The sequence below is a fragment of the Stegostoma tigrinum genome, chromosome 26, assembly GCF_030684315.1.
Source record: "Stegostoma tigrinum isolate sSteTig4 chromosome 26, sSteTig4.hap1, whole genome shotgun sequence".
Lineage (NCBI taxonomy): Eukaryota > Metazoa > Chordata > Chondrichthyes > Orectolobiformes > Stegostomatidae > Stegostoma > Stegostoma tigrinum.
This window is the reverse complement of record NC_081379.1, coordinates 25,780,210-25,844,607: the sequence shown is the minus strand read 5'-3', so window position 1 is coordinate 25,844,607 and position 64,398 is coordinate 25,780,210. Positions and strand designations below refer to the sequence as shown.

The 64,398-nt window shown below is 40.0% G+C and overlaps 1 protein-coding gene across 1 annotated transcript; it reads left to right on the top strand.

Annotated features, from left to right (window-relative positions):
- Positions 1-5,586: 5,586 nt before the first annotated feature.
- vps33a (VPS33A core subunit of CORVET and HOPS complexes) lies at positions 5,587-40,833 on the top strand. The gene is made up of 13 exons (XM_048556327.2): positions 5,587-5,703; positions 8,623-8,688; positions 10,346-10,473; positions 11,480-11,669; positions 14,887-15,003; positions 16,471-16,645; positions 21,969-22,162; positions 24,065-24,191; positions 24,536-24,603; positions 25,644-25,781; positions 31,415-31,552; positions 36,607-36,775; positions 37,936-40,833. Exons 1-13 carry the CDS (start codon positions 5,587-5,589, stop codon positions 38,127-38,129), a joined length of 1,821 nt encoding a protein of 606 aa, XP_048412284.1. The 3' UTR covers positions 38,130-40,833.
- Positions 40,834-64,398: the final 23,565 nt, after the last annotated feature.

The window sequence follows — 64,398 nt, the reverse complement described above, 5'->3', positions numbered from 1 at the left end:
TAAGTTAGTCATCATCGTATGAAGAAAACTCTGGAGAGAAGGATAACTCTCATATGTGGGAGCTTCATTGTCAACCGGTAAAAATGACTCTTTGGATCATTTACTGATCTAGTTCGGTGAGGAACTTCCAGATTTAACCTACCTCAGGTGTTGAGGACACAAGGAAAGAAGTAATAATGTGGAAACAGGCCATTTGGTTTCTTAGTATTTACTGTGCAGTCAAGTAAATAGTCTGGTCATAATGTCGTTTCCAGCATTTGTTTTTTATTTTTGTATCCAGCTATTAGTCTAACCTTGAAGGTACGGGCATTTCACCAGACATTAATTTTCTCATCTCAGTGCTTTGTAACTAAATTTATTTTGTTCTTCTAAGTCTGTTGCACTTATACTTATAAACCCTAATTTTAGACAAATCAATCACCCTAAGCAGCCTACATTTATCCCACAGCACTCCAGGCTGAAGTCAGTGAGGGGGAGAATGCCCATGGCCCATACAATTGACATGCAGCAGTTAAATCTTGCAAGAGCATTCATTCTTTCAACCAAAACTCTCCCTGTTTCGGGAGGCCTTCCCGGTTAGTGAGCTGCCAACCACTGTGGTGGATGGGAACAGTGGGCCAGTATTAAGACTATAGGCACTCCCCAATGTTGAGGAACCGATGTTAAGTTGAAGAGTTGAGGATCTTTTATAGGGGACTGTCAACAAACCTGGGGGGACGGAGTGGATGTGGATGTCAGAAAGTCAAGGCAAAATTCAGGCACGTGAATGGGGATTGTGTTTGATGGAGCCTATGAACATGCAGATGTGGTCTTCCCTCGGCTACGTGGCTAAAGTTGTTTGGTTTCTGGTATATATGAGCCTACCCTTCCGCAAGCAAAATACCAGATGAGACAGGGTAAAGCCCTGCAGTGGCCTTCAAACCTGCTAATAGATTGTGTAAACAGTTGCCTAGAGTGAATTCATATTATTATCCTCTTTAAAGTGTCGATAAATTTCCTATTGTGTAGAACTTTATTGGACACTACCACCCACACAAACACAAGCAACAGGCGGGAGTAACCCACTTGTTCTTATCCCCGCTTGCAAGTACCACATTTTTAATTACTTTATTTTTGGACTTTTTAAAAGTACTGTTTTAAGCCACAGAGACTGTGCAAAGCAATGGCTGTGATTTTAAAACTCGTTTACTGGAGTACAATGTGAGTTATATACAATATTGTTTTCCCCTGATTCAAGAGAAAGCAGGCACCACAGAGTCAGAACCAGGATGACAATTGCTTGACAATATTTTGATTGGCTGTTATTGAGGTGGCCTTGGCTCGTGCAGGGACAGGGCAGCAGAGAATCCTCCACCCTGCAAAGAGGTGAAAAGAAATCTGTCTCTCTTGTTCTGGAGGTACCAGAAAGTCTCCAGTAACACTTGCTGCCTTCCATTCAGCTTGCTCTGCAAACCCTCTGTTGAAGGATGAATAAAAATCTATCAAAAAGTGAAAGGGCAAATTCTCGATCTGCAAATGAAAAATCGTATCAGCATGCAAACAACAGTGATTCATCAGCAAAGAAGTAAAATGAATCAGAAGAAACTGAAATAAACAATTCATTCCTTGTGATTTAGACACTATTGAATTGTGTTTCCCTGACATTATTTATCGTTTCCCAGCCTTAAAGCCCATGTTGTCTGTCTGTTTGTGATGGGGATGGGAAATTTAAAACAGCTAGAGTTTACATTAAAGTGTAATAAGTTAGCAATTCACAATTTTAATTTCCCTTGTTTAAAGCCAATTTGTTTATTAATAAACAAGTTTCTTTTGTGAGGTACATAAACCAAGCAAGCGCTTTCTTTTGACTTGCGTTCATCAGTCAGGTAATTTGGGAGCTTTGAATAGTTTGACTGAATCTTTTCATATTTGTAATAAGTCCAGGATTAGTGGGACTTGGTTTGTAGTAGAAGAAGCCAGTCTCTCTCTGAAGTGCATTGACTTGAGAGCTAGGCTACCTCAATACAATTGTACTCTCTCATGCAGAAGAAATCACTGTGCAACTAAGTGAGATAGTTTTTGTTTTCTTAATTCAAGATTTGAATACAAATTTTGAGTGCTATTATACCATGAAGCCACCGGGTCTGAGACCATTTTGGTTCTAATGCTGAAGATGTATACCAAAAGTTTCAGACAAATTTCATTATGGCTATGTTACTGGAATTTATCTAGTCATGTTGCCTAGGCATGTCCTCTGTACAAACAAAGGACAACTCTGACTGGCTGCTACTTTATCCATTTACTTCTCATCAGAAGTGAAGTAATGGTCAGAGTCATCAGATAATGCCAACCCATCAATAGCCTTCTCATCAACACTCAGTTTGCAAAACCAATAGATTCCACACTTAATCACAAAGTCTTAACATGTTGCAGGGATGAGGACAAATATCTTAGTTTCTCCAGCTACTGTGCATACTGTGACATTTAATGTAAAAGCAAACAGGGCATTTTGTATTCTGCCTGTCATGGTCTGCTGTAGGTTGCAGAGAGACATCGATAAGCTGCAGAGCTGGGCTGAGAGGTGGCAAATGGAGTTTAATGCAGACAAATGTGAGGTGATGCACTTTGGTAGGAGTAACCGGAAGGCAAAGTACAGGGCTAATGGTAAGATTCTGAGTAGTGTAGATGAGCACAGAGATCTCAGTGTCCATGTGCAGAGATCCTTGAAAGTTGCCACCCAGGTTGACAGGGCTGTTAAGAAGGCATACAGTGTTTTAGCTTTTATTAATAGAGGGATTGAATTCCGGAACCAAGAGGTTATGCTGCAGCTGTACAAAACTCTGGTGCGGCCGCATTTGTGGAGTATTGTGTACAGTTCTGGTCACTATTATAAGAAGGATGTGGAAGCTTTGGAAAGGGCGCAGAGGAGATTTACTAGGATGTTGCCTGGTATGGAGGGCAGGTCTTACGAGGAAAGGCTGAGTGACTTGAGGCTGTTTTCGTTAGAGAGAAGAAGGTTGAGAGGTGACTTAATTAAAACATATAAAATAATCAGGGATTAGATAGGGTGGATAGGGAGAGCCTTTTTCCTAGGATGGTGACGGCGAGCACGAGGGGGCATAGCTTTAAATTGAGGGGTGAAAGATATAGGACAGATGTCAGAGGTAATTTCTTTACTCAGAGAGTAGTAAGGGAATGGAACACTTTGCCTGCAACAGTAGTAGATTCGCCAACTTTAGGTACATTTAAGTCGTCATTGGACAAGCATATGGACGTACATGGAATAGTGTAGGTTAGATGGGCTTGAGATCGGTATGACAGGTCAGCGCAACATCGAGGGCCAAAGGGCCTGTACTGTGCTGTAATGTTCTATGTTCTATGGTCTTAAGACATTTCAATTTGCTTTATAGACAAAACTGTAATGGCGAAGCGCAATCTCAGTTGTACTGTAGGAGATGTAGGTTAATGATTTCAAAATATTTCCACAGTTGTTTACATAGAATCATTTTTATAACATTTTTATTTCATGTTGATAGTGCTGTTAAGAAGGCTTACGGTGTGTTAGGTTTTATTGGTAGAGGGATTGAGTTCCGGAACCATGATGTCATGCTGCAACTGTACAAAATGTTAGTGCAGCCTCACCTGGAATATTGCATGCAGTTCTGTTTGCCCAATTACAGGAAAGATGTGGAAGCATTGGAAAAGGTGCAGAGGAGATTTACCAGGATGTTGCCTGGTCTGGAGCAAAGGCCTTATGAAGAAAGGCTGAGGGACTTGGGTCTGTTCTCATTGGAGAGAAGAAGGCTAAGAGGCGATTTAATAGAGACATACAAGATGATCAGAGGATTAGATAGGGTGGACAGTGAGAGTCTTTTTCCGAGTTTGATGACATCAGCTTGTACGAGGGGGCATAGCTACAAATTGAGGGGTGATACATATAAGACAAATGTCAGAGGCAGGTTCTTTACTCAGAGAGTGGTAAGGGCGTGGAACGCCCTGCTTGCCAATATAGTTAACTCAGCCACATTAGGGGCATTTAAACAGTCCTTGGATAGGCATATGGATGATGATGGGATAAGCGTAGGGGGATGGGCTTAGATTAGCTCACAGGTCAGCGCAACATCGAGGGCCAAAGGGCCTGTTCTGCACTGTATTGTTCTATGTTCTATGTAACATCGGGAACACCTTATACCTTCTTGTGCATTCCAGCTTTAGTCTCCCCAAAGTATGCTGGTTAAGTTCATGGGCTGCAATAACTACTTTCAGCGAGATTTTCACTTCTCTTCAAATGAGGTTAGAGTATCTACTCCCAGGTTGTGTACCCACTCATGTGACACTAACATGCACTATGTCACATCATATATGTTTCAGATGTTAACCTCATCCATCTCAACTACAGAAAGTTTTGAGATGATGGGAACTGCAGATGCTGGAGAATCCAAGATAACAAAATGTGGAGCTGGATGAACACAGCAGGCCAAGCAGCATCTTAGGAGCACAAAAGCTGACGTTTCGGGCCAAAACCCTTCATCAGAGAGCTGAAGGGTCTAGGACCGAAACGTCAGCTTTTGTGCTCCTAAGATGCTGCTTGGCCTGCTGTGTTCATCCAGCTCCACACTTTGTTGTCTTATACAGAAAGTTTCTCCAATTTTCCCTTAAACATAAGTTTACATTTCTATGCTGCATCAACAGAAAATGAGTATTGGGAAGATTCACAACTTTGTGGGAGAGGGGAGCCAGTGACTGACAACAGGGACTCATTTGGAGCTGGAGTTGGGTTTTGAGTCAAGAGAGTTCTTTTTTATTTATTTGTTTATTTGTGAGTTTTGGGTAGTATATTTCTGCCCGTCCTGGCTTACAATAATTCAATTTAATTATTTACCAACCTAGTCTTTTAGCATACAGTACAGTTGTCAGAAAAAAGTAAACTGAAAGCTGTCACTCAGCACTCCAAGTATAATTGTAGATTGAGTTCTAATAGCATCAAATTTTTTTCTTGTGTTACTGTCAAAGACCTAGGGCTGTCTTATTAGATTTGCTGTTATTTCACTGTTGTCGTGCCGTGAATGCCACTAACTTAGTCAAAAATGCAGAATAAAATCACGCAACAGCAGGAAGGCAGCAAGATCCAAAAGAGGTGACTGCCTTGATTCTAAATGCCATCTGCCTGGTCTTCACTGGACAGGGGGAGTTTGGTTTGTTCGAGTTCCTTAAATTCCCATGTATTATCAAAACATAAAACTTGAATTTGTTTAGTGATGGTTGCACTGACACTTCAATTTAATTTTAAGCTTCTCTTCCCAAATGAATTGTGTGAGATTTTGGGATGGGGACGTTTGTCGTGATGTTGTGACTCAGATAACTGGAATGGAACCAAAATTAGTCCTCAATTTTAAATAGCGTTTATGCAAAAAGCAACACTGTTGAGTTAGTATTTTACATGCGTTCCCTGTGTAGTAACAGGTATATACAGCGTTCGTTAGTTATTGGTGAATTGAGTTAGATTGACCGAGACCTCAGTACATAAGCGCAGCAACTCCAACAGAACACGGTTACACGCCCGTGATGGACAGCTCAGGTCACGTGGGGCGGTGCCCGCCGTGTCACATGACCCGGCTCAAGATGGCAGCGCACCTCAGTTACGGAAGAGTGGTTCTTAACAACTTGCGAGAGGCGGCCCGCAAGGAGCTGCGCGAATTTCTGGATAAATGTGAAGGCAGCAAGGTCTGGGGGGGGGGGAGGATTTAGAGTGCTCGATACTCGCGGGAGCAGTCCGATTCCTGAAAACTCAGTTCTCCGGACCCCTCCCCCTCGGGATAAAGGATAGGTCGGCCCTGTCCAAAATTGAACCCTTCCCGGAGAGGAGGATAGCTCCCTTGGCCCATCTCAACTCCCGGCGTAGGGGGCCCTTCCAAGCATTAACTGCTCTGGGGCAAGGTGGTCCTTTCCAAAATTAACCCCCGAAACCCTGGGGGGAAGAGGACCACCCCAATCCATCTCGGCCCCTGTAATCTTTAGGGGCAAGTGAACCTGTTGCAATATTGAAACCCTCGATCCTGTGTCAATTAATCCTGAGAAATCTGTTAACAGTCTGCTTTATTATGAGAATACTGAACTGAACAATTGCTCAACTTTAGGAAGATGGGTGTGCAACGTTCATGGTGGACACCTATTCATGGAGTAATTAATTTTTCCTAATGTTTTTAAGGATTCTGTTTTTATGAAGCGTTATTGATTTTTTTTTTGACAGAGCACCGTTTTTCTTGTTACGGTTTCCGTTCTTCAGGAAATGAATTTGTAATGTTGTCAAACAGTTGTATTCTTGATCTTTCTTCCCTCCTAAATAAATCCACAAAACAGTTTATATCATAAGCTGATTTATTGGTTGAGTCAGCTTCCTCAAATGTGAAGTAAATAAAAATGCATGATATACATTTGTCACAAGACTAAAATTGACTTTCTCAGAAGTAGAATTAAGAAATTAAGATGCCTTAAAACAAGATTCTGTGTTTGCATTCTTTCACAAAATTTTACTCAATCCTAATGTTTTTGTATATTTCTTTCGTACCACACCACTAGGTTGATCTGTTGATTCTTTTAGCCCTTAGTTTGAAACTTGTGCCTTTTCCCTTCCTTCCTGCTGCCATCCCCATATTTAAAAAGAAGCCAAGTTGGAACCTAAGGTGTAAATGGGAAATATCACTTGATGTAGGAAGAAAAGCAAAGTTATTGCTCCAACTTGCATGGCTGTATGTGTAATAAGTAGAGCATGCTAAAGAAATAGTAGGCTTTAGACCAGTAGCATGGGGAAGTCTATGTTAGGTTGGAAGGCAGGACTGGTAAAGGACATGCAATAATGGTACAAACAGAAGTGAGTGTTAGCGGGACAGTAAATAAGTACAATATGAGATGATGGAGCTGTATATGTCAACAGCAAAACCAATACAGCATCTTCCTAAAAAAATTATGGAGTTGTGCTTATGATATGAAATCATTGAACTCGGGTATTGAATTTAGAAAATTGTAAAGCTGTGAACTGAAAGATGAGAAGCATTGGAACTTTATAGGACAGTATTGGTGGTCCAGGATTGGAAGTTCAAAGTGGGAGGTTTAAAAATGGCAAATGACTGAAAGCTCATGGTGAGGTTTGTAGATTGAATGGAATTTATTGGCAGTCATCTGTTTTTGTATGATTTTTGTTTTGCCATGACATTTCTGCTGTGCTAAAGTTCCAGTATCTGTAAATTGATTTTTTTTTTGTTTTTCTCTAGTTACTGTGTTGCAACACGATATGTTCATTTATGTCACAATGACTTGTTATTAATTTAGTCATGCTCACATTACTTCAGAGCAGCAATAAATTTTGTCAATGGTTCAATTTTAACTGACATCTTTACACCTACAAAGATGATGGATATATTTGTGAAATCTTCGTAAAGTGCTCACCTGATGGGTGGTGTCTGGTTCATTGAATATAGCACTATAAGCTTTCTAAGCCTAAAGAGTCTTTATGTTTTAGTTCAAAAGTGTGAGCAAAGTCATATGGTTTAATATTTAGTATTGCATTATCTCTTTTCCTTTATGCCACTTTCTTAAAATTCTGTTTATTTTGAGTCACAGTTAATCTTTACTGTATTGAATATCAGAACAACCTGTTAACTTTATCTCTTCAGGTAGATAAAAATCTAGTGTAAACACACTTTTTTTGTCTCATCTGATGTTACTTTTAACAAATGTGGCATAATACCTCTTTGTTCAGACAGTAATTATTTTTCTGCAACTGCACGTTAGAATGCTTTCAAATAGTTCAGAAAACAAAGGAGCTGAAATAAGAAATGACACAACGACCCCTTAAGATGTCTCTTTGCTTTTTTGGTTGTTGAGTGGTCTATCACTGTTCTGAAAATCTGGAACATTTCCTGCTACAAGATTCCAAAAATTAGCTTAATGAAGAAGGATGCTGGAACATAGTACAATATGGTATTTTTTGGTATTCTTAAAATATAGTTGTTTCCTTGTGCTTCTCATTCTTTAAACTGGAAATAATGATGAAATAGTTTTTGTGAGAATCATGTGTAAATTGTACAGTTGCCTTATTTGACCTCCTATCCTTAGACTATAAAACTTTGCAATTGTACCAGATGCCCTAGTGTGCAAAGGACAAGAACTCAACATTTTTATCCTGATTTCAGAGGTGTAATGGTCAAAACATTTTTGATACTTCATAATTTTAAACCAAGGCTAATTCACAGTGTTCTTTCAGGGAAAGAATCCTGCTGTCTTAACCTGATCTGGCCTATATCTTAGTCCAGTACTACACCATTGTGGTTAACTTTTCAATGTCCTTTCAAAATGGTCTAGAAAAGCACTTTTTTTTTCATATCACATTCCAAATCGCCTAAGGATGAGCAATAAATGTAAATCTTGCCAGCAATGCCCACGTCCTAATGTCCTGAAATTTTTCAAAATAGGAATGAGTTTACACTTTAAATGTCTGTTTTCTCTACTTCCTAAGTTACTGATAGCTGAATATTGTTGGAGGTGGTTTATCTCAATGCTCCAAGTGAAGGTACAAGACCATTTGAGAATACTGGACCTTGTGACTTTCTGGCATTTGGTTAGCTGTCTGTTTTTCTCACATAGGCAATAGTTTGGGATGAGTATCTTACTGGACCATTTGGATTGATTGCTCAATATTCCCTATTAAAGGTAAATGACTGCTCGTTTGTTTGCTACATTTTGGGCAATTTGAATGACCAATATTGCTATGTCTTTTAAAGTTTTGGCAAAGATCTGTAGCTTGGGTTATGGATGAGGTTGTTGACTTGCTTACCTGGCTAGCTTGTTTTTTGTTCAGACATTTCTCAACATGCTCAGTGACATCATCAGTGGACCCTCCAGTGAGGTGATGTTATTGTACTCCACTCGGAATTTATACAGTCTGGTCCGTTATGATGAGTATTGTCATTTCTGGTTTTGATCTATGTGGGGCCCAATGAAGTAGGAGTGCAGAACCATGTCTCTAGGAATTCCTGTGCGTGGCTATGTTTGGCTTGTGACAAAGTAACCCAAAGTACAGAATTGGACCCCATATACAAACCCATACAGATCAAAACCAACAATGACACTACTCACCATGATGGTGAGTGCTGTATAAATTCAGCAGAGTAGAACACCACTTCACCAGAGACTCCACTGATGATGTCACCTAGCATGGTGACGAAATGTCTGATCAAAATCGAACCGGTGAGCGAGAAAACACCCTCATTGATATGTTTAATGCTAAGAAATAAAATTACATTTTCTTGACTTATTTTCCAAAGAAAATTCATTATCGAGGTAGTTGATTGAGATTGGAAGCTAACCTGTCTTCACTCTATAATATAAGTTTTGCATAGATGACATGTTTTCTACAAAATAAACAATTTGGAATAACTAAGAAATATTCAGCATTGCAGGAACTTATTTTGAAACATAGCTTCAGCAGATTGTATCAGAGATAATGGGAACTGCAGATGCTGGAGAATCTGAGATAATAAAGTGTGGAGCTGGATGAACATAGCCGGCCAAGCAGCATCTTAGGAACAAGAAAGCTGACGATTCGGGCCTGGACCCTTCATCAGAAAAGGGGAATGGGGAGACGGGTCTGAAATAAATAGGGAGAGAGGGGGAGGCGGATCGAAGTTGGATAGAGGCGAAGATAGGTAGAGAGACACAGACAACTTACAAGAGAGTTGCAGTGGAAGAGAGATCCCCTGAGATTCCTCTGGAGGGAGGAGGGTAACTTCTTCAGGTTAGGCCTCCCAGTGAGGTCACACTGCAAAGTCTCTTCCAGAGATGCCTAACCTGAAGAAGTTACCCTCCTCCCTCTGGACAAACCTCGGGATCTCTCTCCCACTGCAACTGTCTTGTAACTTATCTGTCTCCTGTCCACCTATCTTCTCCTCTATCCACCTTTGATCCGCCTCCCCCTCTCTCCCTATTTATTTCAGACCCCTCTCCCCATCCCCCTTTTCTGATGAAGGATCTAGGCCCAAATTGTCAGCTTTCCTGTTCCTCAGATACTGCTTGGCCTCTGCGTTCATCCAGCTCCACACTTTATTATCGCAGATTATATGTTATGCTATGAAGATAACGGTGCCACTAAATATTTGAGCAATTCTGAGAATCTGTTTGTTTGGGTGTGTAACATTTTTTTCTTTCTAACAAAGATCTTGAATTTTTAATGTAATATCCACCTCCGAACAGATTTATTTACAGGATTTTAAGAACTAGTCTGTTTTTCCGAGGTGTTTGATGTAGCTTTTCTCTTCAGTCTTGAAGGTTATAATACTTACAGCAATACTGATGTTTAATACTCTTTCAGGAACATGAAGTTGATAAAATGTTTACCCTGAAGGAAGGGCGTATACCTCCAGCTGAAGTCAAAAACATAATTTTCTTTGTGAGGCCTAGATTGGAATTAATGGATATTATTGCTGATAATATTCGTTGGTATGTGATCTTAAGTTTTAAACTAATTATCTTTTATTTAGAATTTTTCATATTGTTTTTCTATCAGTTAGTGTAAGGTGTTAAAACGAGTACTGTACTCCAGATTGGTGGTCTGATCTCTGTGCAGCCAAGGACAAATGTTTAAACTGTTTTGATTGTTTCCCATCAGATTTAACGGTTACCTCTATAAGCCGGTCATTTCAAAGTTTTTTGTTACATAAAGATGTAAAGAAATACCAGATAGCACGCATCCTGGCTGCTTTTTCAGTGCATTGTGCACCTCTCTAGAGGATGCTGCATCTGAAAGGAAAATATCTGTTTCTGCCCTTTTTATCAAGTTGAATAGTCAGTTGTTGGAACTGCTGGCCTATGAACTTTTTCCATTACTAGAAAAATGACCTGGAAAATAATCACTGTCTGGTTTAAATACTGGTGTAATAGTGATTAAATTATTGTTGTAACTGAATCACCATCTTTTAGTTTCTAACTGAATCCCCAAAGTTTTAGGGTAATCGCTTATTCAATGATTGTACAGTATGAAAACTAGAGAATAAGAGCTGAACTCATTAGCTGTGTTTAGAAAGAAATCTGCACATATGTTTTAATATTAGAGATGGTAGAAACTGCCGATACTGGAGAATCTGAGATACTAAGGTGTAGAGCTGGATGAACACAGCAGGCCAAGCAGCATCAGAGAAGCAGGAAAGCTGACATTTCAGGTCTGGACCCTTCTTCAGATTAGGCACACAACATACTAGGTTTACATACTCTAAGCAATGGTACGAGTACTGTGTTTTCCCACCCTTTTTGATTTGAGACTGGATTAAATATCCCTAGATGTAATTAATCTTTAAAGTAACTGGTAAGGCACAGTCACTTGCCACAGGAAAATAAGAATATGAAACCAGAGTGGTAGAAATGAGACTTGAAATTCAGCTTAGTTTGGCTCTGAATGTTGTGAGGTATTACCTGGAGGCATTAAATCTCAATTTCTTTTTTATTTTAGCGAACACAAACATCATGGTCCTCACAGAGATTTCCATATTCTGTTCCTTCCTCGTCGAAGTCTCCTTTGTGAACAGCGACTAAAAGAACAAGGATTATTGGTCCACTTCACCCATATAGAAGAGTACAGCCTGGATTTAATTCCATTTGATAGTGATCTAATGTCCATGGAAGCTGAAAGTGCATTTAGGGTAACTGGTTATCACCTTCTTTCCATTGCAATGTCTTAAGTTTTACCTTAAGTATTGCACAACAGATCTCTGTCCAAATGAACTTGTTGCAATTTAGGCTTTTTGTATTGTTTACTTGATTAGATAAACCAGTTATATTTTCCACAGTGTGTTCTGAATGGCTTCTGATTGCATTACATGTGGTAATATATGCACTCTGTACAATGGCCATTGCTATTGGGTTCAGTTGTGATGCCTGTTCGGATGGAATTTAGCACTTGAGCCTAATGTACAAGATTAGGTGTAAAAGCTAGGAGCCAAAGACCCACGTTTTGCAGTTAGTGCTGAAACTGGGTCACGAGCCACTGACTGTTCTGAGAAGTAGTTTGTTGAATGCAGTGTGATTTCACCTTCTTGCTGCAGCATGGTCCCCAGTTGAGACAACCAGCAAAGTATGTTCTGAGGTGAAGTTGTGCCCCCTAATCTCTTTCAGCTGAAAATATGTTCCCTTAGGTCAGTCTTCAGCTCAAAAACAAGAGCGTATTATGATTTAAATAATTTTAAACAGTTTGAAACTTTTAAATTCTTCAACAAACTTACACTGCCTCTGGGGTCATCTTGGACATATTGCTTTGATTTTGAACAAATGTTCTGGGTCCTCATTGAATCCTTTAACTTGAAATACATAAAACAATGAGAGAAAAGAGTAAACAGTACTTTTGTTTTTAAAAAAATCGCTAAGAACTGTCTATGTTGGAAATGAGAAAACACAAATTCAGTTCTGAAAAAGGGTCACTGGACCTGAACTGTAAACTTTGCTTTCTCTCCACATATGCTGCCAGACCTGCTGTTGGTCCAGCAATTTCTGTTCTTGTTTCCATAAAGTGAATTCTGTCCGCTTCTCCCCACTTCACGAGTAGCACACAAATCTATCTCCGTCTTTCTGGACTGCAGCTGCACCTGAAACCATCTTCCCCACATCCCCTTCACCAAATCCTCAACCGTGTAGAAGAAGCAAAAGCTAGGATTTATAATTCTTATTATATCACTAAGATACAGTGCTTTCAGAAAACAAGTACAGCATTCACAATCCTTCTATTTGAGACCTGCCAGGGACTTCACTGTCCAAGTTGTATGCTTTGATCTCAAATAGAAACTATTTTTCATAATTATTTGTTAAACTGAGTAGAAAGTTTCCATAGTTGTATCTCCAGAGCAACATGAACCAATAATTCCTTTTGGGAACTGAAAATGTAAAATGGTTTCTGAGAAGTCAGCTCTCCCATGTTAAATAAACATCGTTGCTACATTAGCTATGAATTGTTTAACATCCGAATTTTAACTTCTGAGGTTTAAACACATGCTTTAAAAGTATACTGTTCTTTAAGAATGACTTTATTTTTATTTGACCGCTACTGAAATATGGCAATATACTGAATACCAATACTTTATTTGCCTGTAGTTTTGAAGTTTGTCTTTCATGCAATAACTTTGCAATCATGATTAGAATTCGTACTTGAAACCAACATGATTGAAAAGGATGTAAAAATTGTGCTAAGTTCAACACTTTTGTTGTTATGCACAGAATATATTATTTATATCAGCCATTTTCTGATTATTCCTACAAAGTATTTATAATCACTCAAGCTGAATTTTACTGCCAAGTTACAATTTGCCCTAATTTTTCAACAAAGGTAGACACTTTTCTTTCTTTCTTTTAGTTCAGAAACACAGGGCATAAGAGGAGAAGAATTGGCTGAGCAGTGTCCAGAGCTCAAAGTAATGCGTACCTAGAAAACATAAGAAAACATAAGTTAGTGTGTGCATTCAGCATTTTATTGTTTCTTTAGAATTGTTAATGCAACCTAAACTAAACATTTAAACACTGGGGAATTGATAGTGTGGCAGTGTACTGGCCTCTTGATAGAAGCAGCTTTTGAAGGTCAATCAACAGTTCAAGATTAGAGCCCAATGTTTGACTCTTGAGAGTCTGCACCAGTATTTGCAGTATTTTTCTGTATGTCAGCAGTGCTGAACTTTTCAGTGTTCATGGCTACTAACATCACAAAATTTAGATTAATGTAATTGCAAGAAAGATGTATAAACACGCAATTATTTGCCCAGTGTTGCAGTTCCTTCTGTCTTTCAAAGTTTGCGATGGATTTTTCTTGGAGCGATTAAATTAGTAATTTGTTCTTTGAATTCTCCCATAATATATTCAAGAATTCCAGTTTTACAATTTATTCCATATTTGTAGCATTTTCCTCCTCAGTCTTCACTTTCATTTACAGCAGCTGGACAAGTGGATTTGTTTTCTAAATAAACTAGAGCTTTACTAACAGTACAGTTTAATACAAAGGGCCAGCTGTTATATTAACCACTCATGCTGAAGTGTGATAAAGTTGCGCTTGACTTTGGCTGCTTATTGAACTATTTTTCCAATCTACCTGCTCAGAAGCAGGTGGCATTTGAACCCAGGCCTCCCAGTTCATGAGTAGGACCATTACCACTACTATGCCAGAAGAAGGCCCTAGTTGCTGTTTTTTAAAAGTTGCCTTTTGAGAGTTGATGAAATTTCGAATGTCTAGAATGTTAACCCTTTGTTAAAACTAAAGGTAGTGTACCTGTTTGAGTAACCCGCCAACACTGTACACACGCATGAATAAATAGTTGACAGCGAGGTGTCAGAAGACCCACTGTGTTTACAGAATTATTTGTATCATACATCACCATGCTAGGGAGAAGCAGGAGGGGAAAAATGATATTTTTATTTTGATTTTTTTTTGGGGGAGATGTGGAGAAACCTAGACACTAGCTAGAGCTTTTGCATATTGCTCCAGGACCACTTCTGATGGTATCCTCAGATCTGCTATGATCCATGGATGAACAGAAGCATGCACCATATCTGTCTTCAAGCTATATGGACAGTTAGTGTTCTGATTCAACATCTACCATCCATGTCTGCCTAGCTTTGCTTGGGAACCTAATGTTCTCACATTATCTCAGACATTTGATAATGTACATTTCAATAATTTGCAATGCATACTATGCTAACATTTTCCAATGTTTGGTATATTGGTACATTTACAGATGGGGCCATTTCTTTCCTTTTAATGTTAAAACCTAAGTTTATACTGTTTCTAGGAGCCCAGTGAAATGTATAAATAGCTAATCTAGTTTATTGTTGTTTGTTTTTTTTGTAAAGCAAGGCTCTTAACGTTTTGTTATTTGCAAATAGGAGTGTTATCTAGAAAATGACCAGACCGTCTTATTCAGTGTTGCCAAAGGACTGATGACTCTGCAAGCTTTGTATGGAACCATCCCACAGATATTTGGGAAGGGTGAATGTGCACGGGTAGGTTCAAACTCTACTGGATGGATGTTTTCATGCTCTTTCTTGTCATAGAGTCACAGAGCATAGAAACAGACCCTTCGGTCCAACTTGTCCATGCCATCCAAGTTTCCCAAACTAACTTAGTCCCATTTGCCTGCACTTAGTCCATGCTTTCTAAACCTTTCCAATTTATGTACGTATCCAAATATCTCTTAAATGTTGTAACTGTAACTGTATTTACCACATCCTCTGGCAGTTCATTTCACATACAAACCACCCTCTGTGTTGAAAAGGCTGCCTCTCAGGTCCCCTTTGAATATGACTGCTATGGAAAATACTGTTCGTTCACAGGAATGAGAGAATGTATCTTGCAGTGAGACTTACAAAAGGTCCATTTGTGAGTTTTCAGGAAACAGGCTTGGAGTTGGCTCTGAACAGATGTTCAGAAAGTTGTTGAAACACAGTGGAATTGTGTGTCAGGACCATGTGGAATCCCTGACACAATAAACCCTGTGGGAATTCAGAGAGTTCCAACCCAATTAAGCTTAATATTTACTCAGGAAACATGAGAGAAGTAAAAACCTACTCTTACTTTGGTAACTGTATTAAACTGAACCCACAACTTGCTCTGCCAGTTATCTCTCCTCACAACCAGGCAGTGACCCTCTCAACCAGAACCCCAACCATTCACTCCCCACTACCAGTATGACATCCCATCCTGACAGTCCCCAGAGCTGACATTCCTTCCGATCTGTCAAAATGCCCTGACCCTTGAGCTGAAGTGACATCTGCTGGCCTGACTACTTTCTCGTCACTGCCCATTCTTCTCCCCCCACCCCCTCCCCTTTAAGAAAAATAAAGCTCTGCCGAACCTGACTGACTGCCAACTGAACCTAACCACAGATTCATTTATGGGGCACCCCAGCATGTTATCCTACCTGGCACACTACCTCTCAGTTGTGTGCTGGCCTTTTCACTGGAGCTGTCCGAGTGTCTGGTTGTACAGTTGGACATCTAAGTCACAGGACACAGCAACTTACTGCTGCAAAAGTGGGCATGGTTTCTACAAAGATTTTCTTCACTGCTTGATTTGTGAATTCGTAAGTAGTTTGTAATAGGTAACCCTCATCTAAGAATCTCCCATCCTGGAGACATCCAAAGATATATTTCTGACCATGATCAGAATGTCTCGGCCTATGTTCCTCCCAACAGCTGTCACCTTCCCTCTCTTTCCCAAGCTGCATGTGGTCTGTTATTTGAAGCTTGCCCAATCTGCTGCAGTTGGTATTTAATCAAGTCCTGTTTCCACATCATTTGTTCCTGGTTTGCAATCTGCTGCCATTGGCTTTGACTGTCCCTTTAGAGACAAATGTGTTCCCAATGGCTGGTAGTAAGCTGGGGGGTCTGTTAAGGAATGAAGATGTGTAATATGAAGTTTTGGCTCGAACAGTCAGTTTCATAATTTTAACCCTTATTGTTTCTTCACAGCTTGTGGCAAATATGATGCTAAGAATGAAGAGAGAATTTGCTGGGACGCAGAACCAGATTTTACCTGTCTTCGATAAACTCCTGTTACTTGACCGAAATGTTGACTTGTTAACGCCCCTGGCAACGCAACTGACCTATGAAGGACTTATTGATGAAATATATGAAATTCAAAATAGTAAGTTCTTAAGAAAGACTGCAAATGCTCCTGCACTTATAATTGACAGCCGTTTAGCATTTCATTCCTCAGCTGTTGCAAAAGATTTAACATAATAGCTTGTAAAGTATTTGGACTCCAAGTGTTTAAAAATTCTTGCATGCATCTTGCATCCTAATAGACTCTAAATTTCTGAAAATTGTGTTGAAATTCAATGTTTGTTTGTATCCTTTTTGTACTGAACAAGATGGAAATCTATAACTGGCAATTGGAATTTATGGAGTACGTAGTTCAAAAGTTGCTAGATGGCATGTTTCAGTTTGCCCAACAATGGGGAAGGAACTTATTGCAAAGCTTTCAGTAGATCACTTCAAACAGTTTGGGGGAATTACTGAAGAGAAGTTCAAAGGATACATTTGTTGGAGAAAGGTGTAGACTCCACTAGAAGTGTTGCAGTTAGCAATGCTGCTGGGAAAACTGCTGAATTACACACAGATTTTTGTGCAGGGGACTCAGTGAGGAGTCAGAGTGTTGGCTGGTTCTGTGCAGTTACTTGGGAAGATGTTCAAGGACCTGCTGTGTGTCTGAGTCGGGACTCTGACCTGAGGAACTGAGAAAGTGGGAAGGCCGCTGGCTGTGGTACAGAAGAAGCAGTGGGGGATTTGGAAGGAGTCCGTGAGTATTAATCTGTCAGTACAGCTGAAGAGGGGGCTGCTGAAATGTCCACAGCTAGTATTTGCTGTATGCCACTAATCAAGGCTGGAGCTTGAGGGGGACAAGCTCAAGTATATTTAGCATGAGAGTTGAAATTAAGTTTGTGAATGCATACTGGTGTGCTGTTTGTGTTCGGGGGAGCTTAGACCTGGTGAAGGAGGGTGATTGACCAGAACAGAAGCTCTTGCTGAGGCAGTCAGTGACAAAGCAGCTCTTGAACAAAGATTTTAAAGCCATATTGCCAAAAGTAAAGAATTCTGATCACTTTTGAAGTTTACTGAGAGTTGATGACCAACCAATTTGTTGAGGTTTTTAGGGAATTGCAAAGAAATCTATGGGGATCTGTCCTGATTGTGTATTTGTTATTTGATATGTGCTGTACGGTGTTCAATCTGTTCCCCATAGTAACCACATATTAATTCTAGATGTTAGAAATAAGTTATCCGCGTATGTAGGTTGTACAACTGTTCTAATTGTGAATTTTTTTCAAAACCATGGAATCTTTGTGGCTTTAGTGAGTACCCTGTATCTCTCCGTTTTAAACTAAGCTACTGGCTCCCAGTAGGTCATAACATAAATTTAGCAGTCTAGTCTAGGGTCATAACCGGTTTTAGGCAGAGGTGATATTTAATTTTGTTGTCACTCGATTTAATCAAACTTCCTTGAACCTTAGTGAGTTTGCAGATGACACCAAAATTGGAGGTATAGAGGACAGCGAAGAAATTTTCCTCAGAATGGCCATGGGCTAATAGCTCAGGGTGGCTGATGGAGTTTAATTTAGGTAAATGAGGTGCTGCATTTTGGAAGACAAATCAAGGTAGATCTTGCATACTTAATGGTAAGGTCCTGGGGATTGATGCTGAACAAAGAGACCTTGGGGTGCAAGTTCATTGTTCCTTAAAAGCGGAATTGCAGGTAGACAGGGTAGTGAAGAAGGCACTTGGTATGCTTGCCTTTATTGGTCCGTGCATTGAATATAGGAGTTGGGAGGCTGTGGTGTGACTGACCAGGACACTGGTTAGGCCACCATTGGAATACTGCATTTAATTCTGGTCTCCATGCTCTAGGAAGGATGTTGTGAAACTTGAAAGGGATCCAAAAAGATTTACAAGAATGTTGCTAGGGTTGGAGGCTTTGAGCTATAACGACAGGCAGAATAGGCTGGTGCTACTTTCCATAGAGTGTCAGAGGCAGAGAAGTGACCTTATTGAGATTTTTTAGTATCGTGAGGGGCATTGATAGGGTAAATAGTCAAGGCCTGTTTCCTGGCATGGAGGAGTCCAAAACTAGAGGGCATAGATTTCATGTGGGGGGGAGAAAGAGAGGGACAACATTTTCACACCGAGGTGGGGGTGAGGGGTGGTGGGGTCTGTGTGGAATGAGCTACCAGAGGAAGTGGTGGAGGCTGGTACCATTACAACATTTTAAAAAGCATCTGGATTGCTTTTGAATCGGAAGGGTTTCAAGGGGTATGGGTCTAGATTAATTTAGGATATCCAGTCAGCATGGATGAGTTGGACCAAAGGGTATGTTTCTGTGCTGTATATCTGTGACTCTATGACTGTAGAATCTTGCAAGCCCGCATTCTGGTTGAAGATATTCTGTTGATTCTGGGATAAATTCACTGCAAAGTGTTGCTGAGCCGTTGAGACTAAGAATGTTCCAGATTCGGTCATTGAGTTAACTAGTCATATCCGGTGTTAGCAAGGATACAATGAACCACCTTATCTCTAAATCAACATGGGTTCCTGCTCTTTGCAGTTAGTTGAGCAGTACTTGCAAGTGATGTGTGGCTGACACTGCAGTTGGAACTGGTAGTATTTCGACCCTAAATGAATAGCCTGCTGATGCTCACTGTTTAGACTCTCTCATCATGAATGATCACAGTCAAGTTACAGGAATTGAAAGTTTTTGCAAGCTCCCCTGCTACTTTATCGTTTGCCTCACTCAACAACATGAGATCCATTTCATCCAATCCTCGTGATTTGTCAACTTTTAAGCTCAGCCTGAATCAATCTTGGCAGTAGTACAGAATAATCTATTATTACTTGGTTAGAAAGGCTTTAAGCTTCAACAAATCAGAAATGCTGCTTGTGTTCACAAACATCAGGATGCCTCTGTTTTTCTCTCCACAGCTGGTGAGTTTCCCCAGAATTTAGATTTTATTTCCGATCTCCAGCATATGTAGTTGGTTGTTTTTAAACCCAAAATAAATACATTCTGAAAAATACTTCCCAATAGAATACTTTGAACATCCAAGTACAATGAAGAAACCTCGAAGAGGAAATTTAGTGTGATTTGGAACTTTGAGTTTCTACGACCTATTCTGATCCATAGATGGAAGTTATCTATTTAGAGATCCTGGAGATATTTTGTTAGGATGATCACTTAAGTGCCTCTTGTTTCCAGTAGAACAGAATAAATCCAACTATTGATTGCGAATAACTATAACTGTTCAAAGATGACAGTCTTTCCAGTATAACAAAGTGTGAAGCTGGATGAACACAGCAGGCCAAGCAGCATCTCAGGAGCACAAAAGCTGACGTTTCGGGCCTAGACCCTTCCTCAGAGAGCTCTCTGATGAAGGGTCTAGGCCTGAAACGTCAGCTTTTGTGCTCCTGAGATGCTGCTTGGCCTGCTGTGTTCATCCAGCTTCACACTTTGTTGTCTTGGATTCTCCAGCCTCTGCAGTTCCCGTTATCTCTGATCACATTCTTTCCAGTAGCTTGTTTTGCTGCGTTAGGTGCAATACGATGTGTTAGTCAGTGAGACAAAAGTTTTGTTCTCAACAAGCAATTCAACAAATTAGTAACTCCCATCAGCGCTTTTGGCCTTAAGCTATGTCCTTGAATGATGTTAATGGAGGCTCAGGGATGGAAATGCAAGATGTCATTGACAAGTTTGCTTAAATGAAAATATCCAGTTATGTAATTATTACCCACTTTGTTTTGCCTAATGGAAAACGTCTAGATTTTATTTTCAGTGCAAAAACTAGCCGATTTAAAAACAGAAATGGTTCAGTCTGTATGACATGATATGATCCCTTGTTTTTATTAGATTAGATTACCTACAGTGTGGAAACAGGCCTTTCGGCCCAACAAATCCACACTGCCCATTGAGGCAGCCCACCCCGACCCATCCCCCTATAACCCACACACCGCTAAACACTATATGGGCAATTTAGCATGGCCGATCCACCTAACCTGCACATCTTTGGACTGTGGGAGGAAATCGGAGCACCCGGAGGAAACCCGCGCTGACACGGGGAGAACGTGCAAACTTGACACTGACAGTCGCCCGAGGCTAGAATTGAACCCGGGTTCCTGGCGCTGTGAGGCTGTGGTGCTAACCACTGAGCCACAGTGCTGCCTTGTTCTTTATAATGTGTGTAGATCTGTTTGTCATCATTCATTGTTTGTTGTGATGAAGTGCCCATCACAATTCTGGCAAAATATCAGTTTACTGTGGAATGTTTTTATATATGTCTGGACAATTTGATTTATATTTCTTCTGTGCTTTATTAACATGTAATTAATGTTTTTTAAAAAAATTCTTGGTTAAATTGGATAAAACTTTATTGATCTGTGCAGAGATGTACAATAGCAACTTGCATTTTGTATAACACTTTTGCTGTTGTATAACATTTCAAAAGATTCCACATCAAACTCCATACGTATGTATTAGGACCATTGATCAAAACCATGGCCAGAAGAGAAGGTTTTAAGGAGATACGTAGAGAGATTTAGAATGGGAAATCTAGACAACTGAAGGGACATCTGTTGTTGAGCTGATTTAAGTGGGAATGGACGAGATGCCAGAAGTACAGGAGTGCAGAGATCTTGGAAGCTTGAAGGATTAGTGGAGACTACAGAAATAGGAAGGAGTGAGGCCACAGACGTTTAATGGTCTCAACTTCAATTCAAACAAGGATGAAAATTTTTAATTTGTCACGGACTGGTATTCAATTTAGATTAACACGCATGTGAGATGATCTACGAATGATCTTGGTGTGAAGTAAAATATGGGAATTGAAGGTTCAGATGAGCTGCAGTTAATGTAGAGTAAAAACTGGGAGACTGGCTGAGCAAGTGTTGGAATAATCATACTAAAGTTTGAAAAGGTGTGGATGAAGGTCCCGGCAGCTCATAAACCAAAACAAAGGAGTGTCAAGAAATGTTATGGAGGTGGAAATTGATGGCCTTGGTGATGGCTTGTTTCTGTTGTTGAAAACTCATCTCATGGACCAGTTAACAACAAGATTCAAATGATAGATAATAAAATGTGAGGCTGGATGAACACAGCAGGTCCAGCAGCATCTCAGGAGCACAAAAGCTGACGTTTCGGGCCTAGACCCTCTGATGAAGCCTCACATTTTATTATCTTGGATTCTCCAGCATCTGCAGTTCCCATTATCACTAATACAAGATTCAAATGGTCTGGTTCAGTATCTCCCACTACTGTGTGTGCTCTCTGACTATTTCTTGAATAGGTTTGAGAGTCTTTCCATCCTTACTCTAACCCAAAGTAGTTAGTTGTCTCTTAAAAATGCAGAAATGTGGAATTGCACTTGACAAAGATGTATCATTTTCATGCTGTTTAGGTTTGAGTTTGTAATCATTCTGTTTTTCAGCGCATGTTAAGCTGCCTCCTGAGAAATTTGCACCTAAAAAGCAAACTGAAAGTGGCCGAGATCTTTCCAGTGAACCTAAGAAGCTACAGTTAAATTCTGCTGAAGAACTCTATGCAGAAATCAGGGATAAAAATTTCAATGCAGTTGGTTCAGTCCTCAGTAAAAAAGCCAAGTTCATATCTGCTGCATTTGAGGTAATTCTTTCTCCAGTCCGAAATTGGCTGTCTGTTCACGGATATAGATTGAATTTCCAAAACAGTTAGGTGAAACATATCTGCAGATCAAAGCAGTAAGCTTGTTTGGCTAAATGGCTAATCTACACTGCGAAGTGATGCCAGTAGTGTGTTCAATTTGCACACTAACCTAAGATATCATGAAGGACACCCCTCCTCAGCCACTTCCTCTGGTGGTGACCCTCAGATTAAACCATGGCCAGTCATCTCTCTCCATAAGGGAGCGGCGTTGTGGTCTGTTAAGACTATGGTGACTTTACCTTTTTATAATCACTGAAGCCTCTTCTGGAGTACTGTGTGCAGTCCTAGTTGCCCTATTATAGGAAGGACATTAGTAAACTGGAGACGGTTCAGAAAAGAATTACTGGCACGTTGCTGGGATTGGAGGGTTTGAGTTATAAAAATAGGCTCAGGCTTTTTCACTGCATTGTCCGTTGTTGAGGGATGACCTTTTTATAGAGGTTTATGGAATCATGAGCGGTATAGATAAAGTGAATAGCAAAAGTTTTTTTCCCTAAAGTGGGGGAGTTTGAAGCCAGGGGGGCATTTTTTAGGGTGAGAGGAATAAGATTTTAAAAGGCATGTGAGGGGCAACATTTTATACACAGAGTGGTTAGCGTGTCGAATGAATCACCAGAGGAAGTGGTGGATGCAGGTGCTATTACAACATTTAAAAGACATTTGGAGAAGTACATGAATGAGAGGTTTGGAGGGAAGAGGGCCATATGCAGGCAGGTGGGACTAGTTTAGTTTCAGAACATGTTGACATGGGTCTGTTTCCATGCTGTATGATTTTATGACAGGAAAAGAATATGACAATTAGCTGACCCTTTTTTTCATAATTAAAATTTAGAAACTTGCCTGGGCAAAATTAGATTCATTCAATAGTTTTTTAAAAACTTTTGGTTTGTTAATTGTCAATAAATAAATTATATACGTTTTATATATTGGGTGTATGGACATAATGTATACAAATTTTATGTATATTTCAATTAAGTACCCTCATATCTGATTTTCAATGGATATTGAATGTGGCATTAGGAACTGAAAAAAAAATCCATTACATTTCTAACACCAGAAGTTACACCTCCACAATTTTTAAGTGTTCATTAACACCTCCGTGTTCAGACTTGCCCAATTTCTTCAATCTACCAATGTTTCCATTTGTGAAAACAGTCAGCTAGATGCATGTTATTTCAAATTCATAAAGGAGCTAATATTGCAATTGGTTTTATAAACAAGAACATGGTGTATAATTTTTAGTCTGCAATTTGTCACTTAAGTAGACTAAAAGTAGAATGCTTCCTTTGTTCAATATCAGTAATCACAAGGTGCAGCCAGGACCTATAATGAAAACTACCAATACCCCTCAGATTTGATTCTGCTACAAATCAGAAATCAGGACAAATGTGAGAGCTGTGGCCATATTTTCTGTACATGTAAAATCAAACTATTTGGCTGTTTAAAACATTGTAGAATATTTTTGCTAATGTTAATTGGTAAATTACAGTTTTGCCAGTTCCTTTTGATATTGTGACAGAACCAAGTGCCATCCAGAAACTTGGTTGTAATTTTCTTGTACAGTAAGTTTTGATCTAATATATGCTTTTAAGAAGATTATACACATGGACAGGCAGAGAGACCTCCAAAGATAGATGGTCTTAAATGATGGCTACATTAGTGATCGAGGCACACTCAGAAAGATGATGTAGCTTTCTTGGAAGGAATGGCGTGGTATGAGGAAAAACAAATGCACAAATAGAGGAAATCTGTATGTATACTAAATACAGATGTTTGTTTTCATTTGAAATAGTTGTCTCAGATTTAGTTCATAATTATTAAAGCCAGAACCATTTCTTGCAGGAAAGACATAATGCAAAAACAGTGGGTGAAATCAAACAATTTGTGTCCCAGCTTCCACACATGCAAGCAGCAAGGACCTCGCTAGCTAATCATACATCTATTGCTGAACTCATCAAAGACATTACAGGTAAAGCTCTGAAATACTACTTTATATAAAAGTATAATATTCAAATTGCCCATCTCTTTCTTGCTTCTAGATAGCAATGGTTTTGAGAGGATGAGAAATGGGAGCAGGAATAGGCTCTGCAGCCCCTCAGGCCTGCTCTGCCATTCAGTCAGATCATGGTTGATTTCAACTTCAACCATTAGCTCCCAAAGAATCCATTATTCCCCCCTGATTTCCTTAGATTCCTGAACTTATCGATTTCATTCCTGAATATAAAAGTATTGAAATACCTAATCAAATAAACTGAATTATAAATCAACCTTGCTAATAGGTGTTTTTTAATTGCTATAATTGTTTACATTCAGCATCAGAAACATTCTTTGACAAGCTGACTGTGGAACAAGAATTTATGTCTGGGATTGATACTGACAAGGTAACAACAAAACCATAGCTCTTTTTAAAATTATTAACACACTCTTTCACTTGTATCAAGTAGCTGTATTAGCCAACTGCCGTTTCATTTATTGTTTAATTTAAATCTAATTAATTATAATGAAGGGTAAGTGATGGTCTAGTGGTATTATCATTGGACTGTTAATCCGGAGACCCAAGTAATGTTCTGAGGGTGGATGAACACAGCAGGCCAAGCACCTCCGTGCTCCTGAGATGCTGTTTGGCCTGCTGTGTTCATCCAGCTCCACACTTTGTTATCTTGGATTCTCCAGCATCTGCAGTTCCCATTATCACTAATGTTCTGGGGGCCTCGGTTCTAATCCTGCCACAGAAGATGGTGGAATTTGAATTCAAAAAAAAGTCTGGAATTAAGATTCTAATGATGACCATGAAACCATTATTCATTGTTGGAAAAACCCCTCTGGTCACTAATGTCATTTTGAAAGGACGTTGCCACCCTTACTTGGTTTGGCCTACGTGTGACTCCAAACCCACAGCAATGTGGTTGACTCTTAACTGCCAACAGGGCAATTAGAGATGGGCAATAAATGATGGCCTAGTCAGCATCACACTCATCCTGTGAGTGAATTTTAAAGAAGTCCTGTACCATTCATGCTTTTAGTTCGACTCTCTACTGGAAGACAGACTATATTATTTAAAACAAAGGAGTAAAAGTCTTTGTGATATTTTGAACATTTAGCACTGAAGTAATTTAAATACATTATCAATAAGCTTGCAGAAATTTATCTGAATTATTGTCATGAGTTATATGTTGGGATGGTAAAATTTAATGTTTTATTTTTGATTTGTAGGTAGTCAGGTATTGTGAAAAAAGGACCCTGGTAATACTATAATGGTGGTAAATTGAGAGCCTTCAGTAGCTATTTGGTTAGAAATAGTGAAGTTGATTGCAATTTTTAGCTTCTAGCCAACTGACAGTCAACTAATGTGATAATCATAGTTGACTTGAGTTTGCACAAGTGGAACTGCTTTAAGGAAATGTTGCTTTTCTGTTCACAGGTTAACAGCTACATTGAAGATTCCATTGCTCAAAAAGAACCTCTGATAAATATTCTGCGACTTGTTTGTATGCAGTCAGTATGTAATAATGGCCTGAAACAGAAAATCCTAGATTATTACAAGAGAGAGATTTTACAGGTTGGACAAAAATAATTAATCTACTACTAGTAGTTTGTTTAGGTAAAAACTGCTGAAATTTCAGTGTCACTTGATTTCATTCACAGTATAATTGAGTTTTTAAGTTGATTTTTAAATTTCTTTTAGGCAAGTGTGATAATTATTATGAATCAAAATTGCATATTGGACTGAAAGTAGAAGTTCCCACGTTATTTATAAAACTTTAGCTATTTAATTTGATTTATCATAAATGGATGCTGGTACAGTAACAATTATAAGTACAATGTTTAGTTAACTGCTGGGATCGCCAATATATTTGATCATTACAATTAATGGCTTCTTTGAAAATGCACAGCTGTTTAGCCTTACAGCAACAATGCAATTTACTTGGTTAACCTATGCTGCCCTGATCAAAAGTTTGTAAAACTCATATGTAAACCTAATGGGTTGGTGTGTTACAGGACAAATTGAGAGCTGATTTTGAGAGTTGCAGATTGGGTCAATCTAAGGCATACCATATTGTCCTGATAATTCTCTTGGGTAAAATAAAGGGTCAAAATAGATCAAAAATTTCAGGCTGTACTCAATTTTATGTACTATAAGATGTATTTATTTTACTTCAGCGTTAAGTTGCAGTTACAGCACTTAACCCTAAAAATAATTTACTGTAATCAAAATCACACCACATGTGGAATCAGAGGAAACTTTTAATTAGTCTAACAATGTTATTACATCAGTCCTTTGTCTTTAAAGCATGCTATCTCACCATTGTCATGAAACTAAATGATTGAAACAAGTAAAACAGATATTTAAAAAGTTGTGGATCAAAAGAACTTCAAACTAAAGACAGATCTTTCACAATACACAAGCCTCTTCAACAGCTCAGTAATCAATATTAGTTCTATCACCACAATTAGACTGGAGATGAAAATCAGCTTGAGTTTATTACATTAGCTTGAAGATACAGGCTATGGAATTGTTTGGTCCGGGAAAACTACGCTTTTTTTTGTTGCAAAACATTCATGCATCAAAATATCACAGAGACCGAAGAATTTCTGTTTTGTTGATTTATGCCACAGATTGGAATTATAGATTGATTATAAGTGATCACTTCCTTCATAGAAGGAATAGAAAATAAATCTAGAACTAGTTTTGTTTTAAAAAATGCAGAGAAATGGAGCAGTCAATCCAATTACTCAGTGCCAGTGTTTATTCTCATATTTCTAACAAGTCCCTCAGCAAAGACATTGTCCCTTTTGCTGTTCTCTGGTTTTATTACTAACCGTCTTTTATTTATGGGTCTCTTTCTGTGGTGCGTGACTCTTTTGGTCCAACTCATCCATGTTGACCATATTCCCAAACTAAACTAACCCCAATTGTCTTGGCCTATGGCCCTCCAAGCATTCCCAATTCAAGCACTTGCCTAAATGTCTTTTAAACATTGTAACTATACCCACTTCCTCTGGAAGTACATTCCACGCATGAACCACTTTTTGTTTAAAAGAAAGGTTCTCTCATTATTTTTAAATTTTTCTTCTCTCACTTTAAAAGTATGCCTGTTAGTTTCAAACTCCATCACGCTGGGGAAAAGACCTTGGCTATTCCCCTTAACTGTGCCTATCATGCTTTTATAAACATTCTGTAAGATCATACCTGGAACTCTTATGCTGCATTCCTGGTAGCACCCTGGTAAATCTCTTCTGAACATATCTCTTCACATCTGCCCTGTAACCCGTTCATAATTTTAAAGACCTTTTGATCAGGTCTCCTTGTTTTCTCCAAAGGAAAGAGCTTGAGTCTGTAAAGTTGTAACTTTCAGGTGCCGCTCTTTAATTTTTATTCTCTTCCTCTAGTGCTTTCATAAATTATTTTAAAGAAAATACATTGTATTTTTGAATAAACAGACTACTCTGGTATATTTGGTAGGTAAAACCTGATTTTCTGCAAAAGAGCCTTTAGTTTGCCCCAAATTTTATAGATGTGGAAACATTGCAAAAATAAATTATCGACCATAGAGATCACCCCTTTCTTTAAAATGATGAATGACTCCAGATTATTTATAGTCACCAGTTTGGGGTTTTGTTGACAAAAGCTGAATAATGTAAAATTATTCAATCAATTGGATATCAGCCGGTAGCCTACAAATCAAGAGAGAAAAACATAATCTTAATTTGAAAAAATGCACGTATATTTCTCAACCACCACCTTCACATTTCCCGTGCGTAATCAGAACAAGTACATTTCTGTAGCCAGATACTTTTGTGGACCCTGTATGGCTGTTTAAAGCTAATAATTACTTTCTCAAATTCACCCATGCTCTTCAGTCTTTCATTCTCTCCTTTAAATATGATAATATGGACCAATGGCTCAGCAGCAGTTTTCCAGATTATTTTTTTTCCCATTTAAAGTGAACTGAGTAACTTAGCCAGAGAATTATCTGGTGATGTTGCCAAAATTAGCTGCGATAGGTGTCAATGATTTAATTTTCAAGGTCCACCCACTTCCTGCTGACATACAACTTGCTTCCACCAGGATTATGGTCATAAACAAACTGAAAGCCCTTGAAATCTCGCGCCCCCCCCCCCCCCCCACCCCCCCACTGCATCCTAAAACCAGCCCAGCTCGTCCCCGCCTCCCTAACCTGTTCTTCCTCTCACCCATCCCCCCCTCCCACCTCTAGCTGTACCTCCATTTCCTACCTACCAACCTCATCCGGCCTCCTTGTCCTGTCCATCCTCTCTGGACTGACCTATCCCCTCCCCACCTATACACTCCTCTCCACCTATCTTCCCCTCTATCCATCTTCGGTCTGCCTCCCCCTCTCTCCCTATTTATTTCAGAACCCTCTCCCCATCCCTCTCTCTGACAAAGGGTCTAGGCCTGAAACGTCAGCTTTTGTGCTTCTGAGATGCTGCTTGGCCTGCTGTGTTCATCCAGCTCCACACTTTGTTATCTTGGATTCTCCAGCATGTGCAGTTCCCATTATCTCTGAAAGCCCTTCATCTGGGGTTTCTTTGATCAGACTTGCCCTTCATTCTAATGTGCCATTGTTGAGGAACAGAAGCGTCATTAGCAGCAACAAAAGACTGCAGTCACATTTCAAGGGAATGCAGTACAAATTATACCGCCACTGTTTTTCTTTCTCCTCCCAACCCTCTCCAGCCACACCTTCACAAAGGAATGTACAACTCCAAAGAGGATCTAACTGAGAAAATGTGTACAATTTGCACTTCAAAGGGGCAATAAAGTGTGATGATTGTAAATGCTGCTCCTTTGGCGATGAAGATATAAACTACACTCCGTTTTTTTATATAATTTCTTCAATCACATTTTTCATGGCTATTGTTAGATGAATAATCCAGGCTGCAGTACAGTCATGTCATTTCCAATGATAAGAGACTGATAACTCTTCTGAAAACTCCTTGGCGTTTTTCTCAAAGGCTGAGTTACTTTTAATTACTCCACTAGCTGGTCAGTTGTGAGTACGGGGAATTGGTTAGCCCTTTCAGCTGCTTTGTAATGCAGTGTGACACCGGTAGTGCGGGTTCAATTCCTGCACCAGCTGAGGTTACCACAAAGATCCAGCCTTCTCAACACCCCCCACCCCTCCCCCCGCCTCAGATTAAGCTCATCACCAGTCACGTCTCTCTAATGAGAGAACGTAGAACATTACAGCGCAGAACAGGCCTTTCGGCCCTGTATGTTGCACCGACCTGTGAACTAATCTAAGCCCATCCCCCTACACTATAAACTGTATGGTCCTCTGGGACTATGTCGACCTTATTCTGTGGAAGGCACCATCCTGCATAGTCATTTCTATCAGAATGCGAGGAAAGTTAGAATTTGAATAAGTGTGTGATACAATGTAGGAGGAATGAGTAAGTATTGTATCAATATTAATCTTGAAGTAGAGGCAGGAGTTTTAGAGTTATGAATCATAGAATCCTCGCAATGTGGAATATGCTTGCTTGTAATTTGTATTACAGGAGTTGGCTAATTATTGTGCAAGACATCAAATGTCAAAGGTACTTAAGGGCAACTGGCAACGAATGCTGGTAAAGCTGGTGATGCCCACATCACTTGGAAGATAATAAAAGGCACATTCCCTGCACCCTGAGTCTGACACAGCCAAAACAATACTGAATTATAAAGCATTAACTAGTTCTGTGTGTCTTTTTAAGTGTATGCTGGTACACTAAAAGAAAGTAGTGATTGTTGAATGTTACTTTACTGTTCTTGCTGAAATCTTTGAACTTGGGTTTCTGACCTGTAGCCCTTAGTTTTGAGGCAGTTTACCATTGCAAATCAGTGCTGTGTTCTTGCAGTTGATACAAATGCTATTTCTGGCAGTTCATTATTTCTGTGGTTTTGTTTCCTCCTGGGAATCCTCAAAGGTTGGAATTTGTAAAAGTGTTGGTGAGGGAAGTCTTACTGCAACTCCTCAAGGTGCCGGTGAGATCACATCTGGAATAAAATGAGCAGTTTGGGTTCTCTCATCTAAGGAAAGTTGATATTTCATTGGAGACAGTTCAGAGAAGGTTCACTAGGATGCCCTCTGGTGTGGAGGGATTGACTTACGAGCAAAAGCTAAACAGGTTAGGACTTTACTCATTGGAGTTTAGAGATGCAGGATCTTTAAGGGGATTGACAAGATAAATGCTGAGGGGATGTTTCCCTCATGGGTGTCTGGGACTAGGGGACATGGTCTCAGAATAGAAGGGTGCCATTTAAGACATAGAGGAGGGGGACCTTTCGAAGGTTGCATGTTACTGGAACTCCCTGCCACAGAGCTATTGGACAGTGGGCTTGTGTATGTTCAAAGCTGAGAGAGATTCTTGATCAGTAGGGGAATCAAAGGTTATGTAGAAAAAGCAGGGAAGTGGATATGATTAGCTGTGATCCTACAGGGCAGTATGGCGGCACAGTGGTTAGCACGGCTGCCTCACAGCGCCAGGGACCTGGGTTCGATTCCACTTGCTGGTGACTGTCTGCCTGCGTGGGTTTCTGCCAGGTGCTCTGCTTTTCTCCCAAAGTCCAAAGATGTGCAGGGTAGATGGACTGGCCATGCTAAATTGCCTGTATTGTTCAGGGGTGTGTAGATTAAGTGGGTACAGGGGAATGGGTCTGCGAGTTGGTGTGGACCTTTTGGGCCAAAGGGCCTATTTCCACACCATAGGGATTCTGATTTCTCCATCCTTGCATTCAAGGTCATGCTGTCTTAATTGTACGTTTGGATCCAATGGTTCCTCCTGCCAGCATTAACAAAAAGTATAATGTAGACTGAAAATAACCACAGGTTGGTGAGTGACCCAATCACCACTACTCAATTTATCGGTTAAATACTGCTGCATTCTTTCAGCCAGAATTGCTTATTAATAAACTAGTCATATTTTTGTTCCCCAGCAGACAGCACCATGTACGCCACTATTGAGAGCATATCTCTTTTCACCAATCTAACAGTGGTACAAGATGCTGCAAGAGAAATCATTAGAAGTATAAAACATTTAAACATGCTGTTATAAGTTTTTATTTATTCTGGTGTGTACCAATTACAGTTTTGGGATATAAACATTTGAAATTTTGTGGTTTTGATTCAAACAAGGGACGTTGGTAATACAAAGAAAAAAATAAATGTGTTGTGTCTTATATTTCAGACATATGGTTATGAGCACATTTTAACCCTAAATAACCTAGAAAAGGCTGGGTTACTGAAACCTCAGACTAGCACCAGGAATAATTATCCAACTATAAGAAAAACTCTGCGTCTTTGGATGGATGACGTCAATGAACAGGTTAGTTGTTTGAGTCCTCCTTTAATGTGAATAACAAATGTTAACTTAAATGGGTTAAAAATAAGAATCTTAACATTAATATACTGCTTTGTTTTTGAATAAATTTAAATTACCCATGCTATAACACCGATGAAGGGTAAGTCCTGTATTTTTCACAGAATTCTTAGTTTCCGAATGAGTCTGTAGTTGAAATCACCCAGATCACGTGCATGCAAATGAGATTGCTTTATTTGCTTCAACAGGCAAATCAGTATGTAAAATTTTGATATACTGTGCTATCATGTGAAACATTCGACAGCTTTTTGTTTCATTCTTAATAAAGAGGCCTATATTTAACAATTAAACACATTTCATACTAGCAGATTAATTGGTGCAAATTTGCACCATACTTCCTGTAGGCTTGGTGAGCAATAATATTACTTCTCATTGTTGGTCTCTGCCAATCTTTTTACTCCAGACTTCTCTTGAATTGCTAAAGGTCATCAGATGCATCAGGATGGAAATACAGGATGTTATATCATTCATGGGAGTGACTGATATAAAGTCCTGTAGCGTTATCCATGAATGACTGACTTGTATGATGGTCTGGGAACTGGTGTTGTTTCTGGAAGTAGTGATGGTTATTGCTTAATTGTCATATGACCTGCTAATATTCAATAAATCCTGCAAATGTTTACTGGAAATTGAGGTTTCTGACGTGTAGCATCTGTTCTTATAACCAGCTTCCTTGTCTTATTTGGGTTTTAATTGTTGCAACAAAGTTTAATAGACTTGTGCTGGCTTCTTAAATTGGGACACGTAGAACAGAACACAGAACATTACAGCGTGGTACAGGCCCTTCGGCCCTCGATGTTGTGCCAACCTGTGAAACCAATCTGAAGCCCATCTAACCTCCACTATTCCATTATCATCCATATGTTTATCCAATGACCATTTTAAATGCCTTTAAAGTTGGCGAGTCTACTACTGTCGCAGGCAGGGAATTCCATGCCCTTACTATTCTCTGAGTAAAGAACCTACCTCTGACTTCTGTCCTATATCTATCACCCCTCAATTTAAAGCTATGTCCCCTCGTGCTGGCCATCACCATCCAAGGAAAAAGGTTCTCACTGTCCGCCCTATCTAATCCACTGATCATCTTGTATGTCTCTATTAAGTCACCTCTTAACCTTCTTCTCTCTTAACAGAAACAGCCTCAATTCCCTCAGCCTTTCCTCATAAGACCTTGCTTCCATACCAGGCAACAGTCTTGGTAAATCTCCTCTGCACCCTTTCCAATGCTTCCTCACCCTGCCTATAATGAGGCAACCAGAACTATACACAATGCTCCAAGTGTGGCCGCCCCAGAGTTTTATACAGCTGCAACATGACCTCATGGCTCTGAAACTCAATCCCTGTAACAATGAAACCTAATATACCGTATGCCGCCTTAACAACCCTATCAACCTGGGTGGTAGCTGTCAGAATCTATTCTCATGGACACTGAGATCTCTCTACTCATCCACACTACCAAGAATCTTATCATTAGCCCAGTACTCTGTATTCCTGTTACTCCTTCCAAAGTGAATCACCTCGTGCTTTTCCGCATTAAACTTCATTTGCCACCTTACAGCCCAGCTCAGCAGCTTATCTATGTCCCTCTGTAACTTGCAACATCCTTCTGCACTACCTACAACTTCACTGACTTTAGTGTTATCTGCACATTTACTAACCCATCCTTCTACACCCTCATCCAGGTCGTTTATAAAAATGACAAACAACAATGGCCCCAAAACACATCCTTGCGGTACACCACGAGTAACTGAACTCCAGGATGAACATTTCCCATCAGCCACCACCCTTTGTCATCTTACAGCTAGCCAATTTCTGATCCAAACTGCTAAATCACCCTCAATCCCATGCTTCTATTTTCTGCAGTAGCCTACCGTGGGGAACCTTATCAAATGCTTTAGTGAAATCCATATGCACCACATCAACCGCTTTACCCTCATCCACCTGTTTGGTCACCTTCACAAACCTTATTGAGTTCTTTGAGAGGCATGATCTACTCTTCACAATGCCGTGTTGACTATCCCAAATCAAATTATTCCTTTCTAGATGATTATAAATCCTATCTCTTATAATCCTCTCCAACACTTCACCCACAACTGAAGTAAGGCTCACTGGTCTATATTTACCAGGGTTGTCTCTACTCCCCTCCTTGAACAAGGGAACAACATTTGCTATCTTCCAGTCTTCTGGCACGATTCCTGTAGACAATGATGACATAAAGGTCAAAGTCAAAGGCTCTGCAACCTCCTCTCTAGCTTTCAAGAGAATCCTAGGATAAATCCCATCCGGCCCAGGGGACTTATCTATTTTCACACTTTCCAGAATTGCTAACACCACCTCCTTGTGAACCTCAATCCCGTCCAGTCTAATAGCCTGTATCTAGGTATTCTCCTCTACAACATTGTCTTTTTTCTGTGTGAATACTGACAAAAAATACTCATTTAGCGCCACTCCTATCTCTTTGGGCTCCACACACAACTTCCCACTACTGTCCTTGACCGGCCCTAATCTTACTCTAGCCATTCTTTTATTCCTGACATACCTGTAGAAAGCTTTAGGGTTTTTCTTGATCCTACCTGCCAAAGACTTCTCATGTCCCCTCCTGGCTCCTCTTAGCTCTCTCTTTAGGTCCTTCCTAGCTAACTTGTGACTCTCACACACCCTAACTGAGGCTTCACGCCTCATCTTCACATAAGCCTCCTTCTTCCTCTTGACAAGAGATTCAACTTCTTTAGTAAACCATGGTTCCCTTGCTCAACCACTTCCTCCCTGCCGGGCAAGTACATACTTATCAAGGACACGCAGTAGGTGTTCCTTGAACAAGCTCCACATTTCAATTGTGCCCAGCCCCTGCAGTTTCATTACCCATTCTATTGCATCCTAATTCTTGCCTGATTGCCTTTCCCCCAGTTATAACTCTTGCCCTGCAGTATATACCTATCCCTTTCCATCGCTAAAGTAAACATAACCGAATTGTGGTCACTATCACCAAAGTGCTCACCTACCTCCAAATCTAGCATCTGGCCTGGTTCATTATCCAGTACCAAATCCAATGTGGCCTTGCCTCTTGTTGGCCTATCTACATACTGTGTCAGGAAACGCTCCTGCACACATTGGACTAAAACTAACCCATCTAAAGTACTCTAACTATAGTGTTTCCAGTCGACATTTGAAAGTGAAAGTCCCCCATAACAACTACCCTGTTACTTTCGCTCCTATCTAGAATCATCTTTGCAATCCTTTCCTCGGCATCTCTGGAACTTTTTGGAGGCCTATAGAAAACTCCCAACAGGGTGACCTCTCCTTTCCTGTTTCTAACCTCAGCCCATACCATCTCAGTAGACGAGTCCTCGAATGTGCTTTCTGCCACCGTAATACTGTCCTTGACTAACAATGCCACACCTCTCCCTCTTACCACCTTCCCTGATCTTAATGAAACATCTGAACCCTGGAAACTGCAACAACCATTCCTGTCCCTGCTCTGCCCATGTCTTCGAAATGGCCACAACATCAAAGTCCCAGCTACAACCCATGCTGCAAGTTCCACCCACCTTATTCCGGATGCTCCTGGCGTTGAAGTAGACACACTTCAAACCACCTTCCTGTCTGCCGGTACATGCCTGCAACCTTGAAACCTTATTCATGACCTCACTACTCTCAACCTCCTGTACACTGGAGCTGCGATTCAGGTTCCCATCGCTTTGCTGAATTAGTTTTTAAACCCTCCCAAAGGGCATTATCAAATTTCCCCCCCCAGGATATTAGTACCCCTCTGGTTCAGGTGTAGACCATCCCGTTTGTAGAGGTCCCACCTACTCTAGAATGAGCCCCAATTGTCCAGGTATCTGCATCCCTCCCTCCTGCACCATCCCTGTAGCCATGTGTTCAACTGCTCTCCCTCGCCTCGCTAGCACGTGAAACAGGTAACAAATCTGTTTGTTCTAGCTCTAAGCTTCCACCCTAGCTCCTTGAATTTCTGCCTTACATTTCCATCCCTTTACCTACCTATGTCATTGGTGCCTATGTGGACCACAACTTGGGGCTGCTCCCCCTCCCCCTTAAGGATCCTGAAGACTCGATCCGAGACATCGTGGACCCTGGCACCTGGGAGGCAACACGCCAACTGTGAGTCTCTCTCGTTCCCACAGAATCTCCTATCTGTCCCCTAACTATAGGGTCCCCAATGACTAATGCTCCCCCCCCACCACTTCCCTTCTGAGCAACAGGGACAGACTCTGCCAGAGACCTGTACCCCACAGCTTACACTGGTACGTCGTCGTCTTCTCCTCTTTCCTCCCCCCCCCCCCCAAAAAAAAAGGTGTACTTGTTAAGGGGAACACACACAGGGGATCCCTGCACTGTCTGCCTATTCCCTTTCCCCTTCCTGACAGTCACCCAGCTACCTTTTTCCCGTACCTCGGGTACGACCACCTCCTTATAACTCCTCTCTATCACCCCCTTAGCCTCCCAAATGATCCAGAGTTCATCTAGCTCCAGCTCCAGTTCCCTAATGCAGTTTCTGAGGAGCTGGAGTTGGGTGCACTTCCCACAGAAGAAGTCAGTGGGGATACTAGTGGTGACCCTTCCCTCCCACATTCTACAGGAGGAGCATGCAACTGCCCTGGCACCCATTCCCACTGTTCTGAATTCTCAAACAGACTATTGAAAGAAAAAAAATCTAGTAACCTTACCAAATAGGTACTCGGAACCTTTTCTTTGGTTAGACCATATGTTTGGAAACTTTTCTTTTAACTGATAATTCAAGAAGAGGCAAGCATGTCTTTGCAAATTTTTTTTTCCAGTTTCCTTGTTGGCTAAGTATTTGATCAAACAATCACAGTTATGTTCACTTGAAATCATTTATTATAATTTTAATGTAAAAATGTAGTTACATTATTTGAAAATTATTTGGCAGTAGGAATTAAATATATTTTCATGCCTGAGTTTAAAACCTCTAAAATGCTCATTAAAAGGAATGATGTAATTTTGTTTTAATATTACAGAATCCCAATGATATCTCTTATGTGTACAGTGGTTATGCCCCTCTGAGTGTGCGGTTAACACAGTTGCTGGCTCGTCCTGGGTGGAGGAGCATTGAAGAAGTCTTAAAGATGTTACCAGGACCTCATTTTGAAGAAAGACAGCAACTGCCTTCTGGATTGCACAAAAAACGTAAGCTTGCAGTAATTCCTCTAACCCAAATGCCCCCCAACACAGTTAAGAGCTATCAAACAAATATATCACCTGAACCACCTAGGCAAAGCTTAGGACAAATGACCAAAAGCTTGGTCAAAAAGACAAGCTTTTGAACTTGGGACTATGAAAGCTGAAGACATGGCCATCAACCATGAGGTTAAAATAAGTGATGCTTAGGAAGCTGAAAATGGAGCATTATAGATATCTAGGAGAATCAGATAGTTGCAATGGATTAGAGGTAGGGTGAGATTGTAGAGGAATTGTAAACGAGGATTTCAAAATTGATGCGTTGCATAACCAAATTATGTTGATAAACAGGTTTTGATGCTTGCAGAGGACTCAGTGTGAGTAAGGATGTGGCTGGCAAAACATTGAATGACCTCCAGTTTACGGAGGAAAAGGTGGGAGGCCAGCAGGAATGCATCAGAATAGTTAAGTCTAGAGTTAACTGAGGTATTGATGAAGGCAGGAAATAGAAATAATTTATTAATACAATGACTAAAATGTGTTTATACTGAACATCATCATTGTAAAGAAGATTTTTATTATTTCACACTGACAAAAAACAGGTCTGGATAGTTACGTATAGTGGTTGATACTGCCACAGAAATGATTAGGTTTTCTAGGGCTGCAGCTGCCAGAAGACTGTTCCAGAAATGGATTTATCACACTAATCTATGATCACAGTATAAATACAGAAACCCTTCTTATTTCCTATTTCAGGACTACTCTATCCAATTCAGGGAAGTGAAAGTATCAAAATGGTTATCCAGAAATGTCATAACATGCAGTTGTCCCTTTCTTGGTTTCATGTATCTTCCTACAGTGTGCAAAAACTATGGCTATAGAAATAAATTACAATAATAAATCTATTGCAACAATTCATTATTTGCGAAAACATTCACAATGTATACAAAAGGAAGAATTTAAAAAATACAATGTTCTGCAATGTGGTTTTGTTCCTAGGAGGTACATTTTCCACTGTAATTTTGAATAATACCTTTTGTGAGTGGGAATGGGATAAATAGGAAGTCATTATCTGGAACCTGCTTTGAGGAGCAGTCTAAGAAGCTAATAAAGAATGAAATATATTTTTCAGAAAGCCACAGAGCTTCTAATCTGTATCTTTTCTTTAGGTCAGCAGGGAGAGAACAGAGTTACTCTGGTGTTCTTTCTTGGAGGTGTGACATATGCTGAAATTGCAGCGCTTAGATTCTTATCTCAGATGGAAGAAGGAGGTACAGAATACATTATTGCGACCACAAAACTGATAAATGGAAAAAGCTGGATTAAATCTATGATAGATAAGTTAGAGCCATCTCTGTTCTGAAAAGACAATGTGATTGACAATATTCATCGGATGAGTTTTTTTTGTTTATGGATCCCAAGTGTGTTTGGAAAATGTGAGACTGGTATGATGTGTTTCAGCTGAGAAACTGAATTGAGCGCTGCATGGGACACAAGACAAAATTCTAATGTGGTCTTGGTTGACATTCAGCTGCACTGGCTGTTCTGAGCCACGTTTTCCGTCCTTTGGTGAAGTACCATGTGAAACCAGAACACTTGGGAATTCATTGTGCTTCAGGAATCACATGTCAACAGCCTGAAACAAGTTTCTGTGTTGGCAGAGTTTGATCATTTGTGCCACTGGATTTAATTTGCATACAGACATTGCACAAGTCTAAGCACTTTGGTGCCCTTGTAATCTGAAGTGGTTTCTTACACGCCAGAATATGTAATGCATGTTTATGGTACATGCAAGGTAAATTTAAATAATATATACCCTGTGTTAAATCAAGTGCTTACTGCAACAATGTAGGAACTTAGCGTGAGGGAAGAAGTGTCAACAAATGTGCATTTATTTGTTTTTGCTTCCTAAATGTTATTCTTTGGAGCTTTGTTCATACTAGTAGAGTATGAAATTTCATTAATCTCCTGTTCTGATCTCTTGTTGCCACATTTAAAAGAATCTTAAAGCTTTGTCATCCTGTGAGGGTAAAATTAAATCTCAAAACTCTGACCTTTTCAATTTTATTTGTTATGTACTGTTCTGTTTATTGCATGGTTGCATAGTTTCAGAAAATATTGTATCATAATCTATATTCCATATTCTGTATATGTGAAATGATGTGTTAAAAATTATTTGAATAGAATGATTGGGCTTTATACTTTTTAATTTGCTGTAAATCAGTTTAGAACATTTCATCTATACTACAGAAAAGAAGAATTGTTTAGGAAGTTTGTCACATATTCAGAGAACAATTAGCAAAATGCATGCAGTGATTTCTCCCATTCTGGTACTGTTTTTCTCAATAAGGAGGCATGATCAGTAATGATTTGCGTAATATGAGAAATAACGTGTACTAGTCCATAATACATATTTTGAACCAGACAAAATTCCCTCAAAATATATTCAAAAGACAGCTCAGACCATAACTCCTCTTCTCTTGTTTTGAAGGTAAATGTAAAGCACCATGTTCTAGACGCAACTTGATTGGTTGTCTACTTTAAGCAAAACATGTTTTACGCTACAGTTAAAATAAACAAAAGTAAAAGATGGGCTTATATATAAATCTACTGAAATACTTGACAAAAGAATGTATTAATTACTACTAATTAACTGTTCCATTATGGTAACATCCTATAAACACTCCCTTGGCAAAGGCAAATTCCGTAAATTAGATGTATTGCATGCATTCCTAGCATTAGGAAAAGAACCCCCAGCTTTTAGATGTAAAGTAGAGAGGAATAAGAGTTTCCACGTCCAGCTTTAAGACCCCAGCAACTGCTGCTGAAAGCTAAAAATAAAACTCTTGGTTCTGTGGGAACTTGAACTATATTCATATAGTTCAATTCATCCATTCAGGCTGCTTCTATTGTTCCAACTTAAAAAAAACACAAGCCTCACAGGCTGTTTACTGTATTGGCTTTGAGCATACTGCTTGTCACTTCCTCTGTCTCAACCTTTTATTTTTAAAAAAGAAATGGACAAAATGCCATTCTTAAGGCCATAGTATCATCAAATGGAAGATTGAGATAGCGATTGTTTGGTAAAGCTCATTCCTTTATTTTGTTGCTTGAGAATAGACTGGTTATCCGGTTACTATCATAATATTCTAAGTTCAAAAAAATTTCATAGTAACTGGCCATTTGGCCAATCAAGTGTATGGCAGCATTTTTCTCCACTTAATTTGTCAAGGCACTTTATTGCCAATGTCCAGTTGCCTGGAAGGGATTAGAAATTAACCACAATAATTCAGTAGGTTACAAACGGTAGGATCCTTTACTTGGAGAAATGTTACCGAATCTAACTAATTTTCATGTTCATTTTCTGGTGCCGTTCTGTAAATTTAAAACCAAATTAATCCATTTGCACCATCTTGAACATTCAATTCCATCCACACCAGTGCACAATTGCAGTTAGTTGTACCGTCTAGCTTTGCAGTACAGCAACCTACTAAGGCTCCAAGAAACACACCTTTCAGACCCCCAGAAGGATGAGGATAGGAGATGCATTGGAACATCATCCTGATTTGGAAATGTATTGTCATTCCTTCACAGTCACATGGTTAGAATCCTGGAATTTCCTTCCTCACAGCACTGGAAGTATCCACACCATATGGATTATAGTGATTCAAGAAAATAATATCCATTTCTCTAGGGGATTTAGGAATGAGTAATAAATTGCTGGCACTACTAACAATGCTTGCAACCCAAGAATTAAATTTAAAAATGACTTTGAAAAATCTTTTATAGTTCAATTTGAATATTTACCTGCTAGTCTAATCTACTTGTCCACTGAGTCTAGTCCAATCCAACAACAGTTAATTTCTCGGTGGCTCAGTGGTTAGCACTGCAGCCTCACAGCACCAGGGACCCGGGTTCGATTCCAGCCTCGGGTGACTGTCTGTCTGTGTGGACTTTGCACATTCTCCCCGTGTCAGCGTGGGTTTGCTCCGGTTTCCTCCCACAGTCAAAAGATGTGCAGGTTAGGTGGATTGGCCATGCTAAATTGCCCGTAGTATTCAGGGGTGTGTGGGTTATAGGGGGATGGGTTTGGGTGGGATGTTCCATAGGGCGGTGTGGACTTGTTGGGCCAAAGGACCTGTTTCCACACTGTAGGGAATCTTAAAAATATATATATATATATATATATATATTCCAAGTCAAGATATTATTTCTTCAAGGAATTGTGCATGATTTAATGTAGGCCAGTCAAACGATATACTGAAGAGTTTGGCTAAGTATAACTTGCTTTTAGAAATTCATGCTGACTGCCTTGATTAACTTTTTCCAAATGCATGTATGCACATTTAGTTGTTTAGCAGTAATTGAATGAAACATAGCTGACCTTTTATTTATACATTTAGGGGTTTTTTTCTGAGTACAGCTGGGTCTTGCAACTATTAGACTGATCACACAATAAAAGTAAAAACTAGTTCTCTCAGTTTTCCATTTATGTTATTTTGGAAGAATTTAAGTCTGAACCACTTATTTTCTCATTAATCTATAAACAATTAGTTCCTGGTAATGTGTCTTCTTTTAAGTAAGTTTTTTTTGTACTGTTTCCCTTTGACTAATGGTTAACTGTTCCAGAATACACTACCTCTGTGAAAAATGAAAAGCACTTACTTAATGTCTCTTATTCATTGAAGTTTGCTTCTGTCACTTATTTAGAGACCGTTCCTAATTATTTTTTACTTCGGGCCTTTTTTTAAGCAGTGCAAAACTTAAACATGTGTTTGTGGCATAATTCTCCTCATGACAAATTTCTGTTTAAATTTGATATTAAAATTATTATAACTTTCCTTGAAAGGTGGATGACAGTGACGTACAGTTGGGGATCAATCTACATGTAGAACCTGTGTTTTTGAATGTTATCTGTGAGGGGTAGTTGAGAAATGGAGGGAAATTTAAATGGTATTAGTGCAGGAGGAGAGAAAAAAAGCCATACCTAGTGATTCTCTGTTTGAGTGCCAAGATAGGAATGGAATTGAAACCAAATGCTGGAAATACTCTGGTTAGACAGCATCTATGGAGGAAAAAAAGATGATGATGATCTTTCATCAGAACTGGGAAAAGTTAGAAATGTAATGGGTTTTGAGCAAGGAGCAAGTAGAACACAGATAAAGGAAGTCCTGGGATAATGATGAATGACAAGAGTTAGCCTTCCTGGGCTAAAAGGAATGGAACAAAACAACAAACTGAAAGATATGCTGCTGTCTGAAAGGAGAAAAGAAAAGAAAATTTGAAAAAAAAAACAAAATGGGGATGAAAGGAAGACAACAATGGAGCAGAGGAATTCAGACTAAAGTTGTTCAACTCAATAGTGAGTTTAGAGGTGCTGCTACTCAGGCTTATTTTGGGCTTCATTGGAAAATGCAGCAAGCCAAGGACAGAGATCTACGAGAGACCAGGGTGGAGAATTAAAATGGCAGGTTACACTTGTGAACTAAACAGAATAGTTCTGTAACAAGGTCATCCAATGTGCTTTTGAACTCCTCAGTATAGAAGAGACCATGTTGTGAGAATTGGATATAGTATACTAAATTGAAAGAAATACATTTAAAGCAACTTCACCTGGAAAATGTGTTGGGGTTAAAACTAAATAGAAAGGAAGCAAAAATAAGTAGTGATACATCTCCTGTATTTGCATATGAAGATGATTAGTTTCTGGAGAAGATTGAAGAAGGTTGCCTTTATTGGAGCAGAGCAGAAGGCATGCATTCACTTGGCATTTGCTAATGGTTGTAAGTAGGTTATGTCATCTTCACTACTTGCTTTCCAACCTATCTTTGTTTCATCCTTGTATCCAGCCATTATTAAAAATTGTAAAGAGCTGAGGCCTCAACGTTTGTCCTCATGGCACACCACGTGTTGTGCCCTACCAGCCTAAAAATGACCTTTTAGCAGATCTGCTTCCAATTAACCAACCAATTCTCTCTCTATGCTGATATGTTGCCACTTTCACCAGTTAGTTTTACTTTGTTGTAATTTTTGTGGCATTTTGTCAAATGCTTTCTGAAAATCTCAGTACAGCTTGTTGGTTCCTTCAAGAACGCCAATAATTTTGTCAAACATTATTTCTCTTGCACAAAATTATTTTGTCTTTACCTGATTTGTACTGAGATTTTCTAAGTGCCTTGCTATAACCTCAATAAATTCACACATTTTCCTTATGTAATGCTAATAGGGCAGTAGTTTCTTCTCTTGAACTTTCCAGAACCTAGGGAATTTTGGAAAATTAAAACCAATGTGTCTAATATGTCAGCAGTTACCCTTTTTTTAATGCCCTAGGACAAAGTGCATCAGTTGGTTGCTTTTCACTGGCAGTCTTGATGGGCCAAAGAGGTTTACGACACAGAGGAAGACTTTTATGATCTGGGTCTTTGTCACATTTTTAGTTATAATGCTTCCCTCAGTACCTCTTCTCTAGTTGTTGAAAATTTAATTGAAATAACTTATTTTAGGAACACTGATGTGGAAAATATCTTTTTCCACCAGCTGAGGATCTTGCCCCCCCCCACCTTCCCCCTCAGTTGACATCGTCTGGTTCCCTGCCTGCATTTCTGGTCCTGTCTGTTTTGCTCCCCCGCTAGTCTTCACCTGCCACCAAGCCATCCCTGATTTCCACCAGCTCCATCATAATGCCAGTACCAAACACATCTCCTAGTCCCTGAAGGGATGTCTGTGACACCCTGGGCAACTCCCCAGACTCTCTACCTGCCCTTTCGACCTTCTCCCCTTTTATGGTGTAAACTGAAAGAAATGTATTTTTCTACATTCATCCCATTGAGCATGGGAAGGCTTTAGAAAAGGGGGTAGTGTAGAGAATGAACAAAAATAACCAAGGAATATGTGAAACGTGGGCTTGATCCGGATCATTTCACCGGTACAGTGATTATTCCGGTGGCTTTCCCTGAGCTGGATATTTCTGTAGGAGGCGGTGTCCCACCGCCTTGACGGGGACTTTTTCAGGCTATATAACGCAGCACAAACTTGTTGTTTTAGAAAAAACAAGAGAGCAGTAAACATCGAGTGGACTTTGTCTCCAGAGGAGCAATTACCGCTAATAGCTTTCTTGATCAGCTCGTTAATGGCCTGTTTCCGTCTGGAGACAGCAGTGGAGCAGGTAATGATTTGATAGCGGGAAATCTTGATTGGATTAAAAGCCCATTTGCTCCTGCTTGGCAAGGGATAATGTGCCTGTTGCTGGAGCAGTTTAAGGAAGGATTGATGGAGTCGCCTCGCCCTGTGATCACTCGTTTTTCAGCGTTTGTTCTGCGTGTGGTTCTTGACAAACTCGTCATCGATAAGGAAGGATTCGATTCGCTTGCTCCATGAACAGAAAAAGTCAGTGATTTTAAGTTCATGTGTTTAAATAAACAAGTACTTTCTTATTAACTGAAACATAACGGAAGACAGTCAGGGCTGTGAACTCGACTACCCAGTGTAAACGGATTCCCAGAAAAGGGGGCAATATCATTTATAATGCGATATAACTGTGCAATATGCAATCCATTTCCTGCTAGAAGTAACTTGTCTGGTGCCTGTTATATTCTGCACAGGTTTGACCTTGCAGCTAGTAGATAGGAGTTAAGTAATGTTTTTGAGATTGCGGGACTTTTAGACTCAACACAACTTTCAGAGGGATTGTTGGATTTAGTGACTGTGAAAGTGCTCAGCCCTTCCCACGTTTTGATCATTATGAATTTTGGGTTTCTTCACACAAATCTTCATGTGCTGTTTACGTTAGAGGCTCCCAGTTCTGACGTTCTGGAGTCGTTTTAACACAATATGAATTCTCTCTCTTTCCCTACGCAAGGGGGCTGTTTGCTCTCCCCCGCTCCATTTGTGAAGAACGGGAGCTTGTTCCACGCAATCAGTTCAGGCGGCTCCCTGACCACACCTATTCCAGAGCTTTGTACAAAACGCAGAGTGAGGAAGGTCAGCTGCTGTACATTGCTGGATGTGTTTTCCAGCTTCCCCCGCCGGAGCCGCATCTTTCTAAGTGCAGAGTTGGAGATTTACCTGTTGGGAGAAACATTTCCTCGAGGTAGGCTTTTCTTCTAACTGCGCCCAGGGTCTACCAGTCCTGATGTTTGGAGGAGATAGAAACTCGGTGAAAGGGCAGCTGGATACAATGAGCAGATTTCTCTCTAATTGGGTGGGACTGAAATGTTTTTAAGCTAGCTGTGTTCACAGTACAATCCAGCACTTTATAAAAGTTTTCTCAGCTCGAGGCGAGGATGCTGTGGAATTCTGTCAAATAGTCTGAATTGACCTTTTGTAAATGAATTTTTTTAAAAATCGAAATAACTGCGGGCTACTGTAAATCCAAACTGGTGGGGTGGGGGACGGACTCAGGTCTGGCAGCGTCTGTGGAGAGAAATCAGAGTCCCCGTTTCGGGTCCTGTGACCCTTCCTCTGAACGGGTACATTGTCGCAATCACCCCTGTGTCTGGTACATTCTCAAGATAAACTTCTAAATATCAGTGAGCATATGAAGCACTGAACCACAGCCTTCGTTATATTTAATGTCAGGGTCGTGTAGGAGAATGGTGTTCAGTTTTACGTCCTGACAATCTTCCTGCTGAAACGGATTCAGTTCCGGAACAGCCTGTCAACCGAGGGGCGCCTAAACTTGTGGAAATCCTCATCCTATGCATTGTTGGCAAGTGATCTGTCAACTTGCTCACAGAGGAAGGGAAACCATTTCTTGCTCAAAGCTATTTGCTAGTTTTAGTGCAGTTTTTATTTCGTGAAACTTTGACAGGACACAAAGTGAAACGTGCATCTTTTTTCATTTTCATTCACTTTTATTTTCTGTATTTGCCTCGCTCGGGTTCATGTCGGGGACACAATGCTGCTGGTCTGGTTCGTCCAGCAAAAGGACTTCCTGCTGTTTAAGCTAGCTCTTGGCCCTATTTTGGACAGAGTTCAGGACTCGGCTCTGTTTGAAGACCCATTCATGGAATGTGAAGGAAGTTTCTGCAGCATTAAGCCCTTGTTTACAGTGACAGTTGATGTGTCCCGGTGAAAAACATAAAGCCAGTTCAGTCCATCACCTCGGATATTGCAAACCGGTTTGAATATAACGGGGTGGGACTTTCTCTGGGTCACGCATGTTTATTACTGTTTACAAGGTGGTCACTGCTGCGTGACACTGCAGTGGTGGAACCTGATTCTACATATTGTCCCAGTCATGGCTAAAGGTACTTCTTATCTGTTTGTTCTTTGCTTCCGTGCAGGCAGGCCCTCCCCGTTAAAACACTGTGTTAACCGCGCCTCGTTTTCAGCAATTAACCCCGATTTCCCTCAAGCTCCAAGCTCTGCCATGGCCGGGATGGGAGCCGCGGTGGAGCCGTTCGCTGTCCATTATCTGCGAGTGCTGAAAGAACTGCTGGCCTTCGTTCTCTTCAGTTACACGGTCTTACTGGGAGCTTTGGTTATAGCTGGCTGGACAACTTATTTCCTAATAGTGAAGTGACCTGCTTCTGACCTCTACCCCAGAGCAATGCTTCGAATAAGATACATGCAACAGTTTTAAATAATGAGAAACTCCGCTTAAATGCTCAAAAAGTAGAGGATTTTTGCACTACCCCGTAAATCGTATGATAATATAATATAATCGGAAATAATATCTATATGTAATCCTGCGGTTTGTTTTATTGAAATTGATCTTCACTGTTGTTGTTTGTAGGCGCGATATTTGCAGGAACCAAACTAAATAAAAGGAGAAAATCAAACTGACAGATGGCAATTTAATGTGTCTTTGGGACGAAGAATGATGTCTAGTTGTGCCTATTCACGGATTTAATAACATGAACCTCTGGTTTCAGTGTTCGAACAGGCGCACTATTTGTTCTGGTGTCTGAGCTTTGTTGATGACAGAATTGGCCAAAAAGAAATTAAATCATTGAGTGAAATGTATAAAACGAGGTTAAATGCAAGGAGTTTGTGTGAAGTATAAAATGGCAAATCCAAGAAAAGATTAGTGCGAAATTATGTCGGCGGGAAGCTGATAATTTTGAATAAATTCAAGTTTACGTTTAAAAGGGCTCAATGTAACGTCTTCATTGTATTCATGTTTGTATTACGCTCTCGTTAAACAACAAATCATTCACCACCACCCTCGCCCCCATCGCTGGTTCACACTGCCTATATTCTGGGATGATTTGTTTAAATATTGAACCTTTTTGAGGATCGAGTTTATCTATTTTCAAACCATACTTTCTGACCCGCTCCCTGAATAACAACCCACCAAATAGATTGGGCTCCAATTCAGTTTAACGAAAAATAAGGAAACTGTGATATCCTGAGTTAAGTATGGAAGAGAAAAATAGGCGGCCCTTTTTCCTGTTGTAAAATACTTTTACCTTCGGATGTCTGTAATATCCTATGCACTGCGCTTTCTGCTTTTGTGCTATGCTCCCCGTTTTCCTGTGGAGATTTTAATAATCTTTCTCTGCCCACTTGCTGTGCAGATACTCTGCAGTGATTAGTGGATCTTCTTGAACAGAACGCTGGTAAATTCCCTAAATGCACTTTCCACAAAGTGGGACGGGACATTCTTTGGAAAGTTGTGTACTTCTTCAGCTTTGCAGGGAGAGCCGCTGCGTTGAGATTGAAGGGAATGAGACTAGTCTAGGCCACAGCAAATTTGTGTGTGCCTCATGTTCGCACTGTTTCCGGGTGTTCTGTTGTTAACTAAAGTGTGAGCTGGGACGTTTACACAGCACTAGGATCAGCATCGACGAGATCACATTTAAAGATTGCAAGCTGTCGCCGAATGCTCTGGCCTCGGGTGTTCGCATGTTTTCCTACTCTTCTGATGTATTTAATTTCTTCCTCTCCAGGTGCATATCGTAAAGACAGCTTTTCTACCCTGTGGTCTGGAGTTAGGTAGTGAGCTTAGAGGTGGCTGATTGCTTGCCAGGGGTCCAGTTAGACATTTTGAGCGAAAATTCTCCTGATTCAACTTTTCGGGATGGCGATTTTTTTCCAGCGCTTGCGTTAGACCATGGATACATGCAGATTCCTACCTCTGCAATGGGCTTTCGAAAAGGAATCAAAACATTTCCCCGCGGAGGGACAGCAGGGTAAAAGTGACCCAGTTATTTATTCATTTTTCAGAGCGTAAAGAATGAATCGTTCAGACTATAACAGCTATGTCATTAATGCGACCTATCAAATTTCATACTTGATCATTTAATTTGTGTGACATTTTTGAGATTTGGAAGAGGCTGTTCTTAGTGTGAAGACTAGATCAATCTTAAGGCAGAACGCTACAACGAATACAACTGATCGTGTGCAGTTTAGCTTTGGTTCAATGACATGCTGTTGTTTACAGCCAATGGAACCACACGCTTGGGCCGAGCCAGTACTTCGTGGTAGCCAGGTTGAGTGCAATATTCAAGTGAAATGAATGGTTTGTAAATTTGTCAGCGAGAGTCGGCACCTTTCCTATTTGCAAGGAGAGGAAAGATGTGCTCTCAGTTGCTGGTTAGCTATTAAACTATTTAAAATGAGTTGTTAATGATCCGAGAGGCTTTTTCGATTCTAAAGTGATATCAATTTAAGCTATCGCTTCATGTTAGGGGTGATGCCCACTCGTAGCTTGGCTGGAATGTGAAATTATGTGATGCCCAAAGAGCTTTTTTTCTGGGAGAGTGGTAATTTGGATCCATATCTGAATCATTTATATTTATTAACAAAAGCACCTGCTGAAAAGCTTGTGTTTGATTAACTTCAAACTGCTTTGTTTCTATTCTAGGATAATCTGAAAATGTATTTGTGTGTGTCATTTAAGGCAATTTGGGGGGAGCATGAGCGGGAATATTTAGGGCAGAGAACGTGGTCATTTTATTTTTCTCAGTAGACTGATAACTTCCTGTTTTTGTCAGTGAGTGCCAGGTAGCCTAGTGTCCACTTAATTGATGCTGCAGAACAAGATTGATGTTGATTTGAAATCATGCCTTGCTGTTTGCTGTTCTCGTCTCTACTTTGCTGCCTGGGTTTGCATTTAACCAGATGAACTACTGACAAAATCTTTCCAATTTTGTATTTTTTACATGTTCCTGTTTCATTTTTGGCCCATTGGACCTCCTTCCCACCCTCCAAATAATTAAATTACCTTTATACTGAATTGCATCAATTGATTCTTGTATAGCTGCTGCAGTAATCGGTTTGGAAATTCAGTTGAAGATGCATTATTTGTGATGTTACCTGAAACAATTTCTGCTATACTCCAGTGGATGATAAAAGAGGACTTGAATTTGCTGAAAAGAGAGACACACTGCTAAGGCTTTTCTTCTTGCAACCGTCGGAACAAATGCAAGAGTGCCAAATTGCAACTGATCACAACTGTTTGTACTGGGAGAAAAGAGAGCTTATTCACTGAGACTTTGCCATGTAGAAAGCAAGGGGGAACTATAGGCTCCTTAATCTACAGAAAAGTTTTTTAAAAAGGACACAAGACTTGAAAATATCCATTATGCTTGGAATCCAAGTTTACGAATGAAAGTTGCTTTTGCAATAAATTGTAGGAATGTGTGAGTTTTATTGCACTTTGGTAGAAAGAATAGAGGTGTGGACCATTTTATAAATGGGAAAGGGTTCGGAAATATGAAGCACAAAGGGACTTAGAGAATCCTAAACTTGGACTCCTTATAGTTAACATATAGATTCATTTATCAGTTAGGAAGGCAAAAGCAATTTGTTTTGAGAGGGCTAGATTAAAAGAGCAGTGACGAGCCTGCATAAGGCTCTGGTCAGATCACACTCAGAAGATTGTGAGCAGTTTTGGGTTCGATATCTAGGGAAGGATGTGCTGCCCATGGAGAGGGCCCAGAGGAGATCTTTTTAAATGGTCCTGGGGATGAAGGGCTTATCATATGAGGAGTGGTTGAGGACTCTGGAATTTAGAAGGTTGAGGAGTGATCTGATTAAAACTTACAGAATATGGAGAGATCTGGATAAAGTGGATCTGGAGAAGATTTTTCCACTAGAAGGAGAGATCAGGACCTGAGGGCACAGCTTCACAGTGCAGGGATGAGCCTTTTAGAATTGAGAGGAGGTGGAATTTCTTCAGCCACAGGGTGGTGAATCTGTGGAACTCATAGTCTCCCCAGCGCTCTGTAACAAAGTCATTGAATGTATTTAAGACAGAGTTAGGTAGTTTATTGACTAGCTAGGAGATCAAAGGTTAAATGGAGAAAGCAGGAGAATGACGTTGAGAAACATATCAACCATGACCAAATGGTTGCAGAATGGTCTAATTTTGCTTCTACCTGTTATGGTCTTATTACGGAGTGATGTTGTGAGATCAACTGGTGATTTTAAATTTGGTGCATTTGAACAACTGGTTAAAAAGCTATTTCATGTTGGTACTGTACATGGCTATGTATTCGATATTTTCTCTAAACAGGATGCTGCTATCAATCCAGGAGGACATCCAGCCTACCCTGCACTTGAGCAATATCATGCATTGCAAGATATGTAGGCCATATACCCCTGTGATTGGGTAACTGATTCAAACAGCTTTTACCTCCGATTGTTCGTACAGAGTACAGACCACATATTCAAACCTTGCATCTTATTTTAAATTGCCTAGGAGCCTGGAGAATCTATTAGTGTTTTAAGTTTTCTCCGCTGCAATGCATCAGCTGATTTCAGTTGACACCAACCTATCAACACCCTTTTTTTGCCTGTTGCATGAATGGTGAGAATGTTTAAAATTTGGCATTGTTGCATTTGTTTTGATGAGTGAAAGCCAAAACATTTTGGTAACATTCTTTTCTTTTCAGCAAGACTACAACAATCAGCTTTTGACAGGATCCTTGAGCCAAACAATAATAACGGAGTCATCAACATCTATTATGCATAAGTGAGGTTTTTAGTAATACATTTACAGTAAATAGCAATTCAGCACAAAAACTGACTGTACCTCTTCAATGCTGACAAATGATTACCAATTTGACCTCTGAATGTCAAAACAAAATATTATCTGTTTGCCTTTGTTGTTAATAATTTAGATTGCTCTGTGTAAAGTGTTTTTAGTGGTAAAGTACGGAACTGAAGTGGAAACTTCATCAATAACTATTATCAAGAAGCAACGTGCATTTATGTTGGGGCCTTAATGTAGAAAAATTATCGACACTTTACACAGGGGAAATTCCTTCTCCCTATAAATAAACACACAGCAATCATTCATACCTTGCCATCATCTTTTGAAAATTGGGTTTCTTAACTGATCATGGTGGAGTTTCTACCAGCAGCATGAACAAAAATATCTTTGTTGAATGGAAAATGTGAGTGTTTCATTTGTGTGTTGTTAATGAATAATGAAAGAATATCCATAGGACAATTGAAAATATACTTGAAGAAAACATGGAGTATGGGATGCTGCATGGAAGAAGATAGGAGAAAATTCCAATTCTCTCAATAGCTGCCAACTGTAATTCTAGCTGCCTACTCACTTGTTTGCTGCTTTAACAACTGCATCTTTTGTTGAGATACACAGTGTTATGTTATATGAAATGGAATGTTACATCTCTGTTTTCATTGCATTGGTCTTCAATAGATTGTCTCAAACCTCGGCCATCTCCCTGGCACATTAGCCACTTGTACACCCTTAAATCTAAGTGAAGCATGTTGACTAGCTGCATAGCAAACATAATTAATCCCCTTAAATAATATTGCTTTAGTACTGCTGCAGTAAAATTCATCTCCTATTGGAGGATCATTCTGGGATGTGTACATGGGTGGAATCCTGTTTTACTGAGACTAAATGTGGAAGCAGGTATAAAAGCAGAAGGGACTTTGAGATGTCTGCTCATTACCTCTTCATGCTTGGGTGAAACACCAAGTTTTATGGGCAGGACGTTCTGAAGCCACAATGCTTTCTGGCCATCACATTTAAAAAGTATCTGGACACCGCTTCACTATGTTGCCAATAATATCATTCACCCTCTGCTCACTACCTCCATCTACCAATGGAGCGAGTTCGGAGGCTGAGCAGAAAATGGTGCCACACTCCAGAGATGATTCCCTTGAGGCTTTCCTGAAAGATTTCCATGAGAAAAGGGAAGTTTCTTTCCTCTTGGCAATAAGATACCATCCTGACTAAAGAAGAGGTGGCTGCAGAGTATGGCTCAAGAGAACCTGGTGCTACTGTTGCAAGAAGCTGAATTATCTGCAGTGCTCTGCCAGGGTATGTATCACTGTCTATTCAATGCTTCATGCATTGAGTTAATTTCTAAAGTTACCACAGCAGATGACTGTCATACAGGAGGTTGGGTGTTGGGCATCTTCATCAGAGACCCTGTGTGCAATCAATGTATGTTACTTCATTGCAGCTACCACTGTAACACTGCCAACACCACAGTGTCTCTTACGCATCTGCCAGGGTTCACACTTAAAACGAGCTACAACAGGAGTAGCCCACTCCCATCAGGTTGCTGACATGGCATCACAACTAGAAGAGCCTGCAAACCTGATAGCTTTTCACAAAAGACTTACTTAGGGCAAAAGATGGCTTTTGGAATTCATCTCCTGCCTACCCCAGCCAGGGTAGCTGCCATGCTTTGGGAGGCTTGTTGGCCCAGTCAGCTTACACTGCTAACACCAAGTGCCCAGGGGATTACTCCATAACTTGAAGCTGGTCTTTACAATAAGCTGTTTCATTTGACACTCCTTCATTCTTTCTTTCCACCACCATACCTCCTCTCCATCACCGCCCCTACCCACGCTTACCACCCCCATGTCTGTTATCTCTGAGACTGTGACAGACTCCCCTGTCTGCAAAAAATCTAATGTTTCCTTGAATAAATTCAATGACTCAGCCTTCACTGTCTGTGGAATCTTCTTCCCGTCAAGATAAAAGACCATCCGAAATCAAAGTGCTCATCTTGGTCACAAAACAAAAGACCTCTTATTTTTAAAGTTTTTGTTCTGGTAATGTCCAAACAGAGATACCCTCCTGGAATCCACCCTAGCAAGGGCCCTTAGAATCTCATGTCCCAGTAAGGTTAACTAAACTTCAATAAGTACAGGCCCAAAATATTCAACTTCTCAAAGTCTTCCATCCCAAATACTATTCCTTCCCCACCCCACATAAATATATTTGCTCTGATTATTCCCCTTGTATAAATCCACACCTTCTATTTTGCTATCATGCTTAACTATTGTTCCATATAAAAATGCCCTCTTCAACTCCTTGAATATATCAGCACACTCCACTTTGTGTAAACACCTGTGCTATTCAAATCAACTCTGCTTCAGTTTCATCTGGCTAAAGTCATCCAAGATACTCTGTGTGACTGCTACTGACCTGTATTATCACTCCTTCAACTCTGCATGACTTTGAAATCATCTCTCCTCCAAGATCTACCTCAATGACACTGCTGCTGTTTAAACCCAGGTTCCTTCTTCATTGCTTCCAGTGTCATTAATATACAATTTCTAATTTCTGCTTCCATGCCCAATGAATTAGCATTCCTTAAGGTTTTATTCTTTATTCCTCTTTATTACTTTTTAAAATTCTGCATCTCAGGAAGATATTCCAAACAGGCTTAGTTTTGATATACATGCCAATGCCTGACAACTCATAACTTACATGCGTTTTGCAGCCTGTTTAATGCAAAATATGTGAAGAGGCAGATAGCACTTTAGTTCAAGATCAGCAGTGCTGAATCTATGCTGTTGTGTTCCCATCAGAATCTATTCAACTTAGTCACCAATTTCATCTCCTTTTCCACCAGTGAAACTGGGTTCAAACAAGTGGTGAAAAATCTTGGCTCATCCTGAGCTTAACTTCAAATTTCAGACTAAAGGATACTAATGCTCAACTCCTGAACATTTCTGGTTTAAATTCCCATTTAAACTCTACATTCTTTAAAAATATAATCATGACCTTTATTGTTCAGGTTTGATTTCAGCAATACTCTCCTCATGGAGTCCCAAAGTCTACACTACGTGAATTTTATCTAAGAGTTTTGCAACTTATATGTTATCCGACAAAGATTGAGGCTTCTCCCAACCCCCAGTGACAATAACTTTAAAATATATATCTTTGCTTTCTAATCACCCAATTACCAGCTCCCAGCTGATGTTGCATTATCTTCTGCACCACTGTTGAAATTACACCCTCTGCTCCCCTATGTCTAGAGGTTACAGCAGATAATGTTTAACTATCTATATTAGTCTCCTCAAACACCACTCTCCTGTGTGCAGGCATTCTCTTTCAACATCTCAATGTTTTCAAAATCCCTTCAGTTAATTTCTTCAATTTTGCCTTTGTTCTTTTCATTCACTTTGTCTGTGCTTAAATGTCTTTCAATTATTTTGTAAAGCATCTTGCGATTCTTCATGATGTGAAAATGATTCCAAACTGGTGCTATTCTCTCTCGGTACCTTTGCACCTAACAAGGCACTGTAACTGGTGACTTGTGAACTTTTCACTGTACTCATGTGAGTACATGTGACAAAGCTAATTCTAATTCCAATAATGCAATTTGAACCTTTGTATTCTGTTTCAGAAATTTTTATGAATTCTTCCTTTGTCCCATACTGATCAATGTTACTTCGGTTTAAGTGGACTCTGTAGGAATTTCTAGGACTGCAAGCATCTGATACCAGCCAGGACACAAAATCATCCAGTTATCTTTCTGTCCCATGGACTAGTCGATCATCAGAAGAACTGTAAAATTAACTGTGGATGAAAGTCAGCCAAAAGTGAGATTCTAATCTTTTTTGTAGTGCAATTCATTAACACTAGACTTCTGACAACGATTGCCTCCACAAGCTATCTTAGATTCAAATATTGCATTCAAAATGATATCCAAGACAATGAACAAAAACAGAAGTCATTGGAAAAGCTCATCAGCATCTGTGAATAAAAAATCAGAGCTAATGCTTCGAATCCAGTGACCCTTCCTCAGAACTGTTCTGATGCTACCAGACCTGCTGAGCTTTTCCAATAACTTCTGTTTTTGTTCCTGATTTATAGCATCCGCAGTTCTTTGTTTTTGTTTTCCAAAACAATGAATTTCTCCAAAATATCTTCACACTGAGTTGTGACGAAGAATCAATTAATATTGAGATTGAAAACCACGACAGTACTTGTCTCGAGGAAAAGTTAGGAAAATGTTAAAGAACAAAAAAAGGAATATTTGATCATATCAGAATTATATGATCCTCCTCCAAGATTTAAGTGGAGAGCTCTGATGAAAGGTCTAGGCCCGAAACGTCAGCTTTTGTGCTCCTGAGATGCTGCTTGGCCTGCTGTGTTCATCCAGCCTCACATTTTATTATCTTTAAGTGGAGAGTATTCATTTCCTCAAGATAACATAGGTATTGTATACCTGTCTCTAAAATTAATGAGCATAGATCCTTACAGATATCACTATTGTAACTCAGTTGTAGAAATATACTTCGAAAATAGCTAATCACAACAATTTTCTCTCTCTCCTTGCACAACAAGCTCTGGATAAGGTCAATGGCAGAGAAAAATAGCAAGGACAAACCCAGGAGAGGGAAAGGATTGTTCAGGATTAAAGTCAAATTTGACTGGCTACATTATACTGCAGCTGTTACTCCCTGAGTCACTTGACTGACATCTGATGCAAATTAGTGGTTATGCTTTAACATGAAACTAGCGTTCAATAGTACTGTATTTTCACACCAATAGCAGTTAACTGACAGAGATTACCTTTATGTTCCAATAAATAAGCATCTTTTGTTTGTATTTGCACTGTATCTCCATTTTCTATTTTAACGTGAAACTAGACCTGCCCTGATTAGTGACACTGCTGCCCAATGGAGCTGGCCCCACCAAGGCAGTGTTCATTTAAAATTTGTTTGTACATCAGTGAGAGGAAAATTAAAATAAATTATCTATTTGTCATAGTGGTTTCCTTTTTTAGTGGATAAATTTGTAAATTTTTTGGTAAAAAGGTATTGCAGTTAAGATTTATGTTAGGGATAATCGGAATAGTTCCTAAATACAACCTGTACATTTATTACATCTTAAAATGGAAGTGTGCTGTGAGGGGGTTCCTTTGGAGTTTTTTTTCCCATCACTTATAGATTTCAAAACAAAATACAAGCTTAGAAGTTATGGATTTTATTCCTAGAAATGGACATCTGCCTGCCTGCCTCAGATGTCATTATGCCAGCCCATTTTCCACAGTTTCTTTTACAATAGGAGGAAGGTATGGACAGAAGATACTGCTTCCCCTCTCTACCACTTCTGCTCCCACACATATCAGAACTCAGTGAAATAAGTTTGTAGCAGTGAAAGTCCAGTCCAAATTCCCTTTGTTCCTGTTCACAAGATTAGCGCACAATACGAGCCAGGATTTCTAGGGCCTGGCCTTCATATCTGAAACAAAACCTGTTTGTAATTAAGCATTGTGTGAATTTAGCCTAGCTAGGCACCTATGTTGCAAACCATACCCAAGGTACATAGATGCTATCTCATTCATGTGTAATATTAAATTTGAACAGACATATGGCCCAAAGATCATGAAGCAGGACACTTTATTCCTTTGACATCAGATCAATAGAAACAGGAATAGAAACTTAGGCTTAAAAACATTTCTGTGCACCCTTTATATGGACGAATTGTTTCAGTTACATTGTACTGAGGCATTTCTGCTATAACACGTGATTCATTAACACAAATTGGCTGGATTGCGATTGATAAATTGTGGATGCTGTTTCGATAACACAAAGTTTCTGCTGTGCAGGTACAGTGATCTTCTATAGTGATTTCCCCATAAGGCAATTTTCCACGGCGATTTTCTATAGAGCAATTTTGTACAATGCAAGATCACACAAGAACACAATAAGCACATTATAGGAAAAATGCCTGCACGTTTTCTGTCTGCCCTTCGATCCCATCAGCCTTCTCTTCACTATGGTGCTGATAACAAGGACCTTGATTTCTGACTGTTCTCATACTCCAGATTTATATTGAGCCTCTGAGTGATATACCCTCTTTTATGATGGTTTTCTATGTAAATTCTAAATTTTAAAAATCCGTTCTTTAACAATGATGTGTAAATTCAAACAAGTCTGTTCAAGCCTTGCACATCAAAGGCTCAATCTCGAGTTGCCAGAATTTACTCAAGTGCTTTCAGCTAACACTCTATTGATATCAATTATCACCAAATAAAGAGAAGACTTCACAGGTTACAGAGGAAGTTAAAAATATGAAGAAAGCATCTCTTTTAAAAATCAAATATTTAAAGCAACAATGCTCAACTTATGTATCTAATTTTCCTGTCTTTCTAATTAGTGTTTTCATAAAATCTTGTGTACACTCACTCATACAGGTCATGGGTTGGAAAGCCATAATTCGATTTTCCTCCACTTCATTGTTAAACCCTTTTTTTTTAATTTTTAAAGTATAGATGCAAAATTAGATAAGTATAATTGAGCCCAATGGTGAAATAATGAATTCTTTCAAGAGGGCTTAGAAGTTGAATCTGATTCCAACCAGGATGTTGTTGGGCTGTCTGACGTTATTGGTCAGCAAATTTTTCTGTCTGGAGTTGGATCAGAAAAGATCTTTTTATCCATGCCTCATGTCAAGGGACTGAGGAATTCCTGAATTACGCTAGAAAATCTGCTCATAGCTAGGCCTCAGTTGTAATCTCCCCAGAGGGGGGGCTGGTGAGATTTGCCTGAAGGACCCCAGGAAAGATTCCAGACCTTGTGTAATCTAAAAGTAATTATCAAATCGCAAAGCTCCAAAAAAAACTTTGTAATCTTTAGCCTAATAAGAGACTCCAGTACAGCACCAATGATGCCACCCAAAGGTTGCAGGAACAGCAACTCATATTCTGCTTGGGAACCCTGCAGCCCAATGGCATCAATGTGGACTTCACAAGCTTCAAAATCTCCCCATCCCCCCCACTGCTCCCCAAAACCAGCCCAGTTCATCCCCTCCCCCCCCCACTGCATCCCAAAACCAGCCCAGCCTGTCTCCGCTTCCCTAACCTGTTCTTCCTCTCACCTATTTTGTCAAACATTAAGATTGACAAGTCGTCAGGCCTGGACCAGATTTGTCCTTGGCTGCTTTGGGAAGCAAGAAATGCAATTGCTTCGCCACTTGAGAGGATCTTTGCATCCTCGCTCTCCACTGGAGTCGTACCTGAGGACTGGAGAGAGGCAAATGTAATTCCTCTCTTCAAGAAAGGAAATAGGGAAATCCCGGCAATTACAGACCAGTAAGTCTCATGTCTGTCATCTGCAAGGTGTTAGAAAGGATTCTGAGGGATAGGATTTATGACCATCTGGAAGACCATGGCTTGATCAAATGCAATCAACACGGCTTTGTGAGGGGCAGGTCATGCCTCACAAACCTTATTGAGTTCTTTGAGGATGTGACTAGAAAAGTTGATGAGGGTCGAGCTGTGGATGTGGTGTATATGGACTTCAGTAAGGCATTTGATAAGGTTCCCCATGGTAGGCTCATTCAGAAGGTCAGGAGGAATGGGATACAGGGGAACTTAGCTGTCTGGATACAGAATTGACTGGCCAACAGAACACAGCGAGTGGTAGTAGAAGGAAAATATTCTGCCTGGAAGTCAGTGGTGAGTGGTGTTCCACAGGGCTCTGTCCTTGGGCCTCTACTGTTTGTAATTTTTATTAATGACTTGGATGAGGGGATTGAAGGATGGGTCAGCAAGTTTGCAGATGACACAAAAGTTGGAGGTGTCGTTGACAGTATAGAGTGCTGTTGTAGGCTGCAGCGGGACATTGACAGGATGCAGAGATGGGCTGAGAGGTGGCAGATGGAGTTCAACCTGGATAAATGAGAGGTGATGCATTTTGGAAGGTCGAATTTGAAAGCTGAGTACAGTATTTAGGATAGGATTCTTGGCAGTGTGGAGGAACAGAGGGATCTTGGTATGCAGATACATAGATCCCTTAAAATGGCCACCCAAGTGGACAAGGTTGTTAAGAAAGTATATGGTGTTTTGGCTTTCATTAACAGGGGGATTGAGCTTAAGAGTCGTGGGCTCTTGTTGCAGCTCTATAAAACTTTGGTTAGACCGCACTTGGAATACTGCATCCAATTCTGGTCGCCCTATTATAGGAAGGATGTGGATGCTTTGGAGAGGGTTCAGAGGAGGTTTACCAGGATGCTGCCTGGACTGGCAGGCTTATCTTATGAAGAGAGGCTGACTGAGCTCGGACTTTTTTCATTGGAGAAAAGGAGGAGGAGAGGGGACCTAATTGAGGTATACAAGATAATGAGAGGCATTGATAGAGTTGATAGCCAGGGACTATTTCCCAGGGCAGAAATGGCTAACACGAGGGGTCATAGTTTTAAGCTGGTTGGAGGAAAGTATAGAGGGGATGTCAGAGGCAGGTTCTTTATATAGATAGTTGTGAGAGCATGGAATGCGTTGCCAGCTGCAGTGTGGATGCAAGGTCATTGGGGTCATTTAAGAGACTGCTGGACATGCATACGGTCACAGAAATTTGAGGGTGCATACATGAGGATCAATGGTTGGCACAACATCGTGGGCTGAAGGGCCTGTCCTGTGCTGTACTGTTCTATGTTCTATGATCCATCCCCTCCTCCCACCTCAAGCCGCACCTCCATTTCCTACCTACTAACCTCATCCTGCCTCCTTAACCTGTCCGTCCTCCCTGGACTGACCTATCCCCTCCCTACCTCCCCACCTATACTGTCCTCTCCACCTATCTTCTTTTCTCTTCATCTTTGGTCCGCCTCCCCCTCTCTCCCGATTTATTCCAGTTCCCTCACCCCATCCCCCTCTCTCATGAAGGGTCTAGGCCCGAAACGTCAGCTTTTGTGCTCCTGAGATGCTGCTCGGCCTGCTGTGTTCATCCAGCTTCTCACTTTGTTATCTTGGATTCTCCAGCATCTGCAGTTCCCATTAGCTCTGATCATGATCACCCCTGCCTGCTTATCCACCACAATTCAGCAGAAAATCAGACGTATACTTTACTTTCATTCAAGCTGCATTGAAAGTTTAACAATAGCTTCATATAACATTAACATAAACTATTGTTCTCACTGCTCCTCTCATTGATCCATATCTGATGGTAAATATGTAAGTCAGTTCTTTCCAGATTTTCCCAGTTCCAACACAATAAATGGAATATTTAAGATGATAAGGGAGAGTCCCAGACTATGAGGGGGCCTTTACTTTGAAGGTCAAGTATAATTCTGGAGGATGACACTACTGGTCTATTTTGATTGAATTAGTCATCAATCAATCAATGCTGCCTTGCTTTGTGACAAGGAAACTGATCCAAAATCACATTTTATAGTGGATTTCTAATTGCTTAGCAATCATGGAACACAAAGCCGTCATCATCTAGCAGTTCATTAATAAGTGGCAAAGCATTACAGAAATTACATCTGCCTGTTAAATTGCATTCATTAGTATGTTTTTAAAACCTTTATCCAGGCAATTATGATCCTGGTGCTTTGGTGTCATCTCTTTTTAGGCCAAAGATTACCTTCATCAGCTGCCTGATTTTTGTTTTCAATTTAATGGAAAACAGCTTCCATTTTAGACTCAACCCCTTTAAACAAATGGAAATAGGCATTAATTCCCAATTTATCCTAGCTATTTCTCCTATACTGATATTGTGTTTGGCTAATTCCTCCTTTGTTTTAAACAAAGGGTGTGACTGATAAACATAGCACTGTAAATACTAACATGAGATGGTCACAACACGTGAGTGTGCACATATTCAGTTAATAACAGAGGATTTGTATCTCTCACATTTTTGTAGCCAAAAACATTAGACTACAAGGATGATGTTCTATTTCCCTATACACTCTTTATGATTATTATGTGTAATAAGGCCTCCAGCAGCAGGCTGAGACAGTGATACAAGGTACTGAACCAGGGAGCTATGCTGTTCTGTGGGACCTCCACCAGCAGGTGATGATGATAAGGGAGAGAAGCTGGAGCAGTCAAGCAAACTCTCACTGGAAAAGAAAGTGTCTTAGGTGGAGATAGGGCTGATGGCAAAGGGAAGGCAGACCAAATAAGGAATTCCTTATCCCAATGTAACCCTCACAGTCCTTAAATGTACACAGTGTATATTGCTGTTGTTTATCCTTAGCTTCCCTGCTTTGTGACTGTTGAGTTATGTGTGTATTAGAATAAGGATACAACTACAACTGTGTATCTCCTCACGTGTTGTGACCATCTCATGACTTCTCATTAAAGTAACCAAAGTGTGCAGGCATCTGTTTTAATGATTTGGGTTATTTTTTGTTTCTGAGACCTAGGCTAAGGAGATAGATCCGTTAATATAACCCAGCATCCTGTGAAATCCGTGGGCTACCCATTTTACCTCCAGCTACTTTTCAAACTCAATAGTAGTATCATACAGACTAAATAAAATGGACTAAATGGTAGCTACCCTCAGCTCAATCTGCAATTATTGTTTCCAAGGCTCAACTTTCAGATTCTGCAGAAATAGAACATAGGTACTCTGATTTTAAAAAAAAGGTTTCCCTTACAATTTTAACAATTCAATAGCTGTTTTATGTACATTTATAGTTTACCAGGGCCCCAAAATCCAAACTCACCATGCAGTGCTGTGGGTTTACTCTTAATGCTTAATTATTATCAATAAGTGCAAGACAAGTTCATTGCACAATCCCTATTACTGACTGTTAAGGTTATATGTCCATCTACAATTGATGCGAGAGCTTTAGTATTACCTTGGCTCTTATTTTTTCATTCAATGTTACATTACTTATGCTATTCTGTTGTGGTTTCTTTGCAACTTTTCTAGAAAATTTGAAATTATCTAATTATGTCGTTAACAAAAATACCATGGTGACACTTCTAATACTGGACTGTTGGGTTCACTGTTTTCTAATTGCACACTTCAAAGACCACAAGAACTGAAATAAATACTTGCAATTGCGCAGCACCTTATTGTAATACCTTGAAGGACCTGAAATTTTCAAGTCCAATAACTGTCCTACAGTAAAGTGTGTTACATCACAGACAGGCATGATGAATTACACCTTTGTTTGATATTGCACGAGACAGGAATGTGGACTGAATGTTGCCGTTCTTAGGAACTCTTCCATTTCTCTCTTCGTAGCTACTCATTAAAGCCTTTTTTTTCTGCTTTCAAACCCATTCGGCTATTTGGTATCCACCCTCACTATTCCAATACAGTGCCAATATCCAGAGCCTCAAATATGAGCATGAGCGTGTGCTTACTCTCGACCAACCAGGTTATCCCTCATCAGGTATGGCTGAAACATCTCAAGCAACATTGTATTTTCCTCTCAGCTGCCAGATCCCCCGACCATTTTAGGTTCAACCTTGAGGGTTTCCAAATATTTCCAACGTGCTTTCTCTTCCTTTGGCATGTCTGACTGCCCACCCTGTCCATCCTCATTTTGAGTCTGACAGCTGTTATGTACTTTTATCTTACAATGTGAGATGATTTGCTCATCTGTCTCAGTTCCCTCTTTGCTCAACTTGCACCAGGCTGATTTTCTTTGTAAGACTCCCTTATCTGCTTCCTTGTTCCCTATTCTGGCTCAATGTTTGATCATCTTTTTTCCGATATTGCTAGCATCGTCAATTTCTCGATCTCCTCCAACAGTGTTTATATGACTCCTTTCATAACTATTGTCAGTAATGACCCTCTTTCAAAGGCCCTTCTTGAGTTCCTTTGCAGATATAGAGTTTGATTATCTAAAAAATAGCCTCTGAGGTAAGTATGATGTCCTGATGATCTTAATGACCATCTGTTCAGGCTGCAGTGAGAAGGTGGACCCTGTGCAGCATGGATCCTCCTGGGCCATAGCTTTACCATCATGTACGCTGAAACAAAAAATATATACTGTTAATTACTAAGCCTGGCCTGAGCTTGTTTCAAGGCCTGAAACAACCACACAAAAACATAACCAAACGTGGCACCAATGTTGGAGACACTGGTCTAAGAAAGATGATTTTTGTTCAGAAGAATATAAAGAAGCACCAAGCAAAACTGAGTAAACATAAGGCTGACCTACAAAGCAACAAGATCCTCCGGGAATGTCCCAAAGACAGTGGCTAGTCATCAAACCCAAAGTGAGGTGAAATAAGATTTTCTCTAAAACAGCAGCATGTGGCCACCAGCTCATCAGTTACTGCTCTTTCCTTGATGTGGTTGAAGCTCCAGTAGGGAAGTGTAGAAGACATAGTTGCACAGATGCAGAGTTGACTCATGTTTCAGCCCTGATTGTATGGTTCCAAACCAGGAAATTTCAGAAGATCAGTTCAGGGAGAATCATGAAATCTCCCTGAATTTTGAACCTGTGAAAAGTGGTCTTTGGGGGAAGAGGGTGGAAATGAAAACATATTCAATCATCATGAGGATGTTTTTAATTAAATGTTTTTGTTAATAATGTCAAGAACATAGTTTCACTTGGAAGCCAAAAGAATATTTGGAGCTGGGTGCAGTGATAGAATTTGATGATTATGTAAATTACACCAGTGCAGCGATATCACTGTGATCTCATTGGTCATGCGTGAGACCGCCATAAGAGGTTGGACTTTGTACAGCTCAGAGCATCATGCTCCATAACCTTACCATTACGTACAGTGTAACAATGATTAGCTACTTCCAAGTCTGGTCTGAGTTTGTGACACGTACAATCTATACATTTGAGAATGTTATGACTCTGAGCATGTTAGTACTGATTGAGAACCATAAAAACCACTGCGATGATGTCATGAGGGAGGGGACGGGGAGAGTATCTAAGAACTTTGAAGGAGTCAGACCGAAAATTGAGTCATCCTCATATTCTCTGTAATAGTGTATACCATATCCATGTAACATGTAAGCAGCTGCAGAGATGCAATAAAATACATTATGCTTTCTACAAGGGACTCTTCTAGTTAGACCAGAAGATTGCTACCCTCATCCACACCAGACCCTGGAGAAATATATACCCACAGGTATCGGTGGCAGGACATTCAACAAGGTGTTTGACATCACCGTCCAATGGCATGTCACTTCAGGAAATGAGGGTTTTTTCTTTACCTTTTCTGAGAAATAAATTGAACATTGTTAAGAATATTACCATAACCTGCACTCACTTTCTCAAAAGATGCTGATTTAAGTTTGATTGCAAAAGTGCCAGTTGGCCAAGTGAACTCTCTTCTCCAGGAACCCACTTTTCTGCTAACCTCAGAAAAAAAATAACTGCTTTGAACTTGGGAATAACAATGTTTAGAGCTGGATGAACACAGCGGGCCAAGCAGCATCAGAGGAGCAGGAAGGCTGACATTTCGGGCCTGGACCCTTCTTCATTTCTGAAGGGTCTAGGCCCGAAACGTCAGCCTTCCTGCTCCTCTGATGCTGCTTGGCCTGCTGTGTTCGTCCAGCTCTACACCTTGTTATCTCAGATTCTCCAGCATCTGCAGTTCCTACTATCTCTGCTTTGGACTTGTTTCATTACAACTGGTACAAAGACCCACAAATAAAGTGGCCAGATTCTTCACATAGGCAGCATTGATTGGAAATGTACAATGAGATCCTGTGGAATCCCTATTGCAGCGCATTCCAAAAGAAATTGCCCA

Excerpts from the sequence above, each read along its gene's own strand:
- vps33a (XM_048556327.2), top strand. The coding sequence starts at position 5,587 with ATGACCCGGCTCAAGATGGCAGCGCACCTCAGTTACGGAAGAGTGGTT. Across the intron at positions 8,689-10,345 it reads CTCAATATTCCCTATTAAAG|GAACATGAAGTTGATAAAAT; the intron begins GTAAATGACTGC and ends ATACTCTTTCAG. Across the intron at positions 31,553-36,606 it reads TGGATGACGTCAATGAACAG|AATCCCAATGATATCTCTTA; the intron begins GTTAGTTGTTTG and ends TTAATATTACAG.